Raw genomic sequence first — 58,943 nt, 5'->3', positions numbered from 1 at the left:
GATACATATACAGTCTGTGTACAGTGTGCAACCATGAATGAACTTATGGTTATTGATACCTTATCTTAAATGTACATATAGCAATACAATTCCTAGCTGTATCTTGCCTCTGAGGGGTCCTGTACCTAGGTTCAGTTGTAAAAGGAACTTTTTTTTTTAAAGGTGTTCACACAAATACCTAAACATGTGTACAGACATCTTAGCACATGCACGATGTAATGTCTGAACAGGGCTTGTGTTTCTGAGTGGTCTGTGGGATGCCTCTGTGCAAGAGGCAGACACTCCTTTTGGCTAATATCCATGAGACCACTAGTGACCAGTGTCACAATTCTCCCACCCAAGCTGAGCACCACTGTTGTGCATTTTAGTAGGGATGTGCACAGAACCAGTCCAGAGGCCCTTCATGGGCCTCCAAACCGGTTCTAAGAATCAGTGGTTCCACCAGTCCGACATCAATGGGGGTGGCTCTTTAAAGGTGGGGGTGCACTTACCCATCCCGCTGCTTCCCCCCCACCGGCGCTCTGTTGACGTCCCAAAATCCATGTGGTGGCAGTGTACATCCCTGCCACCCCTTCCCCCACTGGTGGCCAGAAATAAGGAAGTACTGTGTGCATGTGCGCCCACTGTCGTGTGCCTGCGCCCACTGCACACATCACATGTCACGCACGCATGTCGCGGGTGCTCACGCACATGGTACTTCCTTATTTCTGGCCACCAACAGGGGAAGGGGCAGCAGGGAGGCACACTGCCGCCCCATGGATTTTGGGACATTAACACACACACACACACACACACACACACACACACACACACACACACTCTTTAAGGAACATCTTTTAAAAGGCTGATCAATTCCCGAGAAACCATTGCAGGAAGGAAGTTCTCCTCGCCCCCGCCTGCCAATTTGTCCAAAAGTAAGACTTCCCTATCATTCCATGGTTCGTTCTTTCATTCATTCTTTTAGTGCAATGTGCTAACCTTATCTACACCACTGCTGGAGTTATCACACCTTTAAAACAAAGGGAAGTTGTGGCCATGCTCTGCAATGTGCTATTCCATCTACAGAAAGGCTACTGACCTTACCCATTTCATTTCCGAAACTTCAGTTGTTCTTTTAGTGCAATGCACCAATCAGATGCAGCACTGCCCCAGGCTCATCAGACATTTAAATTAAGAGAGGGTTGTGGCTCTGCAATTTCTTGCTATTACATCTACAGAAAGGCAATTCCCCTACCTACACCATTCATCTCTGAGGCTGCTGTGGTGAATGAAGAAATAAACCACCCCAAAGCATGGAAGCCTTTGTGTGCCCAAATGTGTTGGTTGGTCATGGCCAGTATTGATAGAAGAAGATATTATGAGACTATTCTCACGACCAGCAAAAATGGGGCTAGAAATTGCTTCTTGTGTAAACCACCGGGCTCGTAGGCGAGCCCGGTGGTTTACAGGCGGCTAACCCACTCGAGAAGTTCTCCCCTTAGCCCAGGTTAGTGGAGCAAGTGCTCCGCTAACCGGGTTTAACAGCTTGTGTGCTGCTGCACCATGGCTCCGCACCGCAGCTACTCACGAGAAGACCCCCAACCGGGAGGCTAAAAAGCAGCCTCCTGGCTCAGGAGTCTCTCCAGCATGCTCTGCGCACTCGCGCAGAGCATGCTGGAACTTCCAGGGGCTGCACAGCCCCCAAACTCCCAAGCCCCTGCTGGCTCCATGATGGAGCCGGCAGTCATGTGGGTGGCCAATCCGGCTTCCCAGGCAGGGCTTGCTGATCATCTGCGGGGAGAGTGGGCTTTCTTTCTTTTAGTTGGTGGTGCCCCAAGCCAGCTCACAAACATCTGTAGGGATATTATATAATCTATGAAACAATAGAATTAAACACAGGGTCAAATCATTAAGATGTTGAAATCACAGAAGGGGGAGAAAGAAACTAAAATATATTTTGACTGAGTTGAAAACCCCTCTCACCTTAAATGCACAAAAGGTATGATGGGTCACTCTGTTCACTTCTGTTGGCACCTTTCTGGGGCTGAAGTTTAAATGTTGGCTGCAAAAGCAGAACAAAACAAGTTGACATTCATAAACTCACCGGAAACTGTCTTTCTGACTTCAATCTGACTTTATAGAGATCAGTATACGTGCTGGTTGCTTAGACACACAGGAAGACTTCTGCAGCTGGATCAAGAAAGGCTACCAAACTACATGGCTTTTGTAGGGGAAAAAGAAAAATAAACACCAGCAAATATATTAAGTTTTTACAGAAATGAATGGTTGAGAAGTATAATTGCCAGAAATGCATTTCAGGAGCATGCTGAGAGTCTATCAGGATAAGTGGAAATTATCTAAGGACTCTTTCCAGTGAAGAGGACAGCATGTCAATTGAAAAGCCAAAAATCAAGGCATAATGAGGGCATGGCTCATTTAATGGTTGGTTTGGTATTGGCTAGAAAGCAACTCTCATGAGGAACCCTAATCATAAAAATGATAAGGGCTCCACTTTAAATGCTCTGTATGACCTTTTATCATAATTATCACCTGGGGGTATTCTATAGGGAAATGTGTGCATATTTGCACCATTCCTCTTTAATTAGTTCCCACAGAACCTTGGAGAATATTGTGGGCTGATTCATGCATTACATTTTTAAAGTGCACATCTAAAATACTTAACGTGCACACTTGGAATTGTGAAGTATGGACTAGAAGTGAGGAACAACTTGAATTTGAAATTGAAAGCATCACACACACACACACACACACACACACACACGCCATGGTTGTCTATGGTTCACTATTTTCAGCAGAAAACTTGGGTTTAACTTTGCATAATGCATGGAAAGACTATCTGTGACAATCACTTGTGGAGACTGGCAAATAGGGATGTGCACAAATCAATTCTTTTGATTCAATTTGTGCCCAAAACAAATCACCCCTGATTTATTTTCTATCCAAATCTACCCCCTCCAAATCATGCCGATTCAATTTTTTTGCTTTGCTTTGGATTCAGACCAATTCAGACCACTTAACCAGCTCCTAGGGGCACCAAATTTGGGTGGTGGGTAGGTCCCCATTGATGTCACCTACCACCCAAATTTAAAGGCAGCGGGACACTTGGTTGATATTAAATGATTTTTAAAAAGGTTTTACTGATTTTGAACATTTTTGCCATAGGAAACAATGGGGATTCAAAGTTGCCATATCCTGACCCTAAAATGGATCCCCAGATTTCATTTTTTTAAAAAGCTAAGCTCTAGCTCTTGTCAAAGTGGAGTTATGGAGCAAAATGTGCAGTCATTTTTCAAATGTTTGGATTCTTTGATATCTAATAACTTCGCCTCATAATGAATCCCATTGCACACTTTCATTTCTTTTGTTCATTTTGACTGTCATTGGACAGTGCCAACTGCCAACTGCCATTTGTCAACTACACACACACACACACCCACACACTGGGGTACTCAGTTTATTTTTTTAGGTATTTTTGAAGTGGTTCGATTCTTTGGTGTCTTCATTACACACCTTCATTTGTTCTGCTTATTTTGACCCCACTGCTTTTCAGGTGGGGGTAGAGAATTAGTGGCATCCCATGTTCCAACTACCCCACAACCCACAAGCCACTGGGTACTCAGTTTATATTTTAGGAATTTTTGAGGTGTTTAGACTTAGGTGTGTATTGAATCCTCATAGGGATTCATTATGAGGAAAGGTTATTAGACATTAAAGATCCTAAACACTTCTGACAGCAGAGGAGGGTGGGCAAGGACCAGAAGTTCCAAAGGAGAGTGGGTCCGACACACAGGGAGTTGAGGATGGGTTAGAGCTGGGTGAGGCAGCTCTTGTGGAGGAGGCGCGACTGATCTCAGCTGTGGAGAGACGCTGCTCCAAGAGACAACAAGAGTTAAGGAGCCACATGCGTAGAACAACAGGCAAAGCTGCTGACTCAGCAACTCTTAATTAACAGCACTGGGGGCCAGCCTACTTAAGATGCCTGTAACATAGCTACCCTGCTGATAGCAACAACAGTTTCCTGTGAGCTAATCAGCTGTGTTTGTGTATTACTTTGACCGTGTTTGGACCCTGGACTGTGTTGACCTTGCCTGTGGATTTTGCTTTGGACTTTGTTGGATTTATGGACTCTTTTGGACTCTGTTGGATTGACTTTGACTGGACCTGGTTTGGAGAATTTATTCCTGTTAGATTTTGCTGTTTTGCTTCTGCCTCTGTTACACTTCCTCTGGCTAGCCTGACAGATTTACAAAATTGGCACATGGCAGTTGATACTTGGCACTGCCGAAAAGACAGTCAAAATGAATAGAAGGAATGAAGGTGTGTAATGAATCCTCATAGGGATTCATTGAGGGAAAGTTATTATACACCAAAGAATCCAAAGAATCAAAACACTTGAAAAATAGTGACCACACATTTTGCTCCATAACTCCACTTCTACAAGGGCTAGAGCATAGCTTTTTTAAAAAAATGAAAGCTGAGAATCTGGGGAAATTAATAGGAGGAATCAGAATCTTGAATCAATTCAAATCAAATCAGGTATGATTTGATTTCTACCTGAATCTGGCCAGTGGACCACACGGGTGATTTGTTTTGTCTCCAAATCACCCAAATCAGCTAGATTTGGGTACAAATCGATTTGTACCCGAATCAATTTGCACATCCCTACTGGCAAATAATTTTGCTTGTGGTCTTCAAATTCATTTTTGTTCTTGCTGTCCCACTGTCATTTCTGGTTATGTTGTGCAGTATTTTGTAATACTTCAAATCCACGCTTAACTGGCTTGACCAGGAGGTTTTCCAAAGAGCAATTTACTCCTGCTTCACGATGATTAGGGTTGGGCGTTGTTCAGCAACTTCAGTACAATAACAGCAAGCTTGCATATAGCCAGTGGCATACAGCCACTAGCTTTATTCATACATATATCCAGGAGTATTATTCAGCTTTCCCCCCATGACCATTGGTCTTTAGTGTGTGATACACATGTCTTTAAAAGATTTCACTTTGGGAGAGTGTTGAAAATGGTTGTGTGTGATACTTGGGCATTTTTGTGGAACCAGATGGACAGATCCCTGAGATCAAGTGTGAGATTGAGGTATGGCTACCTGAGAGTTTCAGAATCCATCTTGAGAGGCTTCCAAGCCTGAAGACAATGGGCGGGGCAAGAGTTCATAGCAGACTTGGGGGATGAAGAGTGAGGGACACTATTGCCTGCAGATGCCCCAGAACTCTTCTCAGAGCAACGCCCAGAAGAAGATCCTCTTCTTGGGATTTCCCAGGACCCCCTCCTCCCAGTTATCTCCCAGTGGGAGGACACCTGAAATACCAACCAGGACCTCTTAGGAAACTAGGGATGTGCAAAACGATTCGGGTACAAAACCATTTGTACCCGAATCTGGCTGATACAGGTGATTTGTAGACATTTAAATCACCCCTGTGCTCAATTGCCCAGATTTGGGTACAAAACAAATCACCCCAGATTCAGACCCAACAAATTTGGAGATTTGGACCTCCATTTTGTGGGTTGGGTGGTAGCGTCCAATGTGTGGAAGCTACCACCCATATTTCAAATAAATTGGGCAAAGGGGTGATTTTTAAAGAATTTTTGAAGTTGGTGCATCTTTAAGCTTTTCCCCATAGGGAATAATGGGGATTTCAGCATCCCCATAACTCCATGTGGAGGACTCCAGGGTGGCCCAGAGCAGGTTGTGGTGTAATTCAAACCTGTGCCAACAAACCTACAAACCCATGGGGCACTGGGTTTTGTTTTTTTTAATGTCTGAGGTGTTCTGAGAGTAGATTCTCTGGTAGGAAATGGGAGTGGATTCTCACCCTGGTGCCTACCCCCATGTAGAGTTATGGGGCTGCTGAGATTCACATTATTCCCTATGGGGAGAAAGCTTAAAGAAGCACAAACTTCGGGGGGGGGGAAATCACCCCTTTCACCAATTTATTTGAAAACTGGGTGGTAGCAGGCACCCATTGGGGCACTACCTTCTGACCCACTCTTCTGTCCCTGAAACTCCTTAGCTGCCCCGAATCTGCCACAAAGACATGCCAACTTTAAAAAAAATTGTTAAAAATCACCCCTTTGCCCAATTTCTTTGAAATCTGGGTGGTAGCTTCCTTGCACCAATTGGGCACTACCACCCACCACAACCCATTCTGGGCCACCCTGGTGCCCCCCACATGGATCTATAAGGCTGCTGAAATCCCCATTATTCCCTATGGGGGAAAGCTTAAAGAAGAGCAAACTTCAAAAAAATTTTAAATATCGTCCCTTTGCCTAATTTCTTTGAAATTTGGGTAGTAACTTCCACACATTGGGTACCACCCACCCCACTCTTTTGCCCCAGAATTGCTTTTTTGCACCCAATTTATTTGTATACAGAAAATTTGGGTACAAATCGAATATGCAGTGATTCGGGGGGCAGATTTGGACCCAAAACAAATCGGGAGGTCATTTAATTTGGGTACAAATCAAATTGAAAAAATAGATTCATGCACATCCCTATTATTATTAGTATTATTATTATTAATTCTATTTCTATACCGCTCTTCCGAAAATGGCTCAGGGCGGTTCCCCAAAGGGCTCAAAATCTAAAAGAAACATAAAACAGACACCAGCAACAGTCACTGGAGGTACTGTGCTGGGGGTGGATAGGGTCAGTTACTCTCCCCCTGAGAATCACCACATTAAAAGGTGCCTCTTTGCCAAGTTAGCAGGGGCATCCCTGGTCAGTGTGGACATTCTAGGTGCATGATGGCACACTGAATATTTCTCAGAAGAGCATCTGAGGGGAAGGTAAGTGAAACCCTGCCTCCGCACCTCTGCTGCCCTCCCCACCCTTGCAGGAATTGTGTAGATAGGTATCATTATGTGTGATCACCCATTATCCCATGTGCATCATTGGGATAGAGCCCAATCCCTGCACTACCCTAGCAGGTAGTCTTTTAACCCCAGGCTTGCTCGTGTGCACTGCTGGGATTAAGCCTGATCGTGGTGCTGCCCTCGTGGGTAGTCTGAGCTTTAACCCCAGGCTTTAGCCAAGGTTAAGAGTGTGAGGGATCATGTGGATAGGCATTATGCATGATTACACAAGTAGTATTGTCCTCTTGCACAGCACCACTGCTGTATGTGTTGGAGTCCCACAGCATCGTTGGATCCACAATGCTCATGTTATGCAGCAGGACATGTCAGCCATTATTTCCAATTTACATCATGATGCAAAAGTGCAATGGCACAGTTTTAAGTAGTAGTGCACTAGCCCTGTTTCTGCATCACTGTGGGCATTGTTTTAGATGTCTGCAGTGGTGCAGATGGTTCAGAATTACCAACATTACTCTGTGCAGTATTACAGACAGTGGGCTGTAATAATTTACAGAACTAACGTTTGGAACTATTTAGTTAAAGAAGACATGTGACATAATATGCATAGAGAGCAGGGTCTAAAGGGGTTCAGGAACAGCAAGCTTATATGTCACTTAGATAGACACCTTGCTGCACAGTATGTAAACCGCTGTGGTAAGCTAGCGCTTCATAAATTGTTGTCTTCATTCACCAGTAATCTATAAAAATCAATATGAAATTTTGAAATGGACACCAATGGGAATGCAGACTGTAGAGTCACCTAAACAAAGTTTTCAGATCACTTTCTAGTGGACTTGGTCAAGTCAATCTATAGTTTTATGATGATACCATTCATTTATTCAAGATAAATACTCAGTTGTTAATATTTTGTTGCAGTTTAACAGAAAGAACTATCCGTCCTATACATCACTTAGCATGGCTGGGACTCGAGGATGCTCTCTAGCTAGTAAACACTTTAATTAGTACTATAACAGCTTATGCACAATAAGATACAGTCTTTTGGTTACTTTGCTTATTGTTTAGAATAAAAATTGTAGACATAGTCATAGTCACTTCAGAAATGTCACCTTGTATATCATACTAATAAAAGCATCCTTCACATCTTTATTTCTCAGGCTATAGATTAATGGGTTGAGAAAGGAGATCACAAGAGTGTAGAACACAGAAACTATTTTGTCCTGATTTGTTGAGACACTAGAGCCAGGCCGTATATACATGAAGATAAGGGTGCCGAAGAAGATAGTGACGGCAGTCAGATGAGAGGCACAAGTAGAAAAGGCTTTGTACCTGCCCTGGGTGGAGTGGATCCGTAGGATGGCAAAAACAATGGCGACATAGGAGACCAAGACAATCAGAAAAGTAGTCAGTGCTATTGTAGAGGACAAGATGAAATGCACAGTGTGAGTGACATGGGTATCTGAACAGGACAACTTGAGTATTGGAGGAACATCACAGAAAAAATGATCAATTACATTTGAACTACAGAAATTCAAACGGAATATGAAAATAGTCTGGAGAGTTGAACTTGCAAGGGCACAGGCATATGCAACCATTACTAAAGTGATGCAAAGCTTTTGAGACATAACAACAAAATAGAGCAAGGGGTGGCAGATGGCTGTGAAGCGATCATAGGCCATCACAGCCAAGAGGCAGCCTTCAGTGGTCACAAAAAGAGCAAAGAAGAAAAATTGCACCGTGCATCCTGTAAAGGAAATGCTTGCATTTTCTGCAATGAAGGTGCTCAACAGCTTGGGGGCAATTGTAGTAGAATAGCCAATATCAGCAATAGAGAGGTTTCTGAGGAAAAAGTACATGGGGGTTTGAAGTCGAGCATCAGTCCTGGTTAATATGATTATCCCAGTGTTCCCCACCATTGCAGTAAGGTAGATTCCCAGGAATAAGATGAAGAGGGGAACTTTAAGCTCTGGGTCGTCCATGAATCCCACAAGGATAAATTCAGTCACAGTGCTATGATTTTGCTTCATTGTTTATTGCTCTGTAATGGGATAAAGAAGGTATGTTTATAGCAGGATGGTTACCTGACTGCATTTACAAAATAATCTGTCCACCAAATTCAATAAATTTGGGAATGAGACAGTTAATGGGTTTGCATTGCACCTTTATTATAAAAGCATTATAATAATTAATAATTAATGACGGTATAATAGTGATTACATACACATCTTCCACAGTTCACCAGCTTCCCCCTGAGACCTCTTTAATGTGCTGATACTAGGGATGTGCACGGACTGGTTCGGAGGCCATTCTAAAGGCCTCCAGACCGGTCTGGACACGGGGTGGTTCGGTTCGGGAAGATGGGGTGGGGGGTTCCAATAAGGACGGGGGGGGGCTTTACTTACCCCTCCCAACAACCGCTCCGTATTTTATTGAGCAATCGGGCGGCAGGATATCTCCCTGCCACCCGCTTCATTCCCCGCTTGGCAGCTCCTCCTTTTCTATACAGAATCGGGCGGCAGGATATCTCCCTGCCGCCCCCTTCAAAACCCCGCTCGGCTGGCGGCCGCCCCCTTCAAACCCCCTGCCGCCCCCAAGACCCCTGCCACCCCCTTCTTGCTAAATCCCTTCCCATTGCAAGAGGGCGGCAGGAGAACTCCCTGCCGTCCCCTTCCCCTTTGCCAGCTTGGCTGCAAATGGCTTCTTAGAAGCAAGGGGACGGCAAAGGGGATGGCAGGGAGTTCTCCTGCCGCCCGTTTTCTAAAAGGAACTGCTACTTGGGGGAAACATCTGCTACTTTGGAACATCTGTTGTTTTTAATATATCTGCACATTAAAAAGGTCTCAGGGGAAAAGATAACAACAACAACAACAACACTGACAATAAAATTCAGCCATCCCAGGTCCTTGGGAAGGACTTGATGTCTGGATAAAACAAACCAGTCAATAACACCTGTCTGACTGTGTAAATAAATAAATAAATAAATAAAAATAATTTAAAAAACAACTTAAAAGGGTCAATAACGAGAAACTATTAAACACCAATGAAACAAAGCAGGCCTACAAGAAAGAGCAAATAAAGAACCAAACAGAAAAATGGAAAAAGAAGCCATTGCATGGTCAATATTTGCACAATATAAGTGGAAAATCAGACATCACCAAGACCTGGCAATGGCTTAAGAATGGCAACTTGAAGAAAGAAACTGAGGGTTTAATACTGGCTACACAAGAACAGGCACTAAGAACAAATGCAATAAGAGCAAAAGTTGAAACATCAACAACAAACAGCAAGTGCCGCCTTTGTAAAGAAGCTGATGAAACAGTGGACCACCTGATCAGCTGTTGTAAAAAGATCGCACAGACTGACTACAAACAAAGGCATGACAAGGTAGCAGGGATGATACACTGGAACATCTGCAAAAAATACAAGCTACCTGTAGCCAAAAATTGGTGGGATCATAAAATTGAAAAAGTTGAAGAAAATGAAGATGTAAAAATATTATGGGACTTCCGACTACAAACAGACAAACATCTGCCACACAATACACCAGATATCACTGTAGTCGAGAAGAAAGAAAAACAAGTCAAAATAATCGACATAGCAATACCAGGGGATAGCAGAATAGAAGAAAAAGAAATAGAAAAATCACAAAATACAAAGATCTACAAATTGAAATTGAAAGGCTGTGGCAGAAGAAGACCAAAATAATCCCAGTGGCTTTCCCAGTAGCTTTCTCCCCTGCATGCTAGTGTTCTGTGCATAGGATACCTTTGTGTATTTAGGCAAGCCTTCCCATCCTGTGAACTCCCATCTGCAGTCTCAAGTGATAAGGCCCAAACAGAACTTCATTGCTTCCATGAGAACCCAGCTTAAGACAAACCATTTTAACAACTTCATAGAAAGAGAGAAGATGGGGTTAAAATAATAAGGGCTCCCAAACACATGCTTTGTTAAATTTGGATATGAAATGATTTCTCATACTGTAGGCAGGGAGGAGGGGAGAAAGACTTTCCTCCACTCTGTATTTAGAGTTCAGTTGTACTCTAAATACATTCCATTGATACATTTTTGGAGGTGGTGATGAGGACTGACAATTTCTGTCCCCCATTGTGTATGAAGAAGTAGCAGAACAGCTTTTCTCGGTTGCCAAGTGTACCTCTTTTCTTCCTATAGTGAGGCTTTCCCCTGACTCCTAAGGGATAACTTGTGTTGAATGAAGAAATAAACCATCTCAAGGCATGCAAGCCTTTGTGTGCCCAAATGGGTTTGCTAGATCATGGCCAATATAGATTTTCTTTCTTTCTTTCAGCCGGTGGGGCCCCCAAAGTGGCTCACAAACATCAGTTGAAATATTATATAATCAATATAATAATAGAATTAAACACAGAGTCAAATTAAGATGTTCAACTCTGTGGAATCACAGAAGGGGGAGAAACAAACTAAAATATATTTTGACTGAGTTGAAAACCCCTCTCTCCTTGAATTCACAAAAGGTATGATGGGTCATTCTGTTCACTTCTGTTGGCACTTTTCTGTGGCTGACGTTTAAATGCCGGCTGCAAAAAGAGAACAAAACATATTGAAGTTCAGAAGTCCATCAGAAACTGACTTTCTGACTTCAGTCTGACTTTATAGAGATCAGTATATATGCTGGTTGCTTAGAGACACAGGAAGACTTCTGCAGCTGCATCACAGAAAGGCTACCAAACTACGTGGCTTTTGTAGGGAAAAAAGAAAAATAAATGCCAGCAAATGTAATAAGTTTTTACACAAATGTATGGTTGAGAAGTATGATTGCCAGAAATGCATTTCAGGAGCATGCTGAGAGTCTTTCAGGATAAGTCTATCAGGATATCTAAGGACTTACCAGTGGAGAGAATAGGATGTCGCTTCCAAAGCAAAAAATCAAGGCATAATGAGGGCATGGCTTATTTTATGGTTGATTTGGTATTGGCTAGAAATCACTCTCAATTCCACTCCTAAGCTGTAAAGACTTTGTACAGTCTGATATATGATGATGGCTTTAGAAATGAGGTTCCATGCACCCTTGATCATTTCAAAACAGTTCCCTGCTATCTCTGTAGGGATGAGAAGTGGGCGGAGGAGTTGGAGAGCAGCCCGCTTCTGCCAGCAACCAGCAGACATGCAATTATTACTTTATTTGAACTTAAAAAAACATTCTTGTTAAACTATTTGATAATTGTGAGCCATAGCACGCAAGTATTCTATGCGGCTTCTATTGCTGTAATTGGACACAATCTTTGAAAGATGCTCATCTGCTTTGCAGTATTTCTTCAACTTGACCAGAGGACTGTGGCCTGAAACAAGCTGTTTGTAATAGGCGTCTCTGCCCTTCTGCACCTTTCTGAGGCCATCAATGAACTTCCAGATCACAGGATGGCACATTCCAAGTTCGGCTCGGAGGCAATGATGAGCAGCTTCGGCATGGTTGTTAGTGCGATCATCGCCATTCAGTGTTCTGTCGAACAGATTCCACATTGGTGCAGGAAACAAAAGAGCCAGTCTACCGTGTCCTCTACTGCCTGGATGCTTCTCCAAAGCCCTTTTTGTCTTAATGTGGAAATTCAAATCAAGGAGGCTTAGAGCCAAGCTTAGCTGCATGAGCACCAGCATATCCTGACAGGAGCGCACTTCCCATTCCTATAGAGAAAGCAGGGAACTGTTTTGAAGTGCAGGCCACTTGAAGTGCAGGGCGGACTGTTCTGTGCCTCCTTCTCCCACTTCCAAGCCCTATAGAGAGAGCAAGGAACTGTTCTGAAATGTGGGGCACTATCGGGTTTGTTTGCGAAGAGAGAGCTGGGAACTGCTTTGAAGTGCAGGGCACTATCGGGTTTCTTGGAGAACGAAGAGAGAGCAGGGAGCTGCTTTGAAGTGTCTGCCAGAGATTCACATTGAGTTGTCCCTGCAATTAGTCAGCCACGTTGAGATGTCCCACAGTGAGTTGGCCACAGAGAGTTGTCCTAGACCCCATCCTGGGGTCCCACAGGCCCCCATTGGTGAATTATTTGGCCCAGGTGAGGCAGTGGCATGAAGGCTTTCCGATCTGGAAGAGCGTGCTGCCACCAAACCAGTTCCTGGACCAGTGACGGGTCCATTGGGTGGTGCACCACCGGGGCTGGTGCCCAGTGCAGAGCCTGGCAGTGTGTGGGGATCTCCTGCCAGGGAAGCTCCTTCCGTTGTGGGAGTGGAGGGCAGGGGCTTGACAGCTGGCAGTGCAGCCAGATTTTCCCTCCCTCTTTCTGCCCCTCCAATGCTCCTCTCGCCACTCAGTGGGGGGCACACTGATGATGCCCAGGTCATGGAGGAGTACAGTGCTGGGTCCTCCCAGTCTGACTCCGAGGGGGAAGGGTCTGCTGCTGAGGTGGAGGGAGTGGCCCCGGTGGAGGGAGTGGCCCCTCCCCCAGTGAAGCTGGGCCCTTCTTCTTCCACGAAGGGTGGAAGGGGGGTGGGTGATGGTGGTGAGTGAGCACCAGCAGCCCCCCTATGTCTGCCATCACCCAAGGGGCCCAAGATGGTACCCAGGGCGTTGGAGGCCACCCAGAGCAGCGATGTTTGGCCCCTCCAGATGCCCCAACCACTGCTCGCTGTGTCCACTGCATCTGGGGACGACCTCCATGTGGTGACACATGTGATGGTATCCCCTGGATCTCCTTTATTCTGCTAACAGCACTAGTACGCCTCATGTGTCTGCGACTAGTATTGACAAGGGCAGTGCACCAGCTTCCATGAAGCAGGGCACGCAGCCAGTCAAGCAGTGGGCACAGTCATTTGGCAAGAAGCGCCCTGGTCACGTGGACCCATCTCTTCTTACCCACCTCATAGGGGAGATGATGGCCACTGACGACCAGCCTTTTCAGGTGGTAAAGAACTCCGGCTTCCACTGGATACTCCAGCTGCTAGCGCCCGACTACACCATCTCCTCAAGGACCACGTTCAGCTGGAACATGGTCCCCTCCCTATACAGGCGGTGCAGGGAGCTCATGTCAGCCATGCTGCATGCAGCACCGGCCGGCAACAGCGTGCATTTCACCACTGATCTGTGGAACAGTGTGAGTGGGATTCCTGGCCCTGATCACCCACTGGTGAGGTCCAGAGAGAGAGAGAGAGAGAGAGAGAGAGAGAGAGAGGGGGGGGGAGCCTCCAGTGCTGCCTCTGGCTCCAGTGCATCCCACACCACACTTTGGCACAGGTGGCCATCCTGCACATGGAGACCTTGGATGTCAAGCACACAAAGGAGGAGGTGGCAGCCGTACTCAGCTGCCAAACTGAGGAGTGGGTAGGTGGGTTGTCACACCTCACCTCGGGCTTCATTGTGACAGACAATGGCTCCAACGTAATGGCAGTGGTAGAGTCAGTGATGGAGTGTGTGAATATACGGTGAATGGCACACACGCTCCACCTGGCTGTCAGGGACGCCCTTGGCCTCAAGGAGGCCAAGGCATCTAGGGAACATGACCGCCCCATGGTAGGTGCTGTAGCTGCCACAGCTGTGCTTGTGGAGAAGTCCCACAAGGTTGCAGCCCACTTCCACCAGAGTGAGAAGTCCAGGTGTCTACTTCATGAGCAGCAGCATGTACATGGGCTTCCACAACACCTCATCCCCACGGATGTACATACCCCGTGGAACTCCACCTTCCTCTTGTTCCAGTGCCTGCTGGAGCAGGAGGTGGCTCTTGATGACCTGGTGAGGAATGAGTCCTTGGGCATGTGCGACCTATCCAATGTGGAGTAGATGTTCACGTCCGAGATGGTGTTGGCAGTCAAGCCCTTCCTGTTTGCCATGAAGCGCTTGTGTGATGACACCACTCTTCTGAGCCAAGCCCTGCCTGCAGCTCTCTTCCTGGAGAAGCTGATGGGTGAACTCCGGACTTTGCTGACCATGCCAGAGGGGCATGATCTGTCTGGAAGGCTAAGGGCCGGGGTTGTTGACAGGCTGGTCAAGGAGTTGGGTGAGAGGGAGGAGTATGTCCTGGCTTATCTATGTGACCCAACCATCAAGTGCAATGTCGTTTGGGTGGATGACTTGTCCAGGTGGAGGGTCCTCCTGGTCAACAGAGTTAAGGAAGAGGAGGTCATTACAACTGGCAGAGACCAGGAAGGTGGTGATGGTTTTTCCCCAAGCGTGCGCAACCCACACCCAGCAGCAGCAGTGTGGGCAACCCTTCAGTTCCCACCTCTTCTTCATCCCAGTCTGGTGGCGCAGCATCCCAGGCAGTGGCACCAATGCAACAAGTAGTTCCTCCCACTAAATCAGCCCAGTGGTTTAAGCGGGTGTGCCTTGACACGTTGCCCGGTTTATGGGAAGCTCCGCCTACCAGGCCCACCAGTGCTGTGCAATGCGTTGCCCAATACTTGGAGGAGCCTGTGGAGGAAGACCCAGAGATGGACCATGCTCAGTTCTGGGGAACACATCGCCAAGTCTGGCTGGACCTGGTGGTGGTTGCTGCATGCCTCCTCTCCTGTCCGCCAACCAGTGTCCAGAGTGAGCAGGTGTTTTCACATGCTGGCGACATGGTAACACCCACTCAGTCCCGGTTGGTCCCTGGCTTGGTTGAGCAGCTGGTTTTCCTCAAGGTTAATCTCCCCCTGCTCTACTACCCCGAGCTGGAGTTTGAGCTGGGTGAGTGATTGGCCCATGGTTGACCCATGGTGTCGGTCACCTGCCTGGCAGTAGCTTCCCACTCATCCCTCCCCTCCCCATTTCCTACTTCAGCCGTGCCATGTCGCAGCATGCCCACTAGTGCCATGACTAGGCACTGGACACACCCACCCACTGGTGTAACCCAGTGCTGAACTAGCCCCTGGTTCCACCTGAGCACAGCACTCAGGGTGGCCGTGGGCACACAGACACTAGGCAGTTTTGCCAATGTGGCACTGTGTAGATGACATGTATATTTGTAAATATTTCAGTGTATGTAAATATGTGCTTGTGTAGGTAGAAGTGTTGTGTGTGTGCATATGTGTGTAAGAGTGTGTGCGTGCATGGAGGTTTCTTCTGTTGTTTGTGTGGGGTGGTGGTGAATGTTGTCAGTAGGAGAGTTTTTTCCTTTCCTTTCTGTAGATAATATTTTTGGTTTGGTTTGTGTAGATAGTTGTTGGTGGTGTAAATATTACTGTAAAGCTGCTGTATTGATCTATTTGTATATATACTTGTGTACATATGTATTTGTGAACTGTTTTTATTAAGTGTGCCCCCCCCTTTCCCTCTCATTTGGTTCTGCTGACATCGATGCAAAAACACACACCAGACACGCATGCACCGGCCATGATGATTAAGTGGTCTCCTACCACACTACGTCATGTGTGGCCTCCATTGACCCGCCTCTGAGCCAGATTTTCCTATCCCTTTAATTTTTTCAGAGCCCCCTTCTCTTTCCCGTCTTCTAGCTAGCAGCACACACACGCACACACGAAATGCAAACATGCACGCACACCACTTATGACTATATGTGCTCTGGTGCCACCATGTGTCTGGGGCCCTGTGTAGCCTCCAGAAAAGATGTGGTGGACCAGACACTCAGGCATTTCTTTCCCCACAGGCAAAACACATGCATTGCACATGAAGAGAAGAGCAAAATAACCAGGTGCGTGTCATGTGTTACTTTAAGTTCTCCTTCAGTGTGTTGTTGTGGGTTTTTTTTGCCTTGCTCCTCTTTCTTTGCAGTTTGCATGCTGGGTTGGTTTTACTGCCTTGAGCCATCTTGTTAGGTCTTGCTGGGTTGTGGCTGTTGTTGTGTAGTCTGTGCTGTTGTTTGTTTTGGTCCCCTTGCCTTTGCAGTTGTGCGGACACAGCAGCAGGTCTGTTTCTGTGGTGGTTTTTTGGTTTCCAGTTGGTTGTCTTCTTAGTTGTGTCACTGTGTGTTGGTATGGTGGCCTGCTAGGGGAAAATCAGACATCACCAAGACCTGGCAATGGCTTAAGAATGGCAACTTGAAGAAAGAAACTGAGGGTTTAATACTGGCTGCACAAGAACAGGCACTAAGAACAAATGCAATAAGAGCAAAAGTAGAAAAGTCAACAACAAACAGCAAGTGCCGCCTTTGTAAAGAAGCAGATGAAACAGTGGACCACCTAATCAGCTGTTGTAAAAAGATCACACAGACTGACTACAAACAAAGGCATGACAAGGTAGCAGGGATGATAACACTGGAACATCTGCAAAAAATACAAGCTACCTGTAGCCAAAAATTGGTGGGACCATAAAATTGAACAAGATGAATAAAATGAAGATGTAAAAATATTATGGGACTTCCAACTACAAACAGACAAACATCTGCCACACAATACACCAGATATAACTGTCAGCGAGAAGAAAGAAAAACAAGTCAAAATAATCGACACAGCAATACCAGGAGATAGCAGAACAGAAGAAAAAGAAATAGAAAAAATCACCAAATACAAAGATCTACAAATTGAAATTGAAAGGCTGTGGCAGAAAAAGACCCAAATAATCCCAGTGGTAATTGGCGCCCTGGGTGCAGTTCCAAAAGACCTTGAAGAGCACCTCAATACCATAGGGGCCACAGAAATCACCATCAGCCAATTACAAAAAGCCAATTACAAAATTTACTAGGAACAGCCTATATTCTGCAACAATATCTATAACAACAGCAACAACATTGACCATAAAATGCAGCCATCCCAGGTCCTTGTGAAGTACTCGATGTCTGGATAAAACAAACCAGTCAATAACACCTGTCTGAGTGTGTAAATAAATACTAATAATTATAGAGTGCATTACAGTAGTCAAGCCTGGTACAGACATGAAGATGGGCACCTTAAGTTGCCATTTCCATTCTTTTTAGAGCACAAGTGAAAATTGCGCAGATGTCCACCACTACCGGCACTGAGGGGACCATTTGGAGGGCCCCCAGGTGGTGAAGGACTGGGCCAGATCCCCATGGCCCGGTCCTAAGAGTACCTCTGACTATTTCAGTCAGATTGGTTTAAGGCCTACCACTGTTTTGCTGATAACACTATCCTGGAGGAAATTAAATCAAGCAGGAGAACTTAGGTTTTAATGGGAAATTCGGGGGGGGGGGGGGGGGATTTGTAGTTTTGGACACTGTTGTGAAAGCGTTTGTTATTTTTAATGGTGTCTGTATGTGTGTGTGTTTTAAAAAGGGGGAAATGAAGTACATATTTAAAGTGAACACAAATTACCTGTTTCTTGTTGTGTCATACACTGCTGAATAATCATGAGGTGAGATCACATTGTCACTATTACTGAAACCACTCATTTCATTACATTGTGTTTTTGGGGGGACGGGAGGGGACAGGAGTGTGATTGGATCTTAGTTGAAGGTTGTACAAAATTGTTGGTGTACAAAATCAGGAAGTCCTTCTTTGTGGTTTGGTAAACTCTTCCCCATAGTGTCTAATCAGATTTTACTTTTTAAAATGACTAGAATTTCAGTAATCCCAAAACCTTGGGTTTAAGATGAGAGTTAAGATGCTTAAAGAGAGAACTCTTTCTGGCAGCTTGACTACTGTAGGAAAAATTATTAAAAATAATGAAACAAGCCACGTATAGGACTTTTGATATTTTTAGAAAAAAATCCAAAAAATATTAAGAATAAACAATTCGTCCAAACCATTTCAATTTCAACATTCAGAGCTCTCCCACCCTGCCCTATATCTGTGACTGATCTCAAAGCCCTATGCCAAGTCATTCCAGGTGACCTAGAGGGTGGGGCAAAAAGTGGGGTGCTTTTACCCTTTTTTATGAAGGCAAAGGGAAGATTCCTCCACACGGGGATAGAATGATGGTCTAAGGTGGGGCTTCAGTTCCAGAGGTTTTGGTAATTTTCTGCTATGAAACAAGCCAGTTGCAGGACATTTGTGGATTTAAAAAAAATTAAAAAAATTATTTAAAATAAGCAACTTGTCCAATCCATTTCAGAGCCCTCCCACCTCACCCTATATCTTTGCCCGATATCAAAGCCCTATAGGAAGCCATTCCATAAATACACATGGGGGTGGGGAATTATGAAAAAAGGGAAATCCCATACCTTTCATTGCTGGCCCTGAGAAGGAGGAGGAAGGTACAAGCTCTCTGCACAGCCCAGGGCTGTAGGGCAGGAAGGGCAGAGGGTGTTTACAGCACTCTGGTGGGCAGCCAGTGCTGGACACTCTGCCTCTCTGCTAGAGAGCTTCAGGGACTGGGGAGACTTTCAGTAACTGGAAGGCCTTTAGGGAGGGCTGCTCCAGCAGAGAAGCCCTTGGAAGCCCTGCCCACCTGCTGAACAGCTGAGAGTCAGTCTGGAAAGGGAGCTGTAGCAGTGTATAATCTCCTGTAAAGAGCCTTTGGATAGCAGGCAAGCCTGCACTCAGCTCTTGCAGGCTGTAATTTTACAAATTGGCTGAGCTGGGAGAGGGGAGGAAGGTCAATTCTTACAGGGCAGGCATGCCCCTGCAGGTGCTGTCCCAGAGTGGAGCTGGGGCAATCGCCCTGGTCACCCCACCCTAAGGACGAGCCTGACACACAAATTCAGGTGCTGCACTCTCTGCCTCATTGAGACTGACAACCGGGAGAGAGGAAGGGGTTGAAGAGAGAGCTTGATTGGCGGGCCAGGCTGCGGGTGCCCTGTTGTCAGAAGGAGGAGAAGGAGGTGGAAGAGAGCACTTGGCCACCAGGGATGATGAATGACCCAGACCATGGGACAATCATTTTGTTTGCAATGCCAATCAATTCACAGGGGGTGTCTGAGCACCCTGGCAGCCCCTTTTGGATCTGCCCCTGAAGAAGATAGGTGGTGTCAGTGCCAGGTTCCAGCCTGAGTGGCAAGGCTGGTTAAGTGGAAGGCAGTGCCAATGAGGCTGGCATGGGACAGCAAATGGTATTTGCCTTAGGCTGCCACTGGCACCAAGTAGTGCTGTTTGTTCCAGAATCTCTTCTTATTTCTACATAAGTCCTTTTTAGCATGGATGCTTATTAGGAAGAAAATGTCCTTTGGATCATTCTCTTCATGACATCCTTCACTTCCTTGTTCCTCAAGCTGTAAATCAAGGGATTTAACATAGGGATCACTAGAGTATAGAACACAGAGATTATTTTGTCCTCATTCACTGCAAACTTATAATTGGGTCTTATGTACATGAATGCAACTGTTCCAAAAAAGATGGTCACAGCAGTCAAGTGGGAGGCACAGGTGGAGAAAGTCTTGCGTCGACCATCCGTTGATTTGATTCGGAGAATGGCTGCCAGGATGTATAGGTAGGAGACCAGAACAGTCAAGACAGTGCTGATCACAATTATGCTGGATAAAGTGAAGTGCACGTTATGAGTCATGTGTGCATCGGTGCAAGACAGTTTCAGAACAGGGAGCACATCACAGAAGAAATGGTCAATGACATTGGAGCCACAGAATGACAAATTGAATATTAAACTTGTCTGAACAAGTGCATTCACAAAGCCACAGAGGTATGCAGTGACAACCAGCAGAATGCAGAGTCTTCTGGACATGATGACTGTATACAGCAGTGGGCTGCAGATGGCTGTGAAACGATCATATGCCATTGCAGCCAAGAGGCAGCATTCACAGGACACAGCAACGCAGAAAAAAAAGAATTGAACCGCACACTCGTTGAACAGAATAGCTTTGTTTTCTGTTACAAATGTAATCAGCATTCTGGGAGCAATGACAGTTGAATAGGCAACATCCAGGAGAGACAGGTTGCTGAGGAAGAAGTACATGGGAGTATGAAGTCGAGAATCAATCTGGATCAACAAAATCATTCCGAGATTCCCCACTAACGTTACAGCATAGATAAGAAGAAATAGCAGGAAAAGGGGAATCTGGAGCTCTGGATGGTCTGTGAATCCCAAGAAAATGAATTCAGTCACAGAGGTATGATTTTTCTTCACCATTGAGACCAGATGAGGTGTGCTCTGTGAGTAAATAGATTAGGTTTACAATCAATCAATTTTAAAAGACATAAAAAAGCATTAAAACAAAACATTAGATTAGGTTTACTGTTATACAGTAGTCGGAATGGCTGGATCAACCCGTTATACCAATCCCATAGTCATGTGTCCATGGGGTGGTGGGAAAGAAAAAAGAAGGAAAAAAAGTATCTCATGGCAGCTGTAATCCTGCCCAGTGCCACACGTCTGTGCAAGCAATTCTACTGAGTTCAGCTGAGGTATCTGTAAGAACAACTGCAGTTTTATGGAACAGGACTACAGGTCTACAATTTTAACCAAATAATGTTTGAATGAATGTGTGTGAATGAATCATGTGTGAATGAATCCCACCAGTTTAAGTTTAGTTTCTGTGGATTCTGCTTAAGATTGCAACCACAGAGCTGTATCTGTATGCGTGAGCAGAAGGAAGCTTGCACAAAGGAACTGCACTGCTTCTTCCCCAAGGCATCCTGTAGAGGCTGCCCCCCACCAAAGCATATCCTGGAGGTTAAATAGGAATTATACTGGTCAAGCCATTGTTCCATCCAGCTCAGTATTGTCTACACTGACTAGCAGTGGCATCTCCAAGGTTTCAGGCAGAAGTCTTTCCCAGTCCTACCTAGAGATGTCAGAGATTGAATCTGAGATCTTCTGTATGCTAAGCAGATGCTCTACCACTGACCTAAGGAACTATCCCCTAAGGCGAGTCCCTTATAGCAGAGAGTGCTCACACATGTAGTCACCCATTCAACTGCAGACCAAGGTGAGCCCTGCTTAGCAAAGGAGACTATTCATGCTCACTATGCAAAAATAGCTCTCTCTTCCCAAGGTTGAGGGGCCATCCAGAAGGGGGTGGTTTGTGCAGAGGTGAAGGTGAAGAGGGGAATTGCCAAAATTTAAGTAGAAGCACATTCTGTGAGTTCAGCTCCAGAGAAGTGCCTCTGCCTGATTTTCAGCAATTCCCTCCCACCACTACAGGCCTTCATGGCCCATCCCATCCCGTTTCTGAAGGTTCCCCCATGAGAGGCTTTTGGGAGATGCAGAAGGTTGCTGGCTGGATGAGAGAGTAAGGAATTCCCCTTAGAGAACATTCCTTCTGCTTGTGCAGCTCTGGACACAACTCTGGATTTCTAATCTTCATAGCCTTTTCAGCTTCTGATGTCCTTCTCATTATCTTTCTTTTTGTATTTAAGAGGAAACTAAGAAAAAGGTCCATGAGCATCACCCGTAGAAATCTTAGCCAATGATCACTGATCATCTATAAATTGTGATATGCATTATTATATTCAAAGACTAGCGATTCCCCTTCGTCTCATTGTTTCTGTGAATTAAATGAATCTAATGCCAATTCATTTATCTTAATACTTCAGGGAAGCAAAACAATAATTTATCAATTTTCATTATAAAATACTACAAAGGAGTGCATCTAAAACCCAGTAAAGTCAGCTAAACTTTGGCAGGGGCACCATTTCCTCCCTTCATAGATTAAACAAGAGACTGAAAGGAAATCCAGACTGGTATTGAGTTGAGTGATGCTCATCCAATGTGGAAAAGAAACTATTGTATCTGAGCAGTGCTAACATCCCAGTACTAAGCATGTTAATGAAGTATGACAGATTGGTTTCCAATAGTAGGTATGCCTAAAATGGCAGCAGTAGCCGTGAATGACATTATTTTGTCTTGCCTTGCAGTCAGTTCTGTCTCATTAATTGATGAAGTCCAGTATCCTAAATGAAGTGGGTTGTAGCAGAAGCCCAGCGGAAGTAAACAGAAACATAGAAAGAGGAGACCCATGCAATGATGGAGGGGCTACAGCTCAGTGGTAGAGCATATGCTCTGCATGCACGAAGTTCCAGGTCTAATCCCTGGCATTAGAATGTGAACCGCCCAGGGGGCAGTATAAAAATGTGTTCAATCAATCAATCAGTCTCCAAGTAGGGCTGGGAAAGACCCCTGTCTGAAAGCCTGGAGAACTGCTGCCACTCATTCTTGCAAGCATGAGACAAATGCTCTGACTTGGTATAAGGCCGATTCGTACAGCTTTGATTTACCTGGATGGGGCTGTAGCTCAGTTGTAGAGCAGATACGTTGTATGCAAAAGGTCCCAGGTCAGTCCCTGCAATTTCCAGCTGGAAAAAAATCTGGAGAACTGCTCCCAGTCACTGTATATAATACGGATCTAGATGGACCAACGGTCTGTTTCCATATGAATCAGAATGTATTAGTCCACTGACCACTTACCAGTTCATCACAAGGCAGCTTGATATGCTCATATGACTTGAAGTGAGGTGTCCTGTCAAAGCCACAGCCAAATGTTACTACAAAAATTGATACTGAAGTCAAGTGGAACAATGCCTTGGCCCTAAGTTGCAGACAGCAGGCATACGTTCCACGGCCACAGAGACAAGCAATGAACTACCCCACTGTCCTGATAGGGGTTTCAGAAGCCCCCAAACTGAAACCAAAATGATAATTGTACAACTGAAGCATCGAAGGGGGCTTCTCTTCTTGCACCTGACACCTACTCAAATTGTGAGCTGTAAGTTATGAGGATGAGAAGGTGGATCTCCAGCCCCATTAGCAGAGAAGTCAGAGGCTCCCTCCCTTTTGTGAAATGCCTTTTTATTCCCTCCTCTGGCTGGGTGGAGGTTGTTGTAGGCTGCTCTTTAGTTCCTTGTTTTTGGGAACAGGAAAGAATCCCAGAAGATGTTTTAATAGGGCTGTCTTTATTTCTCTCTCCCTGAAGAAATGAATATGTTGACTGCATTGTGAGAAGGAAACAATTTTGAGATAATAAACCATCTATGTCTCGTGGGTGGCTTACTTAATAGTATGTCTCTTAAAGGTCCATTGGTTTCATGTTTCAGAAATGCCCTTGGGTTTTCTGCGTAGATTACCTCATATGTTTTTTGAAGTCCTATTATTTCTAAAGAAACATACTTCTTCTGTGAATGGCACAGCTGAAATGAATATGCAAGAATATTTGAAATTTGCCCCCTTTCAAAATTTGAATTTTTCCTCAATGCTTGAGAGCTGTTTTCTCTTTGCTAATTTTGATGAACTTCAAATATTCAATACTGTGAATAGTGGTGGGTGTTGAAGTTTGCTGCCACTGTAGGGCAATCAAGCCGAAAAGGAATTCCAGTCCTTTAAATCCTGTCCAGGGCACTTTCCAGATTACAGGCTGCCATATGTCCCATAAGTGCCCCTCTGTATTGCCAGTGTTTTGACATCATACTCACTGCACTGTCACAAGATGCTCTGCTGTCAGCAGGGTGCTGTCCATATTTCTGATTCCTTGTTTCAAATTTTAATGATATGGTCCTATAATGTGGTAATAGGGTTGCAGGAAAGTAGCTGCATTTTTCCATGGTAGGGAGGCTTGCAATGGAGTTTATGTGTTACAGAGTGTTGTGGTGTTGACAATTCTTTGCTCCCCCTGCCCATACTTGCTTCCTCTGACCCCTCACCATGGGGAGAGAAACAGGCAGGGAGAAATCTCAGCTTTCTCCTCATTTCCTCCCCCTTATCCCAAACTCCACACATCCCTTCTCCGCCACTTGCTTCCAATATAACTTGAGCTTGTTGACACAGAAGGGGAGGGGAGACTGAGGGGAAGGAGATCGGAAGGGTATTATTAATTTGTTATTATCATTATTTATGTACACAGTCAGACAGGTGTTATTGACTGGTTTGTTTTATCCAGACATCGAGTCCTTCCCAAGGACCTGGGATGCCAGAAATTTATTGTCAATGTTGTTGCTGTTGTTATAGATATCGTCGCAGAATATAGGCTGTTCCCAATAAAGCTGCTTTTTGTAATTGGCTGATGGTGATTTCTGTGGCCCCTATGGTGTTGAGGTGCTCTTCAAGTTGTTTTGGAATTGCACGTAGGGTGCCAATTACCACTGGGATTACTTTGGTCTTTTTCTGCCACAGCCTTTCCATTTCAATCTGTAGATCTTTGTATTTTGTGATTGTTTCTATTTCTTTTTCTTCTAATATACCAATATATATTTATTTTGGTCATAGACCAGTAAAATAAAATAAAAACAGATAAAAATGAAAATAGGAACGTCAATAGAAAGTTCATTACACTATGTGAGTCCGCATTTGACATATTATATAGCAAAATTTAGCCACCGTATCTACAATATCAGAATTTAGGTTGGTAAGCAGATAATTTAAATAAAATTCATCTTGATGACCCGGGAAATTATTCAAGAGTGGGGCTATTAATTTATATCTTACTTCTCTATAGTGATCACAGTACAACAGGACATGAGCAGTTGTTTTGATATGGCCAGATCCACATGGGCACACTCAAGATACACTTGACGTACCTGCGAATCTTCCAAATAAAACTGATGTAGGTAGAGCGTTTAATCGGGAGAGAGTGAGAGCTCGCTTGAACGTTGGTATCAAGACATTACTTAAATATGGAGCTGGCTTATACTCAATGTTCTGACTTCCAAGATACATACCACGTGGTAAGTCTGCCTGTTCCATTTGCAGCTCTACAACCTGTATATGCTGTATAATCAAGTGCTTAGCTCGATCAAATCCTAGTCTGGTTATCTCCACTAGGGAGAATCCATATGCTGATAATTTTTCCATGATTCCTAATTCCCTATTAGATTTGAAAGGATCCTCCGGGATAAGATATACCAACCCAACCTTTGTAAACACAAGCCTTAGCCAGAAAAGTATAATGGCTTTCCAGTAGCAGGATTCAATTGTGGTCAGTCCCACCTCTCTTCTAATGACAGAATTTGAGACACACCTTGGAAGTTGCAGTATACTTCTTATAAATTTAGTTTGCAAAGATTCGATCAAGGCAAAATTAGTAAATGTGCCTAACTGTGCACCATACATTATTTGCGGAAGTACTTTGGCAGCAAATAGTTTTAATGTAACAGGTATATACCTAGCTCCATGTGAGAAGTGAAATGATTTGTTTACGTTAATTGAGGTTTGAGCGCTCTGGATAATATGTTTTTGGTGTACATTCCGAGTGCCAACTGCATGGAACACAACTCCCAGGAATTTATAAGATTTTACTTGTTCAATTTTATTTCCGTTCATATGCCAAGTATGAATCTTAGGCCTCTTGGCGAAAACTAATACCTTGGTCTTCTGGCAGTTTACCTCAATCAGCTCTCTGTTGCAATATAAAGTTCATTGCGCCCGAGCTCTACATAATCCAATGAGGGTCTGGGAGAGAAGGATCATGTCATCGGCATATAGCAAAATTGCTATATGCTTCTGTGTCAGCCTAGGTGGATGTAAGGATGAGTCATCAAGGCAGCTCACTACCAAATTAATGTAAACATTAAATAAAGTAGGTGCCAGAATACATCCCTGCCTTACCCCTCTATTTACTGATACCTCTGCTGATAATTGATCATCCTGGGTATAACGCACCCGCAGGCGGGTGATCTCATATAACTTATATATCAATAATAGTAAATGTTTATCTGCACCCAGGGTGCCAATTACCACTGGGATTATTTTGGTCTTTTTCTGCCACAGCCTTTCAATTTCAATTTGTAGATCTTTGTATTTGGTGATTTTTTCTATTTCTTTTTCTTCTATTCTGCTATCCCCTGGTATTGCTATGTCAATTATTTTGACTTGTGTTTCTTTCTTCTCGACTACAGTTATATCTGGTGTATTGTGTGGCAGATGTTTGTCTGTTTGTAGTCGGAAGTCCCATAATATTTTTACATCTTCATTTTCTTCAACTTTTTCAATTTTATGGTCCCACCAATTTTTGGCTACAGGTAGCTTGTATTTTTTGCAGATGTTCCAGTGTATCATCCCTGCTACCTTGTCATGCCTTTGTTTGTAGTCAGTCTGTGCGATCTTCTTACAACAGCTGATCAGGTGGTCCACTGTTTCATCTGCTTCTTTACAAAGGCAGCACTTGCTGTTTGTTGTTGACTTTTCGACTTTTGCTCTTATAGCATTTGTTCTTAGTGCCTGTTCTTATGCAGCCAGTATTAAACCCTCTGTTTCTTTCTTCAAGTTGCCATTCTTAAGCCATTGCTAGGTCTTGGTGATGTCTGATTTTCCACTTATATTGTGCAAATATTGACCATGCAGTGGCTTCTTTTTCCATTTTTCTGCTCGGTTCCTGACATGTTCATTCTTGTAGGCCTGTTTTCTTTCATTGGTGTTGAATAGTTTCTCGTTCTTGACCATTTTAAGTGCATCTTCTTCACTGTCCTTTCTATATTCTTCAAGGCCTCTTTTCTCCTCCTTGTAGCATTCCTCTTCCACCTGAGCTGCCAGGGAGGTATAGCCTATCTACATCACTGCACAGGTGCAGAGCATGATTGATGATTGATGGTCATTCCCGCCATTGATTTTGGAGTTGAGGATTTTTCTAACTCTCCTGATGTATTTACTTCCAATTTTTCTTTTAACTTCAGTGTGTGCAATGTTATCAGCCTGGAGAATGCCCAAGTATTTGTAATGGTTTTTCTCTTCCAGGTTCTTGGTCTTGCTTCCATTGGGCAGTCCTATTCCTTCTGTTTTTGTTATTTTTCCTCTGTTCATTGTTAATGCAGCACACTTGTCCAGTCCAAACTCCACTGCTATATCGCTAGTGAATATACGGACAGTGTTTAGCAGTGATTCAATTTCTGACTGGGACTTTCCATACAACTTCAGATCGTCCATGTACAGCAGATGGTAGATTTTACTTGATGTTTTAGATGTTTGGTATCCAAGGCCTGTTTTGTTTAGTATTTGTGAAAGTGGAGTCATGGCAATTACAAACAACAGTAGGGATAGTGAGTCCCCTTGGAAAATGTCTCTTCTAATGCTAACCAGTCCAAGTGTCTTGTCATTGATTGTTAACTGTGTACTCCACATGCTCATTGCTTTTTAAAAAAAAACTGAATGTTTTTGCTGACACCAGTTGTTTCTTGTAGTCAATCCATACAACACAGATTTTTTTTCCTTCTCTTGCAATTTTCTAAAATCATTTTGTCAATCAGCAGAACTGCCCAATGGAAGCAAGATCAAGAACCTGGAAGAGAAATAATGTTACAAATACTTGGGCATTCTCCAGGCTGATAACATCGCACACACTGAAGTTAAAAGAAAAATTGGAAGTAAATACATCAGGAGAGTTAGAAAAATCCTCAACTCCAAACTCAATGGCGGGAACATCATACAAGCCATAAACACCTGGGCTATACCTGTTATCAGATACAGTGCAGGAATAATAGACTGGACCCAGGCAGAGCTAGAGACGCTAGATCGTAAGACCAGGAAAATCATGACCATCAATCACGCTCTGCACCCCCACAGTGATGTCGATAGGCTATACCTCCCTCTCAGCTCAGGTGGAAGAGGAATGCTGCAAGTCCATCAAACAGTAGAGGAGGAGAAAAGAGGCGTTGAAGAATATATCAAGGACAGTGAAGAAGATGCACTTCAAATGGTCAATAATGACTACAAACAGATAAACATCTGCCACACAATACACCAGATATAACTGTAGTCGAGAAGAAAGAATAATCGACATAGCAATACCAGGGGATAGCAGAATAGAAGAAAAAGAAATAGAAAAAATAAGAATACACAAAGATCTACAAATTGAAATTGAAAGGCTTTGGCAGAAAAAGGCCAAAATAATCCCAGTGGTAATTGGCACCCTGGGTGCAGTTCCAAAAGACCTTGAAGAGCACCTTAATACCATAGGGGCCACAGAAATCACCATCAGCCAATTAAAAAAAGCAGCTTTACTGGGAACAGCCTATATTCTGCGACAATATCTATAACAATTGACAATAAATTTCTGGCATCCCAGGTCCTTGGGAAGGACTCGATGTCTGGATAAAACAAACCAGTCAATAACACCTGTCTGACTGTGTAAACAAGAAATAACAATAATAATAATAATTCACTCCCTCCCCCCGCAACTCCATTGGCTCAAATGGAGCAGGAGGAGGGGCGGATAAATGTGTTTCATGGAGAATACGGACAGTCCTGCCTTGAAAATACGTTGCAATGGATGGAAAATGTGAATGGCCACAAGTCTACAACAAAGCACGAAATAACACTTTAATCTTGGTTTTAAACCAAGATGCTTTACCCATTGCAAATCTCATAGTCTGGAAAACACCCAGAGGTAAGAACATATTCACATTTTGACTGAGGTGTTCCTGGCTCCAATAGTCTTTGCAAAGATATCTCCCACCAGCCACTAAACATCTCTTTCTGATGCTCTGCATCAGGTTAAAATAGAAAGGAAAGTGTGTGTGTGTGGGGGGGGGGGGGGGAGAGCATCCTTGCACACTTGCATTTCTACATTTTCCCCTGCTAACTGGGCAAAGAAGCACCTTTTACCGTGGTGATTCTCTTTATTTAGCAGGGGGAGAGTAACTGGCCCTATCCACCCCCAGCACAGTACTTCCAGTGACTGTTGCTGGTGTGTGTCTTATGTTTCTTTTTAGAATGTGAGCCCTTTGGGGACAGGGAGCCATCTTATCTATTTGTTATATCTCTTTGTAAACCGCCCTGAGCCATTTTTGGAAGGGCAGTATAGAAATTGAATTAATAATTAATAATAATAATAATAATAATAATAATTCCCCCCCCAGTTGTGACATTTACTGGCACTTCTGGACAAAAGGAAGTGACCATATCTAGCCTGCTCCTGTGGCAGCAGCACCAACTGCCAGGCATGGCAGGCAGGCAGGCAAAAGGGATCTCCATCTCTCCCCCCTCCTCCCTACTGTCTTCAGAATTTTTCAGCAGGGTAAGCAGTGGATTGATAAAAGGGGATTTGAGTTTTTCCTCCAACTTTGATTAATAATGTGCTCCAGCTCTCCATTTTCCAGCTGAGGCAATCCTTCCTTCCCTCAGATGTTACTGGATTTAGGCACAAGCTAAGTGCTGGATTTAGGCACAAGCTAAGTAAGATATAGGAGGGGCCTCTGAATTTAAAAACAAGTTCTAGTAAGAAGAAATCTGCCTACTTTCCTTTCACTATCATCTTCTTTATAAAAGCCTTAGGACGTATGTAACAAATCCTGTGGTACATGGCACGTCTTGAGAGAGTTCTGACAACACACGGTGAGAGAAGGCACTGAGGAGGCGGCTGAGGAGTGGATGGAGGGGCAGCTGCTGCCAAGGAGGAGCAGGAGGGCAAAGAAAGAGCAGCAGCATCACATACTCACTCACTCCCTCAGCTCCAATGGCCTCAGCTCCAACTTCCGGCCTCTGATGCCTCACCAAGTCTCCTGGTGAGGAGGACATCCAAGCCAGGGATTCCCATTCGCCCTTCATGGGTGGTCCTCGGTACTCTCTCTCTCTCGCCCAGGCTTGGCCATCCTCCTCATGAGGAGACTCAGCGAGGCATCAGAGTCCGGCGGTTGGAACTGAGGGAGTGAGTGGCAGTTGGGTGAGCTGAAAGAGTGGGGGAGTGAAGGGGAGCGGGTGGCTGAGAGTGGGGGAGCGGAGGAGAGGGGATTGCTGTGAGTGGGGTGGCTGAAATTGGTGGTGGGGAGGAGAGGGGTGGCTGTGAGTGGGGGAGTGGAGGGGAGGGGGTAGCTGCGAGTGGAGTGGTTGACGCTGAGCAATAAAGTCTTGCTGTGGCAGGACTTTAAGGAGAGCAATAAAGTCCTAGCGCACGGATGTTCTGTGCAGGGCCAGCTAGTCTTAATTAATAATTGCCATCCTCACTGCTTAGCCCACATCAGCCTAAAATGTTCACAAGTCCACTATCTTGAATTGGGATAGATGACATCATTACACACCCTTGAGCCATCCCTATATGTCCCTACATATGTAGCAGATAAAATAAAATATAAAATAGCCTGTTTGGGGGCTCCTAGGAGCATCCTTATACCTTTGGAGCTACAAGCTTGTAGTTTCCACTTTTGCCTTTCAGAATGTACGAGATCATGAGTTCACTATTCAGTTCACATGAGCATGGGATATGCCACTTAGCAAGTAGCCTGGGGAAAGGTGGCTCTAGGTCAAGTTTAACATGAGACTGCAGAAGGACTATCCCTGTGCTCACCTTCCAGATTGCTTTAAGGTGGGAAAGCTGGAGTAGACACAAGTTAATTAAGTGGTATTCTTCTCAAGAACTTGCCAAATACTCTCCCCTATGTTGGCACATCAGATCAGTTCAAGCTTATCACCTCCACAGGAAGGAGTGATAAGAGATAACAGGTCATTTCTTGTGCTAACAAATGTGTAGATGGCTTGCCCGGGAAGCTAGCTTGTTAAACCATTTCTAGTCACTCCTAAATTTTTCTGAAAAAACATGAGATAAGCCCTGATGCACCAATTACATTTCGCCCCATACAGGATCCTCAGACCTATTCATCTTTTGTACTGAAAGAGCACTCCCAGCAAAGTTGAATAGGACAAAGATGTATTCTGTTGTCCATCTTTTCCACAGAAAGGTGTGGTCAGCATTCTGCCTCAGGGCAAAATGCTGTCTATTTCTAGTCAAGACACATTCAAGCAGTGTGTCTCTTCCTCAGATTCATCAGTTGTGTGTCTGCACATTTTGGCATTGGCCACTCCATCTTGCCTTGCCTTGACTTTTGCTACTGTCCCACTTGTTGCCTCCAGATCAGCCCTTTTTCCAAGCCCAATCTGCACAGCACACTTGGTTGCAAGATACTGGTCTCCCAAGATCAGACTCCCATTGGATTTTGCCTAGTTCCTGGAGCCTAGCTTGGCCCTTGGGTTCCTCTCCCTGCCTTTTGCCTTCTTGCCTGTTCTGAAGGAGAGAGGTCCCTCTGCATCGGCTGAGCTATCGGCTGTCCATACACCCCACTGGACAGATTTAGGTAATATAGCTAATCTCTGCCCTCAAGCCTCTCCTTCCCCTCCCTCCTTGCTCCTTCTAAAATCCAAAGCTGTTCTCTAAAGACCATGTTTCTGGTCAGCCTTGAGTGGACCAATTTCGGAACTCAAGCCAAATTGCCTCTTTTTGAGCTTTAACCTAGTCCTATTGATTTGTTAGTCTTAGATTTGTTAATAAATATTGTGTTGCCTATTAATCATTATTTCATTCCCTGTACCCTAAAGCCCTAATATAAACCTATTTGTCAAACTCTTTGTCAGTTCTTTCCAAGACCAAAGCTTTGCACAAATTTATTCTGAGGTGGGCTGCTACACTCAAGCTCACTAGTTCCCCCCACAAGCCCAAAACATAGCCGGGGTCTTTGCCAATTCCCCAGGAGCAATACCATTAATACAGATTTGGTTCAAATCCGTTAGGCAGTTCATAAGTTAATCCAGTTACACCTCAAACGTTTACACATCCACTATCTTGAATAGGGTGGATGACATCACCATAAGCTACAGCATTGAGGTGTCTCTTCAACTTTGCCTTCAATTTGTGTCCCTTCAATTTGGTTCATATTGGTCCAGGCATTGCAACATTGATGGGGGGTGGGGGCACCCATAAACACTCATGGACAAACACAGACATACACAAAATGCTGGGTGATCTCATAAGCTTAATTTCCTTAAGAAAAGTAGGCTTAAAATGACTAAATGTCAAGCTTTACATAATGTATTTTTATTTAAAGATATTTCTAATGCAAATAGGCTTATTGCAAGATAACTGTTTGTATTAGATTATTAGTTTATGTTGCAACTTTGCCAAGCAAGAGCAAACCTTTATTATTTCTATATTCATTGCCATATCTAGCCTTTCAAGCTTGACATATGCTTAGGGTCTCAGCACGTCATATTCTGTCCCTGGGTACAACAGACCTACCCAACAACCAGCTTGCTCGAGTGGAGGAGTAGGGATGTGCATGAACTGGTTTGGCACTCCTTTTCTGGAGCACCAAACCAGTTTGAAAGTCCTGTGTTTTAACATGGTTCAGAGGTGGGGTGTGGAGTCTTTTAAGGGGCCAGGGAGGTTGCCTTTACCTGCCATGCTGCTCCCCCCCAACCAGAACTCTCCCCAAAAGCATTGGTGTGGGGCTGCAGTGTATCTTCTTGCAGCCCCGGTAAATGTTGCCACACAAATGGCTGATGCATGTGTGTGCTGTGCACGCACACATTGGCCATTTGTGTGGTGATGTTCACCAGGGCTGCAAGAAGGTACACTGCTGCCCAGCACCAATGCTTTTTGGAAGAGCACTGGTGGCGGGGAAGCAGTGGGGCAGGTAAGGGCACCCTCCCTGCCCCTTACAGAACCACCCCTCCCTCCCAAGAGTGCACAAATTAGTTTGTGCTCATCCCTATGGGGGAGAGACAGACACAGCCTTTCAGATGACCTGATTTCAGAGTGCCACATGAAAAGATCTAGCTCTTATTTGCTGTTAATTAATCACATTAATAGTTTTTTAAAAATGCTTTTATGAAAACCATTTTGGGAGACTGAGCTGAAAAATTGTATTCAGGAGATCCTTGTTATCCACGGTTTCGCAGATCGTGGTTTCGTGTATCTGTGGATAGGTCTTAGAGACCCCCCTTTTTAAAATCCGCAGCATGAAATATAGGCACTTTCCCCCATCTGTGATTCCTGAGTGGCCGTAAATAACTTCTGATGTCATTTCCGGCAGCCATTTTGAAACATGGCCATTTTGTGCCTCTTTTTTTGTAAATAATGAGAAAAAAGATTATTTTTTTTTAAAATGAGGATCTGGGGAATTTGTGGGGCATTCCTGGAAACCAATGTACTATGCTTTACTACCCTTATTTCTTCCCCCTCCCTCATTTTTTTAGCCTTTTTTCCCCAGAGCAAGGTACCTAACCTGCCGATTCCCACTGACTCAAGGTTCATTCTTCACGGTTTCCAAATTCATGCTAATTGGTGGGAACCAAACTCCCATGAACAACAAGGAACTTGTATAAATGTTAAAAATTAAGCAAAGAAATAAAAATCAGAGCTGGAAAAGGTGAGTAATTGAAAATGGAAATGCTTGCCTTATTTCAGGCAAGCATGATGAGTGGTTGAGGGTTGCATTTTGAATCAAAGTGGATGAAGTTTGAGGACATATATTATACAGCAGTTGCAGAATGCACTGTACCTTCTTCTTAACCTGATAACTTGTGTGCAGTGATGGCTCTAAATTTTATTCCAGGTAGGTCAGTAACCAAAACTGTCATCATACTCCCTAACAAAGTGAAAAATGCATGATGATATAAAGAATTATTCCCCATGCTGAATTTTAATTCAAGCTAGAAAGAACTTCCCTCTCCCTCCTCTAAGTCTCATCTTCCCCCACTTCCCTTTCTTGTGACTGTAGTCATAGAAGCAGGAGAATGGAGAGATGTTTTTTTCCTGCAGTGTCTGACATGGAATCATCACCGTATGCTAGAAGAAAGGAGCTTGGGTGCTGTAATTTTTCCAGCACTATTGACTCATAGCAGAAGCATTGGAAAGACTACAGCTCCCAGCCATAGTTGTATCTGGCATGCTATATTAAACATGAGGCAGGGGAGGCAGACAGAATGTGGGTTCTCAATACACAGTCATTGCAGTATATTAGGTGCAAGGAGGACTGGGAATTGTAGTCTTGCCAGCACTTCTGTCATTTATTTATCTATCTATCTATCTATCTATCTATCATAATTATTCAGCCCCAAACCCACATCTCTGGGGAGTTTACAATAAAATGTGTCAGCGGTGCTGAAAAAACTATACTTCCCACTTTCCTTGCAGCTGGCATGGTGTGATGACTCTATACCAGGCAGTAGAGAGGAGAAGCGAAGGAGAAGATAAAGTCTCTGCATTATTCTGCCACCAGCACTGGAGCCATGAGAAAGATAAATGGAAGAGGGAAAAGGAACATGAGGAGAGAGATTGTGAATTTCCAGAGGGTTGTAAGAGATATCAGATCAGACAGTGTTGCACACAATGTCATCATTAGGGATGCAACAAAATCTGAATAGACTCTAAACAGAGGTGAAAGTAAGGTATTTTTTAAGTGTGTGTGGGGGCGGGGTGGTCAGGGGAGTAGTTTGCCTTTCCAACTTCATTTTAGTACCTGTCTGGTTGAGGTTTGAGATTAAAGTACTCTTCCCTGCTTGTTATCCCAACATGTAGCACTGAACTTATGTACAATAAACACCCCCCCTCTTTCATCAGTGTTTAGAAAAGGTCATTTTCATACTATTTTTACTTCAGAAATCTCATCCTGTCTAGTATCCTATTAACAGCATCCTTCACATCTTTATTCCTGAGGCTGTAGATTAATGGGTTGAGAAAGGAGATCACAAGAGTGTAGAACACAGAAACTATTTTGTCCTGATTCATTGAGACACTAGAGCCAGGCCGTATATACATAAAGATGATGGTGCCAAAGAAGATGGTGACAGTGGTCAGATGGGAGGCACAAGTAGAAAAGGCTTTGTACCTGCCCTGGGTGGAATGAATCCTTAGGATAGCAAAAACAATGGCTATGTAGGAGACCAAGACAATCAGAAAAGTAGTCAATGCAATAATAGTTGATATGACAAAATGCATAGTACGAGTGGTATTGGTGTCTGAACAGGACAGCTGAAGCATTGGAGGGACATCACAGAAAAAATGATTAATGATGTTTGGACTACAATAGTTCAGACTAAATATGAAAATTGTATGAATAGTTGAACTTGTAGCACCACAGGCATATGCGCCTATCACTAACATGGTACAAAACTTTTTAGACATAACAGCAAAATAGAGCAAGGGGTTGCAGATGGCTGTGAAGCGATCATAGGCCATTGCAGCTAGAAGACAACCTTCAGTGGTCACAAAGAGACAAAAAAAGAAAAATTGCACTGTGCATCCTGTGAAGGAAATGCTTGCATTTCCTGCCACAAAGGTCATCAACAACTTGGGGGCAATGGCCGTAGAATAACCAATATCTACAATGGAGAGGTTTCTAAGGAAAAAGTACATGGGAGTTTGAAGGTGAGAATCAATCATGGTTAATATAAGTATCCCAGTATTCCCTACCATTGTGGTAAGGTAGATTCCCAGGAAAAAGATGAAGAGAGGGAACTGAAGTTGTGGATGGTCCATGAATCCTACAAGAATGAACTCCATTACAGAAGTCTGATTTTGCTTCATTGTTTACCATCTGTCAAAGGATTAAAAAAAATGTTAACAGCAGTATGATTACTGGACTGCTATTTTAAAATCATCTGGAAATGAAGTTCAACAATATATTTGTTTCTTTCATATTCAATTGAAGTCAGTGGCAACATTCTGGTTGATTACATGGATCTGAATTGCATCCACAGTACATTTTTTTTTAATTGCACTGAGTGTAATAATGAGTGACAATCAGTTTTTTGGGAAAATATTCAGCCTATCGTTCCTGAAATTCCAGCAAGAAAGAAATTATAGCCAAATTTCTACACAGGCTTATATTGTATCATTTGATTTTTCTCCTCAGTGAGATACATTACAATATTCTGCATTGGAATTTTGGTTTTTTATTTAACACCACAATTAATCCTCAGGGACTTATTGCACATTACATAATAACACAGGAAAAGCCTTCTGGATCAGGCCCAAGGCCCATCAAGTCCAGCATCCTGCTTCACATAGTGGCCCATCAGATGCCACTGGAAGCCTAAAGGCAGGAGTTGAGGGCATGCCCTCTCTCCTACTGCTACTCCCCTGCAACTGGTATTTAGAGGCATCTTGCCTCTGAGGCTGGAGTGGCCTATAGCCCTCCGACTAGTAGCCATTGATAGACCTGTCCCCCATGAATTTATCTAACCCCCCCTTAAAGCCATCCAGACTGTTGGCTGTCACCATATCTTATGGCAGAGAATTCCATAAGTTGATTATACATTGTGTGAAAAAGTACTTCACTTTGCAGAGAGTGCTTCTGGGTGAAGGGGAGATTGGCAAAAATTGCCCTCCTGTGCTTGAAAACACATGCTTCAGAAGCAGGCATGTAGCCACTGTACACACACGTTTTGGGGCTACATTTGCACAGCATTAGTCTGTGTGTCAGCCTTGGTCTCTATCCTTCCATGTAAAATGGTAGCCTAAATGCCCTCAGTATGAAGGGCTTCATATTAGGTCAAGGAGCTTCTAATTATGCTTAATAGAATTAATGATCAACATAATTATTTGTAGTCTGACTTGTGTGTGTATCTTTTAAATACAGTGGCTGAAATGCCCACTAACAGTGTGCATGCAGAGTGGGAGGCGGGGAGCAAGCGCAGCACTAGAGGTCCTACTTCTGAAGCAGGGATAATTGTGGGTGGGTGGGAAGACAATTCCACTGATCCCCTCTCTCTCCAGAAGTGCTGTTTGCAACCCAGAAGTAGATTCTTGAGGGTCATGCAACACAGTACTTCTGGTGGGGGGAGGGGATCAGTAAAAATCATACCCCATCCACATGAACATCACCACTTCAGAAGTGGGATGACTAATGGTGCACTTGAGGGTTTGTTTATTTGCCTTTTTTTTTTTTTTTGCTATGCATGTGCACTATTAGTTGGGAAATCAGCCAGTATGGATAGAAATAGGCATTCACTGGAGGACATTCCAGAGTGTAAGAAAAACACATCTGCTGCTTATAAAAGCATCATGAATATTAAGGTGTGGTTGGTTCACACAGCAAAATACATTTAATTGCACAAATACTACAACTATGGCCAGGGATGTATTACCATTCAGAACATTTTCTGTGAAAATTGCTAACAAAATACTAAAAAAGAAAAAAAGAAAAAATGCTGTCAAACTCTAACCAACATTTATGGGGGAGTGGGAAGAAAAGGAAAATAAAGATTAACCCCAGAGCATTTATTTAGTTTCCAGATATCAGATAATTAAGTCATCCATAGATCTAATTGCCAGAAATAAAGATTTTTACTAGCACTTAATATGTTCATTTCGTTAATCAGAAAGCATCTTAAACCTGAGGAATCTTACCTGTGAAGAGGACAAGATATCATTCCCAAAGCTAAAAAGTAAGCTATATAAAAGGCATGGCTAATTTTATAGTTGGTTTGGTATTGGCCAGTAATCAAATCCCTGAAACTCAGGTGAGGCCCATATCATTAAAGTATACTCTTTTGTCATAACCACCTGAGGATCTGCTATGTGGGGCTTTGGGCATGCTTGTACTGTTTCTCCTTAATGAGTTTTAAACAGAACTGTTTCTGCACTACTCCATCCAGAGTTCAGTAAGAATTCCCATTAGTTGTTGTTGTTATTTAAAAATAAGATAGTGGATAGAGTTGTTGACTTGGCTCGCATTTCTTCCATGATCAGTAATGAGTGCAGAGTTCCTTACTGGTAGTTCAGAGTGCAGAGTTCTCTACTTGGGAAGAGCAGGGGGTATGGATGCAGAGCATGCCGGAGCGTGGTGGGGTTGATTAACTGCACTACTCACATTTGCCATGTGCCTAGGTCCAAAATTAGTCTGGACCTGAAGGGCTTTGGAGGTCCCACTGCTGCCACGAGCCCCCCCCTTTTAAAGATACCTTGCCCTGCTGCTGCTCCTGCCTCCTTGGGGACCTCCAAGTGTTATGCAATGCCACAAACTGTGCCCACATACAACATTTCCTCCATTCACACACATTTTCCTTCTTCTTTGAGGTCCAAATCAAGATAGAGGATGATAGGAGAGTGTCTGGCACCACCAAAGATACCTCATGTTGTCCAGAATCTGTACAGCCTTGTGAAGCATCTAAGTCAATGCAGTTCAACACGCTGATTAATGGATTGGGTTCTAAATCTTGTAAGAGAGAGTCTTATAATCATGGTGTGTGTAGTTTGAGGTGATCCAAGGCTTATTTTGGAGTGCAATACCTCAAGTTTCTTAATGATAAGTGTTGCCAAGCGGGGCATGGTGCATTAGTGCATTTTACATGAGACCAACGATTTGGGCTGAGCAGAATCATTCTGCATTTGATAGAGGAAAGTCTCCTAGTTATGGGGGTATATGATATGGCGTGCAGTGTGACATGAAAACATCGTTCCACATTCAGGCTGCTCATGAAGCTCTACTAGGAACCAATTTTAGTTGGCATTTTGATTTTTGAGTACCAAAAAATACAAAATCTATCTTGGTATACATCAATCTTTAATTCAGCATGTTCAAATTGTGCTGGGGGACATGAGATTAGCAGCGTTTCACCAACAGTACCTCTAAGGTTGATCTGTTCATGAGAGTGATCCTCGACAATAATTGTAACTCATCGGTTTTAGTTCTGTCCCCAGGAGTAACAGAAAACATGTCCACTCCTCCTTCACTGTAACAGCCCTTCAGATATCTGAAGACTGCTATCATATCCTGACGTAGCACCCGCCTGATGAGATTGTGCAGCAGTATAGGGTACTGGTTAGGATGTTGGATGACTAGGACTTGTGGGGCGTAAACCCCAAAGAAACCAAATCAAAAGCAATGCCAGCAAGCTCAGGTGTCTTCACATACACAGCACAATCTGATTTTTAATGAAGCTGAGCATAGCCAGAGTTCCTGAGTATGTCCAGATTCTCCACTGCCACACCTTCATCCATGTAATGGTTAGAACATTGATGAATTGATGGAGAGGGACACAAAATGTGTTTTCCCCCCATTCTACAATGCAGGGCTTACTTCTTTTGTTTTATGTTGCAACCACTGGAAGTTTACCTAACATACTCCAGCCAGAGTCCAGACTATGTAGCCTTACAGAGAGATGAGGTTGGTATGTGACTTAGGGGTGTTCACAGAACCAGGTTAGGTGGTTTGTTTTGAATTAGAACCAAATTCAAACTGAACTGCTGGTTCACAAACTGGTTTGGTTGAACCGGCCAGTGGTCCAGTCCATTCAGTCAAACTTGGTCAAACTGGTTCTAGGGCTATGCTTGTAAAGGGGAATCTGGTGAGGATTCCCCTTTACAAACAAAGAGGTGGGGGAGTCCTTTAAAAGTCTTCTCAGGGTGGACAGGTGTGGGGTGACGAGAGGGCACCCTACCAGCTTTGGCAATAGCTCCTCTAAACCCTGCCAGCACTCCCGCACAGATGCATGGACTGGCAGCATGCATCCCAGTTCTGGCCTCCACAAATGCATGGAGTCCTCCATTTACATGACCTCCACAGATGCACGGAGGCCATTTGCATGACCACAAAAATTTCCATAGTCATGCAAATGGCCTCTGTGCATCCACAGGATATATGCATATAGCCACTGTGCATTTGCAGAGGCTGGAACGGAGCCGCCACTGGTCTGCACTGCTGGAGGGGAGCGTTAGTGCGGTTTAGAGAAGTTGCTGCTGCTGGGTTACCACCACCGAAGCTGGTAAGGTGCCCTCCTCAGCCACCCTTAGAAGACTTTTAAAGGATCCCCCCACCACTTTGTTTGTAAAAGCTACTCCTCACCAGATTTCCTTTTAAAGCTAGCCCTCAAACTGGGTTGAATCGGCCCGATAGGGACCAGGCCCGGTCCTGTTTGTATTCATACCAGCCACCTTTTTTTGAGGCCAGTCCAGTTTTAGTTCAAACAAGTTAAACTCAACTGGTTCAAACTGAACATGGTTTGATTCAAACTGGTTCTGCACACCCCTAATGTGACCATGTGTATTCTTAGCTTCATGACTGAGAGAGGAATTTGGACTTGGGTCCTTTCCCCACCAGACCTATTTGTCAATGCTTTACCACTACATGGATGCAGGTGTGGCTGTGAAGATTCTGGACATGCTCAGGCACTTTAGACATGCTCAGATTCATAGAAGAATAAAGTGGGGTCTTATCTTGCACAAGCACTCAACACATGCTTAGTGTATCTGAACAGGACAGGTGCCATAAAAAGCAAAGATCACAAAAGGTATTCAGTCAGGGCTGACTTAAGGAAGGGGGAGTCTTCAATAGGTGCTAATCAGTCTTCCCTTGTGGCAGAAAGTTAACTGCCCTAGGTGAAGGACAATCTTTAAATTTGCAAATGAAGTTTCTATAGGCACAGAACAGAAAAGCAACTTTGCTTCACCACTTTGGGAAAATGGGTGCTTGTATCAACAGCTTTATAAAATAAAATAGAGTCTATTAGCTTCTTGTGAAGCCTTAAAAAACAACAACATAAAAAACCAAACCAACAGAAGTCTCATTTAATTGTTTTTATGTCCCCCCCACCCCACCTTGAGTATGTCCTTCAATGATTTGGACGTCTGCTTCCTGTTAGCCATGCCCCTATGGACATATTAAGCAAATTATTCCTGCTAACAAGCCACCTAATGGTGCAGCAGGGAAATGACTTGACTAGCAAGCCAGAGGTTGCCGGTTTGAATCCCTGCTGCTATGAAACACCTATATCGGGCAGCAGTGATATAGGAAGATGCTGAAAGGCATCATCTCATACTGTGTGGGAGATGGCAATGGGAAACCCCTCCTGTATTTTACCAAAGACAACCGCAGGGCTATGTGGTCACCAGGAGTCAACACCAACTTGACAGCACACTTTACTTATTCCTGCTAACAGGGCAAAGAGGCACCTTTTTAACATGGTGATTCTCTTTATTTAGCAGGGGAAGAGTAATTGGCCCTATCCACCCCCAGCACAGTACCTCCAGTGACTATTGCTAGTGTCTATCTTATGTTTCTTTTTAGATTGTGAACCCTTTGGGCCATCTTATTTATTTATTATTTCTTTACGTAAACAGCTTTGGAAACTTTTGTTGAAAAGTGGTATATGAAGATTTGTTGTTGTTGTTGTTGTTGTGAGTGACAATTTACAGGTGAGAATTCCTGAATGGCAGATAACAGTGGTTGAAGAATATTCATGTCTAAATTTAATATTCTCAGGGGATAGGTAACATTTGAGTCTCATTGCATTTGGACATACTTGGATAACCTCAGCAATATGATGAACAGACATATAACACTGAAGAAAACGATGAGCAATAACTTAAGCTCCTTTTAGACCTATTTATTTTATCTTTATTTATCTTATTTATTGTCAGATTTGTATACCACCTTTCATGAAAATAGTCCCAAGGCAGTTTACAGTATCTTTAAAACAGTACAAATATTAATTTCAATTTTAAAAACAGTACAATTCTATTAAAGTTAAAAACATATACATAATCCCACAATGAAACACAGCAATATACAGAGCAGCAGCAACACAGAACATAGCACTCATCTAAAAACCTGGGTAAAAAAACCCATGTTTTTATTTACTTTCTAAAAGCCATTTTGAAAGTTGAGTGGTGGATGCCAGCTGGGAGAGCATTCCAAAGCCTGGGGGCAATTACTGAGAAGGTCCTGTCTCACATGCACAACAGACGAGCCTCCCTCATTGACGGCACATGGAGCAGAGCTGCCTCCAATGACCTGGTCAAGTAGGCAGAAACCCTTGGGAGAAGGCAATCCTTCAGATCTCCAGGGACCAAACCATTATGGGTTTTAAAGGTCAGAAACAGCACCTTGATTTGGACTCATAAACAAATTGGCAGCCCAAACAGCTCTTTCAGAAAAGGTGCAATATGCTACCTATGTGTCACTCCGGGGGAAATCTGAGCTGCTGCATTTTGCACTAGCTGCAGTTTCCAAATATTTTTCTATCAAGCATGTGATCACCCCAGATTTATTCTCCATTATTATAGAACTGCCTAAGAAAAATAGAAACGTTCCTAGGACTTTCTAACAGTGGCTTACATACTGTACAAGGAAGCTTAGATCCAATAGAGAGAGGTCTATGTGCTGCTGTGATGCCCTTTAAAGCACACCAGTGCTTCCTGTGAGGGTGGGGCTCCTCTGTGCCTACTAAGCATTAGGTAATCGCGGTTGTGACACTACTCCTATAGGAAAGTCTCTCTCTCTCTGACATACTACTGAATTTGACAACGGATACCTGCTAACTTTGACAACTCAAGTGGAACATAATTTAAACAAAATGGAAGTCACACAGCTATCCCCCCCCCACTAATAAAAATCCTCAGTGCTAAGAGTTGTTTGTTCCAGAGGTGGTGCTCCCATATTGCACAATGAGGCAATGGCTTCAGGCATGTGGTGCACCATGGGGTAGTGAGTAAAGGCCCTTCCTCACAAGTTTCACCTCACCCTTCCTCATAGGTTTCACCTCACCTTCCTATTACCATAGCCCCCAAGTCCTTTTCATTGCGCTGGTGAGAGGCAGAGAAGACTTTTTCTTCTCTTCCTCTCACCAGCCTCATGTCCCAGGGCATACTCTGTCCTTCAGCCCATAACCCTGCTTGTTCTTGCAAGCCAGGCAGCTCCTTCCATCTTTGATTACTCATCCACCTGTTTCTCCTTGCTTCAACCATCACTTTATATACAGTATGCACCAATCGTGTCTGCTTTGTCTTCTTCATTTCAGGGGCAGACAAGGTGGACCAGTTTGGTGCTGGAGAGATCAGGAGAGAAATTGAGAGTGAGTGAGAGAGCATGTGTCTTGGTGCTGGAGCAGTGAGGAGAAACAGATACTGCAGGTCAGTGCGAGAGGTTGGATGCTGTTGATTGGCCTGCAATAGAAAGCAGCTGTGCAGGTTGCAGGACAGTGCGTGTCCCCAAAATTGAGAGCAGAGTAGATGAAGAGGGAGTGTGTCAGTGCTGAGCTCCACTCAGTTGGGCAGGATGGGTAAATCAAAGGGTGGGGCTGGTAAAGGCAGAGCCGGTGGCATATTTGCCTTGAGCTGCCAATGGCGCTGAACTAGTGCTGTTTATTCCACCATATGTTCTTATATATACATTACACAACTCCTTCTTAGTACAGTTGCTTATTGCAAAGAAATCTTCTGGATCGTTCTCTTAATGGCATCCTTCACTTCCTTGTTCCTCAGGCCATAAATCAAGGGATTTAACATAGGGATCACTAGAGTATAGAATACAGGTTATTTTGTCTTCGTTCACTACAGAATTAGAACTGGGTCTTAAGTATACAAAGGCCCCAATTCCAAAAAAGTTGGTCACAGCAGTCAAGTGGGAGGCACAAGTGGAGAAAGCCTTGCATCAACCGTTGGTAGAATTGATTCGGAGAATGGCTATGTATAAGTAGGAAAGAAAAACAATCAAAAGAGAAGTTACCACAACAATGCTGGCTAAGGTGAAGTGCTCAATATCAGTGATGTGTGTATCCGTGCAAGATAGTCTCAGAATGGGGGGCATATCACAGAAGAAATGTTCAATGACATTGAAGCCACAGAAGGACAACTTGAATATGAAACTTGTCTGAACAAGTGTATTCATAAAGCCATGGAGGTATGCAATGAGAACCAGCAGGACTCAGGACAGGAGTGCTGAGACAGCCTAGCTGAATTATTTTTTAATTAATGCTAGTAGCACTGGAACAGGCTTCTTTCCTCTTAAAAAAATTATTTGGAAGGGGAAAAAAAGAATTATATTTATTTAAACCACTACTAGGCTACGCTACCAGTCTAAAGTTGAACCACCTACTACCTAGCTAACGGGGATCCGGCCTATTTAAACTCTAAAGCTACAAACGGAAGAACCCCTATTTAAAACCTATTCTAAATATCACAGAACTTTTAAAATTCAGTTTAACGCCAAAACCTTAACCTCCCTCCAAACAGGGAAAAAACAGACCCCAAATACACAATTCAAGAGAGACTAGAGGTGTGTGTGTGTGTGTGTGTGCGCGCGCATGTGTTAAAATATAAATGGCTGGGCCACTCTCAGTTAGTTGAAGGCTTCTCCAAACGCTGGGTCTCTGTAGTCCACTTCTGAGAGTCTGGTCTCACTCTTCAGATGGGGCAGCCTCTCTGGAAAATTGGTGGCCACTGGGCTGGTGGCTAGTCACAGGCTAGCACGCTGGGGCTGGAAGCTGCTGCAGGCAGGCAGGCATGCAGCAGTGATGATCCTTTCAGCAGCAGGAAGAAGTTTTTTTTATAAATCAGAAGAAGAAGAAATAATAATAATAAATATATTTTCTGCCAATTCTCTTTCTAAAAAAAATTAAAAATAAAATGCAGGAGAGAATGTCACAGCCTGGCAGCTGGCAGCAGTGTGCAAGGCAAGCCTACCCTGCAAGGCAGAAAAAGTGTTAAATGGGCGGGGAGGGGGGAGGAGAATTCTCCTCCTTCTCTCCCAATCTGGTGATTTCTTCCTTAGAAAGAAAGGTTGAAAATTCAAGCTAGCTATTCCGAGCTGCTTGTTTTGGGAATGTAGGAAAGGTGTGCCAGCCTGGAATGGATTAGTTAATTTATCTGCTGCCTGCCAGTGCTAGCCCTAGACTGAGTGAGTGAACCCTCATTCTCTCTCTCTCTCTCTCTCTCTCTCTCCCTCTGGAATTCTGGATTCTTGGGTTAATTGAATTTACAAAGTTGTGTGTTGTTTAGTTTAGAAGAATTTTAAACAAGGGTTCTGTGGAAGGGATCCCCCTAAAAGGCAATTTGACTGCCAAAAACCCTACCTCATCAGCAAACACCTTCAGTTTGATTGAAATGCAAACTGACCTTGCAAAGGGATTTGAGAGACAGCATTTTGAGACAGAAATACCCAAATATCTTTGGGAGCTCAATGCAATTCCAAAGCTCTTGCTAAAAGCCATGGTATAAGTTGCATGGAGAAGCTTTTCCAGAATCCCCCTCCCCTTGCCTCGTGCAAGTAGGAGGGTGTTTGTCCCGGCCTACGTTCCACGAGGCCCAGGAAGCAGCCCTATTGGCTGATCGGCCTTTGGTGGGTGGGGCTTTGGCCTTAGCTGAGCGTTTCCCCGCTCAGCTTCTCAGTCCGTTTTTTGGCTTCGACAGGGAAGGAGCCTTTGTGCAGAGCTCCTTCCACAGAGGCCGGTGGGGGGTGCGCCCGAGAGCGGGCGAGGCACACAGTCGGCGGTGTTGGCCATCGAGGGGGCCATAGTGTTGGCGGTGGTCCAGTTGTTGCGGGGATCTCCCCTTTGTGGCTCCCGGCCCGGCCGCATCGGCGGCGGCTTTTCTCGGGCCTTGCGAGGCGTCGTCGGCCTCTCTCATTCATCATTCATCAGGGCAGTCGCCCTCTGGTTTGTGGGGTGTCCGGGCGGTCCCGGAAGCTGGGTGGTTGTGTTGCTGCTCTGATTATTGCTTTTATTGTTTCTCTGGCTTGCACTGTGGGATCTTTTGGTATTGGGCACAGCGGGGGAAATAGCTGACTAACAAGCAGAAGGTTGCTGGTGGAATCCCTGCTGCTCCCTGGGGCCTTGGGCCTTTTTGCGGGTGGTTAAGCTTGGTGGGGCTTGTTAGACCTTCTCTCAGGGGATTGGAGTTTGGGGCATTTTTTGCAGTGTGGTGATTTGCTGGCCATAGCATTACTGTTAGTCTGTGGGGCTTGTTATTCGTTTTTTCCCTGCTGACTTAGTTGTTGGCTTTAGAAGAGCCATGTTCTTTTCACTCCCAGAGGGCTGTCCTGGGTTTGTAAGGCAGTATGCCGGGGAAAGCTAGGGGCAAGAAAGGGGGGCAGCCTATCAGGCAACCCAAGAGGCCTGCCCCTCCGCAGTCTTCTTCAGAGGAGGATGACGAGGAGATGACTCTCATTCGGGGGCTGATTAGTAGGATGGAGGCTTTGGAAAAAGCTAAGGCCGCCCCTTCCAACAAGGGTGCTGACCTTTCTGGTGGGGGCGGTGTGCCACCCCTTAAGGTTCCTCAGAGGACTAGGGGATCTGTTAAGTTCCAGCTGCTAACCTCTCTCTCTAGTAGGTTGGATGCGCTTGAGGAAGGACTGAATCCTGCCAGACCAGGCCCTTCTGCACCTCCGTTGCCGCTTCCTGCGCCTGAGGTTCCGGTTCCAGAGGCGCCCGCGCCGTCACTGCCTTTGCCTGCTGTACCAGTTGGACAGCCACCAGTGGACCCGACTAGTCCTTCGGCCCCGGGTGAGCCAGCAACACCTACACCGCCCGGCATCACCGGCCAGTGGCCTTACATTCCCTGGCCGATGCCTGCCATGGGTGGCTGGGGTCCAGCTTCGTACTGGCCCCCATATACACAGGCCTGGGGTGCGGGCTCTCCACTTTCTTTTCCTGGGGTGATGGCTGGTTTGCAGGGCGCTGCTGAGCAGGTTTGGTTGGGTAGCAGACCTTCCAGTGGGTCGCTCCCTCTTCCTGGGGATGCTCCCGCTCCGGTACCTGAGGCTGGTGGTCCACCGGGCTTTTACCCGATGGGAATCCTCCCTCGCCACAACACGCTCCCTACGGGGGCATGGGTCTCCCTCTTGGGGATCACCTGCTCCCATCTACCAAAGAAAAAATTCTTAAGGGGGAATATGTAGACATCTTTAGCTTATTGTTCAGGGAGCCTGAGGTTAAGCATAAGGAGGTGGAGTCGTGTAAGGAACACGAAGCTACTAAAAGGAAGCCGGTCGAGAAGACTTGGAATAATTGGCTATCCGGCTTCACGATCTACATGGGGGTGATAGTTCAGGCCCAGCCCGCGCGGGGCCCGGCCCTGCTGAAATACATGGACATTATTCACAGGGCGGTCTCTGACTTTGCTGGATCTTCCTGGGTCCGGTACGATGAGAGCTTTAGAATGAGGGCAACTTTGGATCCCACGTTGCCTTGGGATGCTCCTTTACAGGAATTGTGGTTGGTTACTATGTCACCGGCGCGGCCGATAGATGGGGACAGGTCAGACAGCGGGCATTTGCTATCTAGGCCATCAGGGGCGTCGACTCTAGCGAGTACGGGACAGCAGTGGGTTTAACCCCACCTTGTCTGTTGGGAATATAATACCAATGGCAAGTGCTCCCGGTCCCCCTGTCAGTTCAAGCACACCTGCGGTGTCTGTGGGGCACGGCACCCAAGCACCTCCTGCCCCAGGGCCAAGTTTGGTGGTCCCGGGTCTAGATTCAGACACGGAAACAGTAAGAAGGGTGGCCCTCCCCCACCCCCTGTGGGTAAGGGCCCCTAGCCCTATCAAGATTGAGGTTCTGGAATGGCTACTGCTGGACTACCCAGACCGATCAGCAGCTTTTTATTTGTTGTGTGGCTTCCGAGATGGGTTTCGGATTCTTTCTTTGGCTCGGAGGGGTCTAGGTAGTCCCCGCAATCTTAAATCGGTAGTTGGAAAGGAGGAAGTAGTTATTCGAAAGATTAATAAGGAGGTGGCTGCGGGTAGGGTAATGGGGCCATTTGATAGCCTCCCCTTCCCTGGCCTGAGGGTTTCACCCTTAGGGGTGGTCCCTAAAAAGGTACCCGGTGAATTTAGGTTGATTCATCATCTTTCTCACCCTAGGGGGTCGTCGGTAAACGACGGCATCCCCGACAGCCTTTGTTCCGTGCGCTACACTTCTTTTGATGAGGCTGTTGAAGTGGTTAGGAGTAGGGGCCCTGGGGCCCTTGTAGCAAAATGTGATATAGAGTCCGCCTTCCGACTGCTGCCAGTTCACCTGGATGATTTCGAGCTGCTGGGCTTTGCCTTTGCTGGCCAGTTCTACTTTGATCGGGTTTTGCCCATGGGTTGCTCGATTTCTTGTGCGGCCTTCGAGGCCTTCAGTACATTCCTTGAGTGGGCAGTCAGGTGGAGGCGGGCCTTCTATACACAGCGCATTAGCTGCATGACTTTCTTTTTGTCGGCAGCGGGAATTCCAGAGAGTGCCATCATTTGCTGCGCTCCTTTATGGACCTAGCGGACCAGCTAGGGGTTCCGTTGGCGCAGGATAAGACAGAGGGGCCGGTCACGTGCTTATCTTTCTTGGGGATAGAGTTGGATACTGTGGCTGGCTGCTCTAGGTTGCCTCGGGTCAAGCTGTTAGTCCTTTTGGATCTGGTCAGGTCGCTTGGACGCTCACGTAAGGTCACCCTTCGGGAATTGCAGGTGGTCTCAGGTCACCTCAATTTCGCCTGTAAGGTAGTGGCGCCTGGCCGGGCCTTTTTGCACCGGTTGTGCAATCTGACGGTAGGTCTCTGGGCCCCTCACCACAGGGTTAGGATTACGGAGGGGGTTCGGGCCATCTTGGCTCTTTGGGAAGCCTTCCTGCTTGATTTTAATGGGGTGGCTTTCTGGCAAAGTGATAGACTCCTGGAAGCTGACCTGCAGGTTCACTCCGTTGCAGCAGGTGGTATAGGTTTCGGGGTATATTTCAGGGGCTGTTGGTGTGCTGCCCGGTGGCCTGAGGAATGGGTCGAGCGGGGGATTGTTCGTGATTTAACTTTCTTGGAGCTTTTTCCAATTGTCGTTGCTGTACATATCTGGTCAGAAGAGTTTGCCAACTCTTCAGTCAGGTTCTGGTGTGACAACCTGGCGGTGGTCCAGATTGTCAACACTCAGACCTCCCAGTCTCCGAGGGTTATGGGACTGGTTAGGGCGCTAGTGTTACAGTGCCTGCGGGCTAACATCCTCTTCCGGTCCTGCCATGTCCCGGGTATCCGTAATGACATACAGGTAGCTGACGCTCTGTCTCATTTTCAGTTAAACAGGTTCAGAGAGTTAGCGCCCGAGGCCGCCCTACACCCAGAACCCATGCCGGCCTTTCTATGGGAACTTGGCAGGCGGAGGCACAGCAGGCCATAGCGGCGTCTCTGGCACCTAGCACCAGAGCGAGCTACACAGCCAAGCTTGAGGCTTTTTCTCTTTTTTGAAGGGCTGAAGGTTTGGTCGAGGTTTGGCCTGTCCCTGTGGAACAACTTCAACAGTTTTTGGTCCTCCTTCATAGAGCGGGGCGTGCAGTGTCCACCTTGGGGGGCTATTTAGCTGCATTGGCTGTTGAAGCCCAGGTTAGGGGAGTCAGTGACTCTTCCTGTGACCCTCGGGTGAGGCGCATGTTAGAGGGTTGGGCTAGGGGGGACCCCAAGACCAGGGACCCCAGACGCCCGTTTACTTTGGATTTGGTGGCTCCCACTTTGGGCTGCCTAGTTGGGTGCTGTGAGAGCCCATGGGAGGTGTCACTGTTTAGGGCAGCGGTGTTGGTTGCCTTTTGGGGGACCTTCCGCCCTGGTGAATTGCTTCCCCGCAGTGAGTCCTCTCCCAGGGACCGCTGCTTGCAGTTTTCCGATTTGTCATTCGGATATGGGGAGGTTTGTTTGTTTCTTCGCTGCTCCAAGACAGATCAGAAGGGTAGGGGTCAGGTCGTTCGCCTTGCGGAGGCCAGGGATTCGGGTGTGTGCCCGGTTGCAGCCTTGAGGCACTACGCTGGGCTAGGCCCTTTCTCAGGTGAGTGCCTTTTTACTCATAGGGATCAGACCCCTCTCACCCAATATCAATTCCTTGCGGTGTTAAGGAAGGCCCTGCGGGCCACAGGGGTCCCTCTCCAGGGGCTTACTCTGCACTCATTCCGTATTGGAGCGGCTACCACTGCTACTCGTATGGGGCTGCAAGAGTCTGAGGTATGAAGGATAGGTCGGTGGAAGTCCGTGGCGGTCAGGCGTTATGTGCGCTGACAGTGGACAATTTTTTACATTGTTGACCTGTTATTTTCTCTTGGCAGGTGCTGGCAGGGCGGCGGTCCCGGTCTGAGTCCTGATGTGTGGCCATTCGTTGGTCTTCTGGGCTTTCAAGTGGGCCAGCACCTCCCACTGGGGATCCCAGCTGGGATTGGGAAGCAGCGCTTCAGTTTATTGGCTGGGCATGCGAGGCATGCTCTGGAATCAGTTGCTTCCAGCGTTAAGGGACCATTTAGATAGGTTCCCCATTCCGGATATTTTGGTTTTACATCTAGGGGAGAATGATTTGGGCCGGCGGACTGGCCTCGCCATTTTTCAGCAAGCCTCCTCGGATTTGGTGACGTTACACAGGTGGATGCCCGGTGTGCGCATAATCTGGATTAACTGGCTTCAGCGCAGAGTATGGCGCGGGGCTCAATCTTGCCTAAGCTTGGAAAAAGCGCGTAGAAAAATTTCGGCCGCAATTGGAAAAATTGTAATAGCAGCCGGGGGGTCAGTTGTGCGGCAGCCGGATTTAACTGCTCGCTTTCCTGAGCTATTTCGCCCCGACGGGGTTCATCTTTCGGAAAGGGGTTGTGACTTGTATCTGCGCAACATCCAGGAGGCCATTGCTGAAAGGTTAGGCAGGCGTGGGGCAGGAAGGTCAAGCGAGGGCTAACCTTCCTTGGTGGCAGTAACAGTGCGGGCTGTGGGGTAAGGTGGTATAGATTATCGGTGAGCACCCTTGGATATTTTAAGGTGGATTGGTCAATCGCTTCTTTGTGGCCTGTGCGGCACGGGAAGACTTCGATTGCCAAGAAAACAGCTTCAGGACTTCACCAACCTTTGGGCTGTGCGGTCTGGCGGGGTAAAGATCCGAAGCTGTCCAGATCCCCTCTTTTAAAGGGGGTGGTTGGCTTTGAAGGAATTGGGCGGGATGTACCTGCCTCTTTCCTGAGCCAGGGCGTGTCACCCTTTCAGGTGACGGGTAGGATGATGGAATCCTAGCCTATGCCTAGGTGCCCGCACTGTTTCATGTTGGTGATTAATCACCTTATTTTCAGTCCGCCATGCCTGTTGTTATATTAATAAAGCGTGGCCCATTTCTCCCATTATATATCTCTCTGTGTCTTCTTGGGCCGGGGTCTGGGCACAATCCCCCTCCCCTTGCCTTGTGCAAGTAGGAGGGTGTTTGTCCCAGCCTACGTTCCACGAGGCCCAGGAAGCAGCCCTATTGGCTGATCGGCCTTTGGTGGGCGGGGCTTTGGCCTTAGCTGAGCGTTTCCCCGCTCAGCTTCTCAGTCCGTTTTTCGGCTTCCCCTCCCTCCCTCCCTGATGCAGAGCGGGTCTAGTGACTGGTCGCCTTAGGGGCCGAGTAGGAATTTTTTGCTCTCAACTTATTGGCTGTTGTTGGGTATTTTTCCACCTACTCCGTTCTGTATTCAGTTGTTAGTCAGGTTTTTAGGTTGGCCATGTTGGCAGTAACAGTGCGGGCTGTGGGGTAAGGTGGTATAGATTATCGGTGAGCATCCTTGGATATTTTAAGGTGGATTGGTCAATCGCTTCTTTGTGGCCTGTGCGGCACGGGGAGACTTCGATTGCCAAGAAACCTGCTTCAGGACTTCACCAACCTTTGGGCTGTGCGGTCCGGGGGTGGGTGGGTAAAGATCCGAAGCTGTCCAGATCCCCTCTTTTAAAGGGGGTGGTTGGCTTTGAAGGAATTAGGCGGGATGTACCTGCCTCTTTCCTGAGCCAGGGCGTGTCACCCTTTCAGGTGATGGGTAGGATGATGGAATCCTAGCCCATGCCTAGGTGCCCGCACTGTTTCATGTTGGTGATTAATCACCTTATTTTCAGTCCGCCATGCCTGTTGTTATATTAATAAAGTGTGGCCCATTTCTCCCATTATAAATGTCTCTGTGTCTTCTTGGGCCGGGGTCTGGGTACAAGCTAGTTAGGAAAGTTCTGAAATTACACCGGTTTTTCTTTCCAAAGGTTTAGAAAGAATCTCTTGACTTGTTCAGGGGTCTTTTGAAGAGCTATTTTGTTTTTCTTCTGATTTTTATGAGTTATAGTGGTGTCTACGTTTTGTTGCCCAAGTTGAGCAGTCTAATGTAATTTAGGCCACAATGTAATTTGGTGGGACATGATCTTTAAGCCAGTGATTCACAACCTTTACCATTGCAGGGACAGGTCATCCACATGGGACTACAGGAGACAAAAGGAGTGGGGAGGGGAATACCCCTGTCAATCTATTGACATCCCCAGGAATTTGTTTCTCTCTTTCTTGTAACCATGATCCATGGTTTTGCACTTTCTTAAATGCAATGATGATCAATCTCAACAGTTCTGAACAGTAGGCTGATTTGTTTGGGCTACTGCTCACTCCACTTCAGTTAAATGAACATTTGTTCCATAGTACTAAGGCAGGTCAATGGTCTATCTTACTATCTCAAGTGACCTGTGGTCACTGTTCCATGGGGAGGGAGCATTTTTATTGAAAGATTGCCTGAATCCACAAATGAGTTGTGCTGTTGTGCTAGTGCCACAGGGACAGGCTCCCACCCACTGCAAAATTCTCAAATAACTGTGCCAAAAAATTAAGTGTCGTTGTTGTTCATCATTCTCTTCACTCTTTCAACTTGTTTATGTGGAGCTTCAGGGGCAAAAAAGTGGGTTGGGTGACATTGCTCCAAGGGGTGGTGAACCCAGATTCCAAATAGGGCAAAGGATTCCTTAGGAATTTTTGAGGTTTATGCGTCTTTAAGATTTTCCCCCATAGGGAATAATGGAGGTTTCAGCAGACCCATAACTCCACCTGGGGGGCACTGGGGTGGCCGGGAATGAGTGGTGGTGTAGTGCACATAGGGTGCCAACCACTCCCATGGGTTGCTAACCCATAGAGTGCTGGGTTCTGATGTTTCTGAGGTGTTCTGAGTGTAGATTTTCTGGTAGCATATGAGATTTTGAATGACAAACCATGAATCCACTCTCATATGCTACCAGAGAATCTACACTCAAAACACTTCAGAAAACACAGAACCCAGTACCCCATGGGTTAGCAACCCATGGGGGTGGTTGGTACCCTATGTGCTCTACACCACCACTCGCTCTGGCCACCCTGGTGCCACCCAAATGCAGTTATGGGGCTGCTGAAACCTCCATCATTCCCTATGGGGAAGAACCTTAAAGACATGTAAACTCTATTAAATCTTTAAAAATCAGCCCTCTGTCCAATTCCTTTGAAATAATTCTGGCAGCTTCCTTGCCCCCACTGGGCACTACCACCCACCCTACTCTGCTCTGGGCCACCCCTTTCCCCCTGACATGAAGCTATACTTTTGCTGAATCCTTCATTCTTCCCTATGGGAAAAACCTTAAACCTCAAAAATTCACCAAAAATCAGCCCTTTGCCCAATTCCTCTGAAATTTGGGTGGTAGTTTCCACCCATTGGGCACTACCACCCCCACCCACTAGTTTTGCCCCGGGGCTACTTTTAAAAATCCAAAACGTTTCAGATCCGGATTTTGCAATTTTGAACAAAGAACCAAATTGGGGTGTTTCGGATTGGCTGATTTCAAACAAAGAACAAAATGGGGGTGTTTCAGATTTGGGCCAAAAACAAAACAGAAAACAAAACAAAACAAAATGCACAACCCTACCATTTACTACTCAGGACTAGGGATGTTCAAACAGATTCGACATTGAACTTGTTTGGTTCCACCGTTTGGGGTCAAACTGAACCATCCTGTGTTTGGTTCAACCCCAGACCGAACACACCTCGCCTGTTTGAGGGGTTCATGGATTTTTTTTTTTTTTAATTTTTACTTACCCCCTTCGGGGGAGGAGTTGGAGGAGGCGGTAGCGAGGGTCCACAGAGGTTCCCCCTCCCCCCGCTGGTTTCCTTTTCCTCTGCCCATGCCACGCGGGGGACAATTTCACAGGTGCAGTAGTCTCCAAAATGGCCACCATGCCAAAGAGCCAGCCAAATGGCTGGTGGCAGCATAAAGGGAGGCCAGTGGGGGGAGAGCGAACCACTGCAGACCCACCCTGCCACCTTCAACAACTCCCCCAAAGGGGGTAAGTATTTTTTTTTAATTTTTAAAAAATATTCATGAACCCCCTCAACCGAACTGGGGGGATGGTTCAAGGGGTGCCAGACTGAACTGGCCTGGTCTGGTTTGGGTCCAGTCCAGACTCGGACTGAACTGGACCAGCCAGTTCCGTGTACACCCCTTCTCAGTACACAGAAAAAACAACAAAGAAACAGTGTTGCTTTCATAGTCAGGAAGGATATAGCAATGAAAGTACTTGGGTACAATGTGGTCAGTGACTGACTAATATCAATTAGATTTCATGAACAATCCTTTAACATGACAGTACTTCAAGTCTATGCCCCAACAACTGATGCAGAAGAAGAGAAAGTTGATTAGTTTTATGCTCAACTTCAGTCTGAAATTGACAGAAAATGCAAGCAAGATGTGCTGGTGGTGGTCAGAGACTGGAATGCCAAAGTTGCAAAAGGTAACGAGGAAAACACAGTCAGACTGTATGGCCTAGAAAACAGAAATGAAGCAGGAGAACGACTTCTTAGTTTCTGCCAAGCCAATGATCTCTTCATTGCTAACACATTCTTCATACAACCAAAGTGGCGGCTATACACATGGACTTCCCCAGATGGAGTACACAGAAATCAAATTGATTACATTATTGGTGCATGGAGGTGGCTTAAATCTAAATTAGCTGGGCCAGGCACAGAGCTTCTGCACCTTTAGTTCACCACCGCTGCTGTCAAGAGCCTGTCCGTCTGGTGTCTAAGTCAAGGTCTCCATCATAGCCGCTGGAGGTCCCTCAGTGTCCTCTCTGGTCTGCAAAGAAAACACAAGAGAAACTTGTATCAGGTTCAGACAGTCTCCCCCGCAAACTCAGTCTGCTCACCAGATAGCATGGGCCCAGAGCAAAAGGAGTGCAAGGCGTTCCCCGGGGAGATGTTGCAGCTAGGGCAGTTGTCAGGACTCAGTCAGATAGCAAAGTAGAATCCGGAAATGTCTGGGTGTCTAGAGGCCAAACATGAAGCTGGGGTTTCTTCTGAGAGACTGAGGCTCACCTGCAGCAGGCTCAAAAGAGACTTGTTGCTTCCAGCAGCATTCACTGCCTGCTGGCCCTGATTTATAGTGCTTTGACTAATTGGGTTCCTCCTCCGATCAACTGCCAACGATTGAGCATTTATATTGCTTGTTAAGCAGTCTCTTGCTCCATCTGTCATTGTCGGCGCTCATATCTCCTTTGTTGGGTTGTTATTGTTTGTACGCTCTCTGGCTTTGGGCTTGGCTTTGCATCCCCCATCTCCTGTGCAGCCTCTGACGGTCCCCCAGGAGCTGCAGTCCCAACTTGGCCTCCCTTTGTTTCTTCCTGTGGCCCGACAGGTGAACTCTCTGCCTGATGCTCTGTTGGAGAGTTGCCAACATCCTCCTCCTCTTCACTATCCAAAGGTAGGGGCATGACAGCTGCCTTCTCCCCCCACCACCACTTTTTGCCCGCCCACCTCCACCACATTCTTCCCTCCACCCCCTGCCAGCCTTCCTCTTCCCCCACCCGTCCACCTGCCGTCTTCTTCCCCACCTGCCTGCCATCTTCTTCCCTGCTCACCTGCCACCTTTTCCCCTACCTGCCTGCCACCTGTTCTTTCCCACCTGCCCATTGGCCATCTGCTTTGCTGCCCACCCCCCACCATTGTCTTCTTCCCACCCACCCACCATATTCTTTGGCCGGTCAGCCAGCTGCCTGCCCACCCGCCAGCCAGCTGCTGCCGCCATTTTCTCCCCCATCCCTGTTGGTATCCAAGCAGCTGCTTGCGAACTCTCATGAGAGCCGCCACACATGGAATTAGCAATGGGTATGCCTAAGAGAAATAAATAGATGTTAATACACAAAGACTGAAGTTTTAAAAACTCAATAAAGTCACCACAGTCCACTCACCTTAAAATGGTAATTTAGGTAACTTCAGCTTGTAAATTTGTAGATATATATCTATTATATTAATTCTCCTGGGTGTGCCTTGGAATGTGCGTCCCAGAGCCCGGCTGATTGGCTGGGCAGCAGACACTCCTGATTGGCTGAGGCGCACCCAGGAGGGTTGGTTGCCACAGTGGCGGCTCGGCCACAGAGGCCAGAGGTTGTGGGCCCGGCCTGGCTGCAGAGGCAATGCCCAGGAGGGGGGAAAGAAGGGGGGGCAGAAGTGGCAGTCTGGAGGATTGGTGGCTGGGCCCAGAAGCAGAGACTTGGGCAGAAGGGAGGGGAGAGGTAACCGCCGGCCCCAAAGAGCAAACAGATGCTCTGTGCAGGGTCAGCTAGTATATTTAAAAACCCTTGGACATTCCATCCTTCTGGCTAGGAATTGCATTATTCAGACATGGATGAAAATTGTTTATATTAATCTCAGTGAGCATCCAAGTTTCCTACAGAATCTAGAAATAAATTTAATGAAGGAATGATCCAAACCTTTGGGTCTCCATCCTGCTTTATTCCAAGAAATTGGAATATAGCAGGATGGATTATAGTGATGTGCATGGAACCATGGAGGTGTGGTTCAATGCCGGCAGGGGTCTTCCTTTAAGGGCGGGGGGGTGCACTTACCCCTCCAACCACTTTCCCCCCACCAGCGCTCTGTTTTTTAAAGAAGTTCTCAGGGCGGCAGCATTCCTCCCTGCCACCCCTGCCACCATTGTTAGCCAGAAATACTGGAAGTACAGGCTGCATGTGCACCTGCCACACATGTACGTTGCGTGTGTATGTCACACACACAACGTGTGCACACAACATGTGATGTGCGTGGCGGGTGCACACGCAGTCTGTTTTCCCGGTATTTCCGGCTAACAACGGGGGCGGGGCGGCAGTGAGGAACACCGGCATTGGACTACAAACCGGCGCCAGCACAAACCAGTTCGCAGGCCTCTTGCATGGCCTGCAGACAAGTTCATGCACATCCATAATGGATTATAGCTCGATGGTAATTGTCAACCAGACTGGGACTCAGAAACTTCATCCCTAGCTAGAGATTGGGCCAAATCGTGCCCTTTGGTGAAGGCAAAAATCCCTGCAACTCTTCTCATAGGGTCATCTGCGGAAATAGAGCTTGTTAAAAGGAATTGCTTGAAAAAGCCAGAGCTGAAGGTTGTATTTCAGTTATTGTGTGCCCTCCTCCAAGAGTATACAAAATAGTAGTAGTGGCACTTATCTTCCTGCACTTCCAATGCCAATGATTTAGAGTTCATAGAGACTTTTTGATCCTTAATCAAGTTTTTGTTGGATATCAGGTCCAAATCTGATATTATGGGGTCCCTATCTGTCTGAAAATCAAAAGTTTGTGCATCAGATTTTTCAGAATTAGATGACAAAGTCCTAGAAGGGACTTGCAATATATCACCAGAGGCCTGGGCCTGGCAAACAGGCTCTTTGGCAATTGGGTATCAATTCTTGGTGACATTAATACTTTCTCTGAATTATCGCCTGTAGATCTAATAGATGATATAGACATCTGTATACAATCCTCTTCACAAATGGATGGAGAAAAGGCATCTGTAGTTGAAGCTCAAACATCCTGTTCTAATGTAGAGCCTCCAATAATTTGGCTGCAACAAGCTGTCCTTAGAAGAATTAAGTCATGCAACTTCCTCATCATGACCAGATGGCTTATCCAAGGATACACACAAAGTAGATTCAAGTAATGGGTATGTATCCATTTGAATTTATTTTAATCATCATGCATTCTTCCAATTCTGCCTGTGTATACTTCACAGTAGATAGATCATTAAATGTATTAAATAAATAAAATAAAATAAATCATGTCATCTTTATGGCATCTTTATTCTTTTGCATCAAATATGAACCAGTTTTGCAGCCTCTTGAACCTTAGAACATGAGTATTCAGTATCCTTAAATACCAATAGCACTTCCTGTAAGTTCTCAGAGTTTCAGATGAAGAATGACGCATCCCCTCTCTGGACTAAATGGGAATAGGTTTTCACTGGCCTCGTGCCCACTGTTTTTGTCTCAAATATTATTTTACAGTTGAGCTACTGCCAATGTAAAAATGATGACTTAAACCATTTCTGCTCAAGGTCAAGCTGTGCAGCTGCTCGGACTCCCAAATTCTGATCAACCCATTTATGACACAAAGGCAAGGTTCAAGACCACCAGTTTGCCTGCTGGTCTTGAAGAAGAGCTGGGATTCTTGAAGAATCCCAGTTTGGGAAATACAAACTTGTATTTCTCTCCCAAGAAAGATATTAAGTGAGGGGACATAGCAAGGAAATAAAACAAACAAACAAACAAACAAACAAACAAACAAACAGATCACCAAGAAAACCAAAGGGAGAGGAAAAGCTAAGTTTGTTAGGGCTGGCAGTTTCCTAGGGTTTGATTTCTGGCAGGCTGGAAGTGTTTTTGTTTTTGTGTTTGGTAGGAGTAGCTTGAGTGGGGAATTCATTCCAGGTGAGTGCCTCAGTTTGTGGGAGGGGTCATATTCCTGAGGAGAGTCAGTTTGCCTGCTGGTCTTGAATACAAGGCTCAGATCAGAGGCGATTTGCTTCCAGGAACTTTGCTAATAGGAGTTTGCAAACAGATAACAAAGGAGTTTTGCCGGAGTTTAGTGGGAGATTAACCCTGTGGGGAGGCACACAAGCAGTTCCCCTGCATCACAGAGGAGACAACCAGCACAAGAATAAGGTGAATACTTTCTGACTTTTGTAATTTTCTTGGAGGACATAGCTAACGAGTTTTAATTAGCTGACAACTGTATCAGTACATAGCTTCAAGTGAACAAGTCCTATATATTCTAAATAGCCAATAAAACAAGTTATGAAGGTAGGATGCCAGCAGGGGTGGGGGTGCTTCCCAATGTATTGCTCTTGTGCTCCTGGCCACTCCTGTTCCACTCCTGGCCTCAACCTGAGAGTTG

At 45.5% G+C, this 58,943-nt stretch overlaps 3 protein-coding genes and 1 pseudogene across 5 annotated transcripts; 1 reads left to right on the top strand and 3 right to left on the bottom strand.

Annotated features, from left to right (window-relative positions):
* Positions 1 to 5,167: 5,167 nt before the first annotated feature.
* On the bottom strand, positions 5,168 to 8,854 carry LOC128327053 (olfactory receptor 1019-like). Its single transcript, XM_053255213.1, has 2 exons — positions 7,955 to 8,854; positions 5,168 to 5,233 (listed from the first exon to the last, which is right to left on the bottom strand). Exons 1-2 carry the CDS (start codon positions 8,852 to 8,854, stop codon positions 5,168 to 5,170), a joined length of 966 nt encoding a protein of 321 aa, XP_053111188.1.
* A 7,508-nt stretch (positions 8,855 to 16,362) lies between these two features.
* On the bottom strand, positions 16,363 to 35,765 carry LOC128339633 (olfactory receptor 1020-like). 3 transcript variants are annotated; one of them, XM_053283876.1, is made up of 3 exons: positions 35,690 to 35,765; positions 19,802 to 20,736; positions 16,363 to 16,384 (listed from the first exon to the last, which is right to left on the bottom strand). In XM_053283876.1, exons 1-3 carry the CDS (start codon positions 35,753 to 35,755, stop codon positions 16,363 to 16,365), a joined length of 1,023 nt encoding a protein of 340 aa, XP_053139851.1. In that variant the 5' UTR covers positions 35,756 to 35,765. The 3 variants fall into 3 exon arrangements, with proteins under 3 accessions (XP_053139851.1, XP_053139850.1, XP_053139852.1); XM_053283875.1 differs by lacking the exon at positions 16,363 to 16,384 and having other exon boundaries at positions 19,780 to 20,736; XM_053283877.1 differs by lacking the exons at positions 16,363 to 16,384; positions 35,690 to 35,765 and adding an exon at positions 22,993 to 23,040 and having other exon boundaries at positions 19,780 to 20,736.
* Positions 35,766 to 43,417: 7,652 nt separating this feature from the next.
* LOC128327009 (olfactory receptor 1020-like) lies at positions 43,418 to 45,573 on the bottom strand (annotated as a pseudogene).
* Positions 45,404 to 51,885, top strand: LOC128340920 (uncharacterized). Its single transcript, XM_053286785.1, has 2 exons — positions 45,404 to 46,497; positions 50,049 to 51,885. Exons 1-2 carry the CDS (start codon positions 46,053 to 46,055, stop codon positions 50,075 to 50,077), a joined length of 474 nt encoding a protein of 157 aa, XP_053142760.1. The 5' UTR covers positions 45,404 to 46,052; the 3' UTR covers positions 50,078 to 51,885.
* Positions 51,886 to 58,943: the final 7,058 nt, after the last annotated feature.

The sequence above is a fragment of the Hemicordylus capensis genome, chromosome 1 (assembly GCF_027244095.1).
Source record: "Hemicordylus capensis ecotype Gifberg chromosome 1, rHemCap1.1.pri, whole genome shotgun sequence".
NCBI lineage: Eukaryota > Metazoa > Chordata > Lepidosauria > Squamata > Cordylidae > Hemicordylus > Hemicordylus capensis.
This window is presented reverse-complemented; position numbering and strand designations above follow the sequence as displayed.

Bases quoted from the DNA above. Each gene is read 5' to 3' on its own strand.
- LOC128339633 (XM_053283876.1), bottom strand. From the start codon at position 35,755: ATGGACCATCCACAACTTCAGTTCCCTCTCTTCATCTTTTTCCTGGGA. The intron at 20,737-35,689 runs GTAGGGAATACT...ATTTACTCACAG, and splicing joins GAATCTACCTTACCACAATG to AGCACACCTCATCTGGTCTC. The intron at 16,385-19,801 runs CCAAAGGACATT...CATGTGTTTTGC, and splicing joins GATGTCATGAAGAGAATGAT to CTGTGGGGAAAGAAATGCCT.
- LOC128340920 (XM_053286785.1), top strand. From the start codon at position 46,053: ATGCCGGGGAAAGCTAGGGGCAAGAAAGGGGGGCAGCCTATCAGGCAA. The intron at 46,498-50,048 runs GTGAGCCAGCAA...TTCTCTTGGCAG, and splicing joins GACTAGTCCTTCGGCCCCGG to GTGCTGGCAGGGCGGCGGTC.
- LOC128327053 (XM_053255213.1), bottom strand. From the start codon at position 8,854: ATGAAGCAAAATCATAGCACTGTGACTGAATTTATCCTTGTGGGATTC. The intron at 5,234-7,954 runs ATTAGTATGATA...GGCGTTGCTCTG, and splicing joins AAGATGTGAAGGATGCTTTT to AGAAGAGTTCTGGGGCATCT.